The sequence below is a fragment of the Leopardus geoffroyi genome, chromosome C3 (assembly GCF_018350155.1).
Source record: "Leopardus geoffroyi isolate Oge1 chromosome C3, O.geoffroyi_Oge1_pat1.0, whole genome shotgun sequence".
NCBI lineage: Eukaryota > Metazoa > Chordata > Mammalia > Carnivora > Felidae > Leopardus > Leopardus geoffroyi.
The window spans coordinates 84,695,060-84,766,959 of record NC_059338.1 but is presented as its reverse complement, the minus strand read 5'-3'; the positions used below and the strand labels follow the sequence as shown (position 1 = coordinate 84,766,959).

At 44.6% G+C, this 71,900-nt stretch overlaps 1 protein-coding gene and 2 long non-coding RNA genes across 8 annotated transcripts in view; 2 read left to right on the top strand and 1 right to left on the bottom strand.

Annotated features, from left to right (window-relative positions):
* LOC123585467 overlaps positions 1-1,207 on the top strand; it is a 2,926-nt gene extending 1,719 nt beyond the window's left edge. For both annotated transcript variants that reach the window (XR_006706209.1, XR_006706208.1), the window contains one exon: positions 888-1,207. This is a non-coding gene — a long non-coding RNA (uncharacterized LOC123585467). The remainder of the gene's footprint in view (positions 1-887) is intronic.
* Positions 1-22,256, bottom strand: part of LRATD2 (LRAT domain containing 2) — a 29,895-nt gene extending 7,639 nt beyond the window's left edge. The window contains exons 1-3 of one of the 5 annotated variants that reach the window (XR_006706206.1): positions 21,996-22,106; positions 20,167-21,401; positions 10,320-11,112 (exon numbers count right to left, since the gene is read on the bottom strand). Coding sequence is in view for 3 of the 5 variants with exons in the window: in XM_045453694.1 (XP_045309650.1) it covers positions 20,364-21,305 (942 nt within the window). In the remaining 2 variants the exon portion in view is untranslated. Of the gene's footprint in view, positions 1-10,319; positions 11,113-16,331; positions 21,402-21,939; positions 22,107-22,146 lie in introns of those variants that run through there. The other 4 variants (XR_006706205.1, XM_045453694.1, XM_045453692.1 and 1 more) reach the window with 4 other exon arrangements.
* Positions 22,257-28,916: 6,660 nt separating this feature from the next.
* LOC123585466 lies at positions 28,917-53,212 on the top strand. Its single transcript, XR_006706207.1, has 5 exons — positions 28,917-32,115; positions 33,853-33,971; positions 36,605-36,760; positions 38,423-38,533; positions 52,957-53,212. It is a non-coding gene; the product is annotated as an uncharacterized LOC123585466 (long non-coding RNA).
* Positions 53,213-71,900: the final 18,688 nt, after the last annotated feature.

Here is a 71,900-nt window from a genome sequence, read left to right as displayed (position 1 = left end):
CCACTTGCAAAACCATTCAACTGAAGTGAAGTGAGAATGAGTTTGGTCCATGGCTGACTACCTTCAGAACCTTCTGCTATTCTTTGTGATGAGGCCTACACGGAAGGCCCCGTTGCCAGCCTTGAGATTGCTGATTTCAAGGCACTTCTAAGACAAAAATAAAAATTCCATTACTTTCTGCGGGAGATGACTGTCTGCTCCTTTAGAGCTGGGCCGGAGGGAGCGTTCAGAATACATTGCTGGGAGTAAATGGAATTTCTCAGCTATTTAAATTGCAATTCACCCCTGAAAACTCCATTTTGTCAAAACTCCTGGTTAATACTATTTTCCACGCTCAAGTATTCTCCCCAGATACACAGGCAGTAGAGGCAGGAGCCCGGGGGAGACTGTGCCGGGAACAAAGCTCCTTTAAGGGGCCTCAGATACTAACATCCTTACTGCCGTGTAACAAACAAAACTTAGAAAGGCCTGAGCTTTAACATGGTGGACAGGTGTGCAGAAGGACAGCGGGTGTTCTACAGGAATCAGAGGATTTAATCTGCCTCTCATCAGTTGTACGCCCATGAGAAAGTCAGATGGTCTCTCTGAGCCTTTAAGTTCCCATCTCTGAAATGCGTTCTGGAACACCTTCTTTGCTATCTCAAAGAACTGTTGTGATGATTACATTAGGTTAATTTATAGGTATGATTTATATAAAACAGTGCTACACAAAACCCTACAATTAAGACTATGGTAGGCAAAATTCTAAGACAGCCCCCAAGAATCCCATCCCCTGGTGTATGTACCTTATATTATCCCTCCTCCTTGAGGGTGAGTATGTCCTGTGAATATGATAGGCTAGTCACTCCCATGATTAGACTATGTAGCTTAAGTCTCTATCTTAACAGACCGAGGAGAGGCTTTTCCTGCTGGCTTCAAAGAAAGTAAATTTCTAGGCCATGTTAGGACTTGAGGGTGGCCTTGAGGAGATGAATGGACTGTCAGCCAGTGAAGAAACAGGGACCTGAGTACCGCAACCAAAACTTAAAATCTACCGACAACCTCAAGGAGGATGAAAGGAGAGCCCAGACTCAGAAAGAACTCGGTCCAGCCAACACGTTGATTTTAGCCTCATAAGACCCTGAGCGGAAAATCCAGTTGTTCTGTGCCAAAACTTCTGACCTATGAAAACTATGACATAATAAATAGGTGTTGGTTTAGCCTCCAAGTTTGTGCTAATTTGTTACGTAACTATAGAAAGTGGATATACAACTGGTTGTTCTGAAATGGTTGATTGAGGACCTCTGAAACCCGCTTCTCCATAACGGCAATGAGAACCCTAGTGAAAACTGTCAAAATTAACTGTTTCGTAACTGAAAAATCACCAGTGGCTTGCAACAACCCCAGCAGCATTTACTCAAGAAAAATGGCCGAATCTCAACAAGGACAGGGAGTATCGTGGCATTTTAACGGGTCTTAAGCCCATCACCCTCTCCCCAGCACTTCAGTAGCACCGAAAGCCAATAGCCTCACAATTACAGTAGCTGTGAAAAATAGCTGATTAGCAGCTACTGAAGAAAGCAAAATGGCTTTGGAGCTTCTAGGAAGTCCCATTCCTAGAAACTGTCGCCATGTGATCTGTCTGGCAGTTCACGGAAAAGATCCACTTTCAAGAATGCCTTTATCTGATCTAATCAAAGCGTGCTTTCTGAGGAGCCCCACCCACAGAGTATTTGTCAAATATAATCAGTGGCAATTGTTTAATATCACAGCTGCCTGAGGATGTGTTAACAGTTGGAGCTAACAAGTGGCAAACCAAAAGTATTAAAAAGAAAAGCAAAACTGGGTAATGAGATATCATAGGCATCTTTGAAAAGCTCCAGTATATTCCTGGGAGTCTAGAAGCCCATGTGCATATTCAGGACTGTTGGGTATGCCCAGGAAAGCCTTGAGAATGTCCTACTCTCACCTCTGGTTATCTTGAGTCTCTGTGTGAGCAAGGAGTTGTCTACAAACTAGAGTTGTAAATTGCCTGCCAGAGCACTGAAAACATAACTCTACACACACACACACACACACACACACACACACACACACACACACAGCCTTAACAAGGCTGGAAGATTATTAGTTTCAGTAATTTTATGGAAACCTTTTGTCCAGTCATCAGTTAACCACTAGGCTAAATGAATAGAAACTTCAGTAAGTTACACATGACATAGAATACATATTTTATACAAATAGTCCAGGAATGTCACTAAATTAGCAAACAGTGGCAACAATAACAAAGCTCAGAGAAGAGAAGGAATCTGAGTTTCAGAACTGACACACCATATTATTTTAAATGTCCAGTTTTCAGTAACAATAGCAACAAATACAAGACATGAAATGAAATAGGAAAGTATGGCCCATACACAGGAAAAAAAAAATAGTTTACAGAAACTGTCCCTGAGAAAGCCCAAGACACTGGACTCACTAGGCAAAGACTTAAATCAGCTATCACTGATATATTCCATTCCACTTGGTCATGATGTGTTATCCTTTTTTATATATGCCTGCATTTGATTTGCTCATGTTTTGTGAAGAATTTTTGCATTTATCTTGATGAGGGATATTAGTCTAAAGGTTTTTGCTATTTGGGAGGCATTTCAAAATAAAGCAAACCCACAGTTTTTCCCGAGTGTCTATTCTGTCCACGAAGCATAAGCACATGCACTTGTTTAATTGCTATGTGACTTTGGACAAGTTATGTGACCTCTCTGAGCCTCAATGTCCTCATCTATAAAATGGGAATAATATTAATATCTGCTTCATTGGGTTGTTATGAAGATTGAATGAGAAAATATGTATTACGATAGGTTGAATTGTTGTCTCCAAAAAAGATATGCTGAAGTCCTAACCCTCAATATCCCAGAATGGGACTTTATTTGGAAATGGAGACATCGTAGATGTGATTAGTTGACAGTAAGACGTGAGTAAGGTAGGCTTTTCCCCCATTATGACCAGTGTCCTTATAAAAAGGTAACTAAGTGACGACACAGACACGTGGGGGAGAATGCCACGTCACAACAGAGGTGGAGATTGGAGTTATGCTACCATAAGCCAAGGGATGCCTGTGGCTTCCAGAAACTAGGAAAAGGCAAGGAAGAACATCCCTCAGAGACTTTCAAAGGGAGTTTGGTCCTGTCAACATCTTGACTTTGGACCTTCTAACCTTCAAAACTGTGAAACAATGAATTTCCATTGTTTGAATCCACCTAGTTTGTGGCATTTTGTTATGGAAGCCCTAGGAAACTAATGTACGTGCAACGCTCTGAGAACAATGCCAGGCATAGGATAACTCCATAGTTGTTTGTATTAATTTTAAAACAATTTCATAAGTTAGGTAATTAGTCTATTCTGGCTACCATATCAAAATACCGCAGACTGGGTGGCTTAAACAACAGAAACTTCTTACAGTTCTGAAAGCTGGAAGTCCAAGATCAGGGTGCCAGTGTGGTCGGGTCTCTGCAAGGACTCTACCTTCTTGCTGTATGCTCACGTGGTGGAGACAGGAAGCAGGGTCTCTGGTGTCTCTTTTTATAAGGACACTCATCATGACCTCATCTAAACTTAAATGCCTCTTTTTTTAAATGTTTATTTTGAGAGAGAGAGAGAGAGAGAGAGAGCACAGCAGGGAGGGGCAAAGAGAGAGACAGGGAGAGACAGAGAATCCCAAGCAGGCTCCATGCTGTCAGCACAGAGCCCAACGTGGGGCTTGAACTCACGAACTGTGAGACCATGACCTGAGCAGAAATCAAGAGTCAGACACTTAATCGACGGAGCCACCTGGGCACCCCATAAACCTAATTACCTCTTAAACGCCCAACCTCCAGACACCATCACACTGGGGGTTAGGGCTTCAACATATGAATTTTGGGGAGCACAATGCAGTCCATAGCAGTAGGTATTAACTCCATGAAAATGGAGTCTCAGTGAAATTAGTACATGAAAAACTATAAAAGGACAATGGTATTAAGAGGAGAATATTCTTGTAGACATGTGAATTCCTCATGGGCATTTTCATATACAGCCATCCATACATATACATCCATGTATATTCCATAGTAACAGTCATGTTACAGGTCCTGAACTCAGAGCCTGAGTTCAATTCCATTTTCTGCCAATCATGAACTTTGGGGCCTTGGAGAAGTTACTTAACTGTTCAGAGTCTCAATGTCTGTTACCTGCAAAGGGGAGAATTCCTAATATCATGGAGTAGTTGTGGGCACTAAATGACAAATACATATAAAGAGTGTCCTAGAGTGCATGGCACAAAGCAGACATCAATTAAGAGTTCAGACATCAAAGATACATATACAAACTTGTTTGATGCCCACGTGATTGTTAGAACAGATTTGGACGACTTCCATATCCAACAATAAGTCACACAAACTACGGTTCATTCCCATAGATACTATTCAGGCACAAAACAGAATAAGATAGATTTTTTTTAACCTCCTGGGTTCTCTTCCCATCCCTAAGTGTTGTGTGACTTTAGGCAAGTGATTTAACCCCTCTGGGCCTGTTTTCCTATCTAAAATATGAAAATAAAAGCAGGACCTTTTTCACAGAGTTGTCATGAGGGTTACATGGCATATTGTCCATACAAGATAGTTAAAATCTTCCCAGGCACATAGCAAGTATGTGATAAATATTATCCATTATTATATTATAATTCCATTTTTGTGGAAGGAAGAAGGCTAATTGATTAATTTCTGGGAAAAGATATAAGAATCTGCTATTAGCTGTTGTTTCTGGGGAGTGAGAGTGGGAAGTAAGAGTGGGAAGTGAAAGAGAGAAGGGCTTCAACCTTCCCTTTACCCCTCGGGTGCCATTGGGAAAAACCACCCCCGAATCATTAGCTCTACCCCTTCCCTCTTTCTCACATAATGAAGGCTAGACTGAATGGTAGGTGAGCACTTTCTTTTACTGCCAGCCAAGGCTGTTGTTCAGTCAGGACACATGAGTACAGTAGCTAAAAGATCTCCGTTCTACTTGGTACATGGCCTCCTTGCCCCCATTATCTAGTAAGGAAGCATTAACTCCTTGCCTGCTGGGGGGCCCCTGAGAGCCTCTGGGATGCTGATTCACCATGACTGGTTTCTTTAGGCGCCTGTAATCCAAGTTAGTAAATATTTTGACTCACTCTTGGTGCTAGGCATTGAGCTCAGGGCTTTGCACCCATTGTATTCGACTCTAAATAAGTCTTCAAGGGCCTTATTCTTATTTTCCCAGTGATGAAATACAGATTACTTATTATATAACTGGCCCAATAGCACACCACTAATAAGAGTCTCTCTGGCTCCCAAGGACATGCTCCTCTCATTGTGTCTTTGCTTTCATTGGCTCACATTCTGTCTCTAAAAATATTCCTATGTTCTGCCTCAACGAGTTATTTTTAAAAAGTTAGTTTTACCAGCTTTGTAGTTCTGGCTTGTTCCAACTGGTTCAACAGTTTCCAGAGAAGAGCAGAATTATCATCAACTCTGTGAATAATTAACAAGTTGAGTTTGATCTCTGGACTAAAACTGACCACTGAACTTAATATTTGCCATGAACAAAAAGACAAGGAAACTTTCCCTAAGTCAGCACTTTTTCCATGCCTGGAGAAGTAGGGAAGCCAGAGAATCATTCTCACTCTGTTGCCCCTCTAGGAGATGAAGTCCCCTGCTCAAGGTCACAGGTGCTGAACCCAGCCTGGAGGCTGGGACTCTACTCTGTGGGGACTGGACAAGGTTTTGGAAATTAAATAGTCTCAGGCTGAAGTCATTATCAGTTGTGTGACATGGGGCAAAGTTACTCCCTCCTTCCCTCAACTTCCTTCGTCATTTGTAAATGGGGGTGGTAGTATTTATAGGTACTTAAGCTAATATTCTGCAGTGATATTAACATTTTTCAGCAGTCATCAACCAATCAAAGTGGTGCACATAGAACTTCAGCCGAGTGCTGGAGGCCCCAGCTCTGCAGGCGTGTACCTGTTAGTCTTTGGGGGTGTTGTGGGCGGGGGGGTCCCAGGGCAGCGGCAAGGTAGCCAGGAAGGTCGGAGTGCTGAGGGGGTGAGGGGCAGGTTTTGGGGAAGCAGATATTTATTAACTGCTATGGAAGTGTTTTAAGATTTTAACATCTGCTAGGCTGTTCAAATGGCTACAGGATCAAATAGGGGTCCTTCGCAATGTGAGTTTGCATTTATAGGGGAATTTACTCTGCTTGGTGCTGTGGCGAAACTTCTTTTCTCTCACATGATTCCACATAATCTTCACAAACACTCTGGAAGGGGCCACCTCAGGCCCCTTCTTTCGACGAGGAAACTGCCTCTCTGAAAGTTACAATACTAGTAAGTGGTAGACCAGCGATCTGGATTCATGCTGGCCCATGCCAGAGCCAGCCATGCACCTCCGATGGGTGAGAGCAGGAAATCCTGGGCAATAGTGCAAAACTGAAGTTGAGAACATGGGTGGGAAAGGACGAGTAAGAGAGATGGGCTGCAGGACACTTCTTATGAGGAATAACAGAGCTGCTAGACTCACGGAGTCCTTGGCAAGAATGACATTAAAAACATGTATCCCACTCCCATTTTGCAAATGGAACAAAATGCCGACAAAAGATGAAATCTGCATCAAGGGTAGATAAGAGTTTCTTTTGCATTATGCTTTTTGAAGCAACTTTGAAATTCTGCCCAAATAATAAGTTCAAGTAAAAAAAAAATCATAGCCGTTTGTACAGAGGGCTTTGTCTTCTCTCAGCTCTTGGTCATCTGTCAGTTGGATTGTTCAGTTTCTTGCCTTCATTGACTCCGTTTTCAGAGTACCAGGGGCCACTGAAGAAGGTATAGGTGGAACGTTCCACCTCGCCAACTTTCAGCAGCACCGAGGAAATCTGAAGACAAGCTTTTGTGATTGTGTGACCTGGAAATGCTTGCATTTCCAGTCTGATAACTGTGGGCTGAATCTTGTTTGGCCCATTTCACAGGTCAGCCATCTTGGACAAATCATGACTTCATATTAAAATAAGAATCACCGTGGCAACCTCCCAGGTTATACTGGAGATTAAATGAAATACCACTTGTAAGTCTGCAACCATGGGGTCTGGAGTATAGTATGTGCTCAGTGAACATTTTATTTCCTTTTCTCAGAAGCTCAATTTCTACACCTATTCAAGGAGAATGGTAATCGTATCTTAAAGAGAGGGTGCAGAGATTTAATTCAATAACTTGTGAAACATGCTTTAGCAATGCATAACATTATCAACACATTAAATTAGTGTTTTCATTGCTAGAGGGAGATGATGAAGGTGGCTCAAATGTCCTCTTGTCCCTAGCTACATCTCACAGTTGAATGTCTCATTTTATCCTTATTACTTTCAAGTGTCTTTCAACTCTTTAATCTGATTCTTCCAACATGACTATTGAAGCATTATACATGCCTCATAACACAATTCACATCTCCCTATCATGCCTCGCCCAGGTCTGTAAGCTCCAAACGTGTGGTGAACATGTGCATTTCTGAAGGAAAGGCTAAGGAGGTGACAGGCATTCAAATGAAACGTTTGTCTAAAGTGATCTGTAAAGAGGTGAAACTATGAGGCTCTGGATATTTCTTCCCCTTACGAGTGAATCTTCAATTTCAGGATTTCAACGAGTCAGAAAACATTAGGGTGCAGACAGCTTTGGGGAGCCACGATTCTGCCCCATCTTGCGACATGGTATCACAGTGCAGTTAGGAATTGTTTGGTCAAATTTAGTTTCAGATATGTACATACACACACATATATACACACACAGGCACACACATACATATATGTAGGCATTTAGTTATGACACAGTTCATTTCTTATTGCAGGTCAATAGAGTGTCTGAAAATACTGTTCTAAAGCAAGTTAGAAAGACCTTGATGTGTTTAGGGAAAAAAATATAGGACTGTGAGGCTGGAATACAGCTGCAAGAAGGAGTGATATGAAGTGAAGTTGGCAGCTAAGCAGAGGCCGGATTGTGCAGGCCAACAGGTCACGGTAAAGAACTTAGATTTTATTCTAAGCACCACTGGAAGCCACTAAAGGGTGTAAAGCAGCATGTTGCACACTCCGATTAACATTTTTAAAAGCACAGTTTTGGTTTGCTCAAGTTCACATATTAGACTCTGGAATTCATCAGGCCCACTCAATAACCAAGTGCTTTGGAGAGAATTAGAATGTTTGTAATGGAATAACACTGTAAACCACTGATTTGAATTCTTGGAGATACCAATGAGATTAGCTCGGGCAGTAAAAAATAAAACTCCCATAGAAACTCAAACAACAATGTACTATTTTTCACCTGTAAGTAAGCGAATATTTTCAAACAGCTTTACTGTAATTGGCACAATCTTTTTTAGAGGGTCACGCGGTCATTCCTATCAAAACTTACATTTTGCATAACCTTTAATCCAGAAATTTCACTTCAATGATTATGTCCTTCAGAAATACTCCCATACAGGGGTGCCTGGGTGGCTCAGTCAGTTAAGCGTCTGACTTTGGCTCAGGTCATGATCTCATAGCTTGTGGGTTCAAGCCCCACATCAGGCTCTGTGCTGACAGCTCAGAGCCTGAAGCCTGCTTCGGATTCTGTGTCGCTCTCTGCCCCTAGCCCGCTCACACTCTGTCTCTCTCTCTCTCTCTCTCTCTCTCAAAAAATAAACATTTAAAAAAATTTCCTTAAAGAAACACTCCCATACATGCCAAGAACATGTATAGCAAAAATGTTTGTATCATTTATAATTAAGAAAAAATGGATATGGTTGAAATGCACATTAAGGAAAAAACGCATAAATAAGAAACAGAAACTTTTTACTATGAAATATTAAAGAGCTATTTAAAAAGAACATTCTAGAAACTTTATGTACTGATATGAAGAAGGTTTGGATTTATTAACGAGTGAAAAATAGAACTATCACAGTAATATGGGTAGCATGAGCTAATTAAAAAAACTGGGCAGCTAAGCATATCTGAATATTCATAGAAAAAATTCTAGAAGGAATACACAACACATGTAATATTGATAACCCTTGGTCACACGTGGAACAAGGTGAAAAAAGGCAATGGAGGATGTCCTTTCTTTTACTTTATAGACTTTGCTATTTGAACTTCTTTTAAGCCCATGTTATTTTTGAACTGTAAAAAAAAAGTAATAAAATTATATTAATAAAAAAATATTCATAGGCTTAAAGGGCAGGCAGAGAGAGGCACTAACCCGGGAGGTAATAAAACAGTTACAGCTTTATGAGGATATGATGATGTCAAAGCCTGAGCTTCACCTCCTACGTTGTCGGGTTGGGGGAAACTAAAGATTCCGATGAAATGATGCACTTGGCTCGTTGGGGTGTGTGTGCTTGTGAGCATACATGTATGTGCACATCTATTTATGATTTTCTTCAAACACCTGGAGCCAGAGAGTTTTAACCATTACAAAACTAAATGTCACATCATCTCCGACCATCTTAACTCTGGTTAAGTTTCTTTGGCTCAACTTGCTCCAATCCTAAATTCATCTGTGGGTTTTGGGTGAGTCGTGCACACAGGGCAAAAGGGAAAAGGGGAAAATGGATAATGACAGCCACCAATCCCTGAGCATCAAGCTTCCTCCCAGGACTACTTCCCAGTGATTTCTGTCTATTACCAGGTACTCCATAACCCCGCGTGGTGGGTAACACATCATTCCCCCTTTACAAACGAATACAGCCCGGTCTCCGAAGCCAGGCGAGGCCATCTGCCCAAGTGGCACAGAAAGGGGAGGTGCTGGGCTGACAACCCAGGCCTGACTCCAGCGCCGGGCAATGCTCTCCACTCCCTTTCCAATGAGAGCCTCTCAGCTCCCTCGAAACACAGAGAAAGCAGCCTCAACCTCAACTGTGTTGGAACTGCTTGGTTATGCCTAAAGGTAGCTGGAGGATGGGGCTAAAGAGAACAGAACACTTTTAACGCAGTGCAATTATGCTTTCAGAGCTTTCAATAATGTGCCCTGGTTGGCTGAAATCTGTATCCACGCTACAAAAAAGAAAAAAAGGAATTACTAAGCAATTTATAGTATTTCTCATGTCCCCCCACTCCCCCAACCTCGTACAGAGACAGATGTGTGTTTTGCTCCCAAAATAAAGGGTTGATGAGATGGGAGCAGGATTATGTCAGAACCTTCCTCTGATAAGACTTCCTCCTATCTACTTAACTTTGCCTAGGAAGCTCATTCTGGCCCCCCTTCCCTAACCCCACCACATGGGGTTAGCTGCTAACACCCCCACCCCTTGCCAGTGCTGCTATAACGCCTGGAGCCTGCCCGTTCTCCGTCCTATTTACTATGTGCCTGTCTTGCTCAGCGGAATGCGGGTAGGCACCTGGACACGGGGACCACGTGGTATTCCTCCTTCTAGCCCCAGTGGGTAGCAGGTTGCCTGGTCAGCCTCAATCCGTAAAGAATGAATGAACACAATGCTAGCCAGACGCATCATTCGGAATGGCAAAGAAAACAGAAGGGTCCTGCAGAGAAGTGTCCCTTAAGGTTTGATAAAGAGCTGAAAATAGTCCAATTCTTAGCTTGGGAGAGAAAGAAAGGAAGGAGACATGTCTTGTGTAAAACTATTCCCAGATACTAGAATGGTGGATATACTTTTCAAAACCATAGAATGCACAACACAAAGAGTGAGACCTAATGTAACTAAGGTTGCTAATGATGTGTCCATGTTGGCTCATCCAGTGGAACAATGTGCGAAACTGATAGTCATGCTGACCCTGGGGGAGGCTTTGTGGTTGGGAGAGGGGGGATATGGGAACTCTGTGCTTTCCACCCAATTTTGCTGTGAACCTAAAAAATAAATTTTGCTCTAAAAAATAAAGTCTATTAAATTTTTTTTTAAGTACTAAAAGAGATGTCAGCACAAAGAACTGCCACCGTTTGATGCTTTATGGCTTTATGAACAACCTTGCTCTTACTGAAATATAAAAAGAAATAGACCCCATTAGAATAAAGTAGAATAAATCATGTGTATTCATTGAGATACAAGAGAATTCTCTCTCCGTGGGCTTTGATGTATCCACCAACAGTAGAGCCAGATAGCAAAGTGTACCCTAGTGTGCAAAAAAAAAAAGAAAAAAAAATCAGTGTTCAAAGAGCACAATTAAAAAAAATTACAAATGGAACAGCAACAAAAAACTTACTCTAGGAAATACTATTTCTAAAGGAGATACAGATTTACTCTTATCATTACCTTTTACCTCATCAATGGCCCAGATTTGGTTTCTAAAATTAAAGATTGTAACACAATTTGCCGGTTCATAAAAACATTATATAGTCTCTACTTTTCATAATAAAAGTACTCCCTGAAGTTCAGTCATCCTAGTATTACTTTTTTACATTTACATAGTAATTTTTTTGCATATTAATTTTTTACATGAATGAGGTTTAGGGCTATAGCCAAGGAATAAGTATTCATTAATTATAATCAATTAAAGCAACTAGCAACTTCTAGAACCATCTCAAAGGATAAAGTTGTACTTGGAATCTTGTCATGGACTGCTGTTGGAAGTCCTAAATTCAGGGTCCTAGTGTGGTAAAGGGACTTGTTCAAGGTCATATATCATACTTGTAGCCACACCATTTGTGGCAGAGCCAATATGGCCACCACTCCATACCTACATGCTCCATGATGCACTTGATTCACGTTATCTCATGTAAGCTGGTAAACAGATCTATGGAGTACAGAGTCCTACTAGCTCCAATTTTTAGGTCCGTCAAAGTGGCTTCAAGAAGTTATTCACTTGCCCACTGGCCACATAGCAGGCCAGGGGCTGGAACCATGATATGAAGTCGGCCTGTGTGACCTGACTTTGGCCTTAAGGGGGAAAGGGAGTCGCAGAAGCACAGAGAGGGACAGTTTCAGTAGGACTGTCACAATGCTCAGCCACAGGGAGGGTGGAGGTAATTAGGGGATGGTCAACATTCACCCAGGGCTGGTGATCGTTACTCATTATAAGGATGTAAAATCTCTCTTGTGAGAGCTGCTTCTCCTCTTCCTGACTCTTCTGGCTTCCAGGGTCACACTGCCCTCAGAGTTGCTGCAACAGAATGAAAATCTACCTGCTACTCAGATAACGCAACAAGCCAAATGTTGGAGCAGAAGAATGTTCTATATACTCTTTTTGGGTAAGGAGGGAGGGGCAGCCAAAAGTGGGGAGTGACCAGATGATCTTCTAGTGGGGGAATCCTAGCCTGGGGCTTTGGAGACCAGCATTCCTGTTCCAGGCCAGAAGCTGTAGCTTATTAGCTATGTGACCACGGATAAATCGCCTCATTTCTCTAAACCTGTTTCCTCAACTATAAATGGAGATCTGAGCATCTGTCCAGAAAGGCTGTTGTGATGATTCAAACTGGACATTGTGGACAAGGTGACCTCATCAGTGTTAATATTATCACCACACAATCACTTCTAATTCCTCCTCAGCTCTCCAACACCTTAGTACCTTAAAAGTTCTTTGGAAATATTTGTTGAATTAATGAGTAAACGTAAAAAAACGTATACAGTTCATCTACTAAAAATCAAAGCTCAAGAAAACATTTCAAATGCTATAGCAGTAGTGAGACAACTAAAGTATTAATTAGTTATCTCTTTACCTTACCAATTTCTTGTATCTAGCTGAGAAATTCTCCAGAACTAAAGGGAAGCTCTCTCTCCCAGAGAGTCACTTCATTCTGAATAAGGTTTTCAACACATACAATATCCTAGATTTTCTCTAGTCAATCATAATAGCTATTGATCTGCGCTTTATGTGCATGTTTCATTTTGTGCTTACAGCCATTTGAAGTAGATAACTATTATTTTAGTCCGATTATATTATTATACACACTATATATTTATTTTCCAAGAATGACTGAAATGAACTGACCACCGTCGTAAGCCACACTGTACAGAAGATAAACTAAAGCTTCCAAGCAAGTATGTAACTTCTCCCACAAAGCTTAAGATTACGAGCTTCATAGTAAGCAGAGCGCAGAGGAGAGAAACCCAGGTAGTTTGACAGTCAGGCCTTAACCACTATTCAGTTCTTTGTTACCTAGGTCAGACTCTCTACCTCCAGTTTATTTTTTATTTAAAAAAATTTTTTTAATGTTTATTTTTGAGACAGGGAGAGACAGAGCATGAGCAGGGAAGGGGCAGAGAGAGAGGGAGACACAGAATCTGAAGCAGGCTCCAGGCTCTGAGCTGTCAGCACAGAGGCCGATGTGGGGCTCGAACTCACGAACTGTGAGATCATGACCTGAGCTGAAGTCGGACGCTTAACCGACTGAGCCACCCAGGCGCCCCTCTACCTCCAGTTTAGCCCAACTACTGAGAATCCTCAGTTATGAGGTTTAAAAAAAAAATGCACCTATCAAGACAATCAAATCTTGGGGGTTAATTACATTATTGTACAAGTTTCTCCCCAAAAGTAGCAGAGCTCATCTTCTGAGTCATTTATGGCCACACTTCACAAGCAAGGCATCAAAGACTTATTATAGCATCAGGGAAAAGACCGAAATTCACTCTACTTCATAACCTGGCTGGCAATTGAGTTCTGGGAGAGGTAAAGACAGTATCACTCACTTGCTCCCACTTTTCATTCCATCCTAAACCCACTGCTGCCTGATCCTATTCAAACCAGAGCTATGACAGTACCTTTAGATGATAGGAAGGCTTTCTACTCTAGCAAACCCAATCCCCAAATTCATTCACTCACTCAAACTCTCTCTGCTTTGTCCTACTGGAGTATGAAGCAAAGCCATTCTGAGAGCACTCAACATTCTTTTGCTCGCTCCCCAGACTACCCCACCCCCCACCGAATTAATGTAACCTGTGCACTCTGAAGCCCCTGGCTCTCTCCTGCACCTCTTCCAGAGTTCAGCATAAATGCTTCTTCATGGAAGCCTCCACTGACTCATTGATGGAGAGATCCTCTTTTATATACCCTGTACATTCCCATTGACTGAAATGAAATTCCTTACTGTGAATTCCTTTTTGGCAAGTAGTTACCTGCCTTACCTGTCAGAATGTAAGTTACATTGAGGACAGAAACTATGGATCTGGTTTATCTTTGTAGGTTAGGCACTGGGAATTTAGAAGCCTCCCGGTTAAGTACTTTGAGAGTATTTTATTAGTTACCTCCTTTTTGCCATCATTTGTACAATTTTGGTCTGAATTCTCCGAAGGGAGTACTTCAACTAAACCTACACCCATGGGAATGCCAGCTGGTGCAGCAACTCTGGAAAACAATATGGAGGTTCCTCAAAAAACTAAAAATAGAACTACCCTAGGACCCAGCAATTGCACTAGTAGGCATTTATCCACGGGATACAGGTGTGCTGTTTCGAAGGGACACACGCACCCCCATGTTTATAGCAGCACTATCAACAATAGCCAAAGCATGGAAAGAGCCCAAATAGAAATTGATGGAAAGAGTCCATTGATGGATGAAAGGATAAAGAAGATGTGGTATATATATACAATGGAATATTACCCGGCAATCAAAAAGAATGAAATCTTGCCATTTGTAACTATGTGGATGGAACTGGAGGGTATTATGCTAAGTGAAATTACTCAGAGAAAGACAAAAATCATGACTTCACTCATATGAGGACTTTAAGAGACAAAACAGATGAACATAAGGGAAGGGAAACAAAAATAATACAAAAACAGGGAGGGGGACAAAACAGAAGAGACTCATAAATATGAAGAACAAACTGAGGGTTACTGGAGGGGTTGTGGGAAGGCGGATGGGCTAAATGGGTAAGCGGCCCTAAGGAATCTACTCCTGAAATCATTGTTGCACTAAATGCTAATTTGGATGTAAATTTAAAAAAATAAAATTAAAAAAAAAAAAAAACAAAACAAACCCTACACCCATCTGCTTTCTTTGAAGACCTACCAACCATCAGCACTTTCCAGGGCTATCTTTGATTAGAATCTGTCCTAAACATTGGGGCGCCTGGGTGGCTCAGTCAGTTAAGCGTCCGACTTCAGCCAGGTCACGATCTCACGGTCCGTGAGTTCGAGCCCCGCGTCAGGCTCTGGGCTGATGGCTCAGAGCCTGGAGCCTGTTTCCGATTCTGTGTCTCCCTCTCTCTCTGCCCGTCCCCCGTTCATGCTCTGTCTCTCTCTGTCCCAAAAAAATAAATAAACGTTGAAAAAAAAAAAACATAGGTGTGAAATTGATTTGTCCTGAGAAACAAACTCCAGGGCAGGGACTATCTCTCAAGGTGTTGCTTGTAACCTGTGTTCTAGTACCTAGACTAGAGCTCAACATCCTCCAGCCCTTCATAAATAGCTAGTAGTATCTTGTTGTGCTCGCAAATATACCCTAATCACTCTTGCATCTACTCTGCAGATAAAATTGCTACATTCGTTCAATAAGCAGTTTTCCCAGTTAATTCAGTAAAAGGAAATAAAAGCCCTTCTGCACATATTCTGGACCTGTTCATTTTGGAGGTCCTTTTAAATGCCTCCAAACATGTCATTTTCCTACATTAGGCAGGCTCAGTCCACTTAGAGGAAATGGGAACAGCAGCCTACACCAAGATCACCCAAGTATAAATGCACATCCTGTATTAGGGTCCCCTCCCTTTACTTTGTGCAGTGAGAGCCATGATAAATTAAGGACTCCCACTCTGGGGATAAATGGGCTCCCCGCCATGGAGCTTCCTACTCCCTTCTGCATTCACCTTTCTTCCTATTTACATTTTCCATAGGAGCCTGTTGACAAAGCCCAGGCTTTTGAATCTCACAGGTCTGTGGCAATGGTTTCAGGTGCTGGCCACCTCCCACACACCAGTCCCAGATGCCACATCTGCTCCTCTACCAACTGCTGGCACCTGCCTCCTTACTATGCCAACAGGGCCATATGGTCACATTTGCCCATTTTCTGTAATTTGGCTACCCAATGAGCACACTCCCTTTGTCTGAGACTCTGAAACTACTTAAGATGCAACTGATCTTAATACCAAAATGCCCCAGTGTAGACTCCAACAGGGGAGCGTAGTGATCAGCAATGTTCCCATTGATTCTGAAAATCAATGCGCTAAGAAAATTTATGTTTATGAGACATTTTTCATGAACACTGATAACCTAGAAGCAATGGGTGATGAAATTCTCACACAGCAAACGTAGGGAGGGCTTTGTCACTAAATGAATTCATCAAAATGTTTACTGAACAACGTAACGATGAAACACACTAACATTCTCAGAAAAATTGCAGCTTGATTTTGGACCGCATATGGCAGAAGAAGGTATACAAGTGGGAAAAAAATATAAATTCAGTTAACACTAATGGATGGTTTATTGGAAACCCTCAGACCGCTTTTCAAAAGGACTTGACAGATTTTATTTTAATAAGATAGTGAAGAGGAAGTAGTTCAAAAGAGGTCATCAGTCTTTTATTTAACTAAACACTGCCCTTCATTTTGAAGGAAATGATACAATTTCAAATCGGAACCTCCTTCTCAAGAAGTGGTATGAGAACGTAACATTGATTTAACGCACAATCTTCAACAAAAATACAGTTTACACAATTCACCAGGAAATAAAACACACAGAGAATTTACCGTATTAGTCAAAGGAATTCCCCATGGGTCACAGGAATTAGAGCTAAGAAGAGAACATAGTGAAAATCTGAATAAACCAGTCAAGTTCATAGCTACCACGATTTGAAAAAAAAAAATTCACAAATAAAACATAACTTTTCAAACAAAACCATTCAAGGACCATGATCACAAGAGATTTTATTCTCATTTATATTTTAAAAAATGGTTAGACAATCACATAATATCAAGAGTCTTCGACACAGTGAATTCCATCTTAAGAAAAAAAAAATAGAAAACAAGTAGCATTAAATTTTCTTCACTCTCCATAGCATATGTCATATAAAATTAAAGTTTTGCTTCCAAAAATATGTTTCCATGTGGTTGTCGTGTTGTCTAGTGGTGCTCTTAGGGCCAGAAGCACCAAAGACACGAGAAGTGTTAACCACCGAAGTGTCATTTTTTTCATAAAAACTAAAAACTTTCTTAAAGGTCTGGTGTAAAGTCTTCTGCTAGGCATTTTAGTGCTATAAAGTCATTTGAAATCACATATGGAATAAAAGCTACAAAAAGTAGTTCTTTCAATACAAAAAGTCGTGTAGCTGAAGTTGTGGGCTTCTCTGACATACATAAGCAGTCTCAATAAAATATTTGCTCAAATAAGAAAATAGAATTTGTTTCATTACTTTTTAGTATTCGGTCCGGTCCGCGGCCCTGTTCATCCCTGCCACAGCTTCTCAAGAACGTCAGAATCAATATTTCTTTCAGAGAACATACATACTTCACAGCGCAAAACAGTTCTGAAGTCTTATTACAAGGGAGAAACAGAAATTATTAAATATATCTATTTTTTTTTTTTTTAAAGTGCCGGATGTAGCCATAGCCTGGACATGAAGAACTCACTTATCCACAACACTGCCACCTTGAGGAGAGAGCAGAGTTGATGGAGTCCCCCTTTCTTGGAGCCTTTGTTGGTTGGTTGTTCCTTTAAAGCATTAGAACCCTAACAAAACTTCCAGTGAAATCCTTCTTTGTATTTACACTTCACTTCTCGGGTAGCCAGTAAAGACACATGCGTCACATGGGAAAGCCGTATCCGGAGTAGATGGATTTTCTTGTCCGGTTCATTTTCACAAAAACCTCTTCTCTGGAGGCAGAATGATACAATGGGCGCGGATTTCACAAGTTCTTCCTTCAAGTTGAGACTTCTCACAGAAAGAAAGCAGTTCCTTTGGGGCGCCCGGGTGGCTCTTGGTTTCACTTCAGGTCATGATTTCATGGCTTCGAGGGTTCAAGCCCTGTGTCAGGCTCCGCGCTGACAGTGCGGAGCCTGCTTGGGATTCTTTCTCCCTCACTTTTGGCCCCTCCCCACTCGTGCTCGCTCTCTCAAAATAAATAAATAAAAACTTAAAAACAAACAAAAAAGCAGTTCCTTTTTAACAGACTGTCACTGCTGTTACCTCCATGTGACCAACGACATTCACTTTCCAACTGAGGGCAAAGGAGGGACACAGAGATGGGGGAGTGAAAGAGGTAGCTGGCTAGCCAGCCCAAAACTGCTAGAAAGTGCCGTCCTGCTGTTCTCCTTCTGGCTGTCCGCACATTGGTCTTTCGACTACTGCGTTAAGCATAAAAGAAAATCCAGATCTGTTAGGTATGTTAGGCTCTCCTAAAGGTCTCTTACCTTGCTCAGCTTTTCCATGAGCAAAAGAATGTAGACATGAAACTGTGACATTATTAAGCATGGAAAACTAGATCTACATCTCCACAGGTGACGGGTAGCTCTCCAAAGTTCCAGACCAGGGCTGAGTGTGGTTCATCTTTAGCAAAGTGACAGGACCTGTTTGGTGATCCTTGTGAGAACAGGGAACACAGCTAATGTCCCTGAAATTAAATTATTTCATATTGAGGTGCTACGACGGTCTAGGCTTTTAAAAATTATGGCCTCAGCTTCCAAGTTTGAAAAAAGTATACCAGGACATCCTTCAAGTCTTGTTGCCATGAGTTAGAAATCCCCGGGGGAGAAGGCCCAAGGACCACTATAGGATGTTCATACAGAATTCCAATCCAACTGTGAGAATTCATTCACAAAAGGACTTGTTTAGTGTCATCTATAAGGATTCCCAAGAGAAAGAAAAACTTCACTCAACTTTTGAGATGGCATTAGCAATGCCAATCTGCAGCAGAGAAGAACTGTGAAATCAAGGGCATACACTACCAAAGAGCTCACAGGAATACAAGAGATGGGTTGTAAAAATGCTCTAAAAGTCCCACAGTAAAGCACACAGGATCAGCAGCAGATCCAAACAGTATAGGCCAGCCTGTGGCTGACAGATCTCACAACCCTAACCCGTGCCTTAGGACTGTTACCAGATTTGGTGCTGACTACACCAGGTGGCATTTAATTTGTGATGGCTGTCACCCCTCTGAATTGCAAAATCGCTCTGAAGGGGTGTTCTCCAAGGATCAAAGACACTGCTGCAACAGAACAAGACTTTGCATCTTGAATTAAATTGCATCAGGTGTGGCTAGCGAAACAAACACCTTGTCGTTGAGCCCACTTCAAGCCTAAGATTTTATCCGGGGCAGAATAAAAGCGAAAGTGAGGGGGAGAAACAGTGAGGAGGGGAAAAAAAAAAAAATTACAAGCCCACCACCAAAGCCTTACATTTTAAAAAAGGTTACCTTCACTGTTCAGGAAGGGGGTTAGGGTGATGGGTGGGAGATTAACTAATCCCTGCCAGGGCAACCCCATTTGGCTGCTTCTATAGTGGATACTTTATGGGGTGGCACCAGCCAAGCCCCTGGATGACCTGCCGAGGAACACAGCCAAGCAGGTTTAATTAGATCTGAGACACAAAGGGCTATTCCCTCCTTTGATAACAACGAGGCTGCAAGTGCCCACGATAGCAGGTGAGAAACAAAGGCGGCAAAACAGAACCATAATTGAATCCTTCCCCTAGCTGGTCGGTGACAATGATTTACTTGGAACCTGGGAAGTGGTGGCTGGAGCAAGAAGGAGCAGGAGACTCTGCTAGAAGCCAGCGCCAGATGATGAATTACTTGCGGGCGGGGGTGTGAGGGGGGAGGTAGGAAAGTCTTTGTTTTGTAGCCCAAGTTTACCCAACTATTTATCACCCTTCACGGGGTGGGGGCTGCCCTGCTGTAGTCTGCTGCTCCCGGACCTGGGCCTGGTCTCCGGCCTTACACCCCAGGAATCCCCAGCTTCCCAGGTACCACACACACCCCTGGGGAGTGGCGGTAGCAGATCTGTAGCTCTCCGAGCTGGCGGGGCGCCGCCGCCCAGGCCGCAGTACAGGGCACCCTTCAGGCCTTCAGAGGAGGGGAGGAAGTGGGGCGGGGGGAGGGGGGGGGTAGGCAACGGCTGGCCCTAGTACTCCGAACTTCCCTCCACCCCCGAGGGTGAGTGCTTAAGGGTCGACTTTGGTGCCAGGGCCAGCAGGGATGAAATGTCAGTCAAGTCCACCTTTTGGCCCACCTCAGAAAGAAAGAGCGAGCCAGCGGGCAGGCAGGACGTGCCCCCCTCCCCCCGCCCCGGGCCAAAGTGCTCCTACCTGCTCCCTCTTCCTCCTCCGTCCAAGATAAAAGCTCAAGCCACAGCTGGCTGCGCAATTCGCCACCTCTCCTTTTCCCAAAGGGCCCAGGAGCCCAGATGGGGCCCCGAAGGTGCTGGAGGAGGGAGTGAGAGGAGGGAGGGGGTGGCGGCCGCGGCGAACGGCTCCCTCTCAAAGCTCAGCACTCGGCTCGCGCCTCAGTGCACCGCCGCCTCTCGGGCCTCTTCCTCCCGTCCGGGCGCAGGGGGGCGCCCGGGAGGCGGCGTAGTCCGCGCCGCATCGCTGTCGCCCTCGTCCGGCTCGGCCGGATGTAGGTGCATAGCGAGCTCCTGCAGCACCGCCGCGCGCCCGATCTGGTCGTTGCGCCGTTTCTCCATGATCAGGTCCTCCAGGCTCTGGAACTCGAGCGTGTGGCTGCGCTGCGCCGAGAGCTGGATTTGCAGCCGGTAGGGCTGCTTGCCGATGCGCAGCTCGCCGCCAATCTTGAACTCGCGCTTGCCGTAGCGGCACCAGGCGGCGAAGCTCTCGGAGTTGCGCCAGCTCAGCTCGCGCTCCTTGGCGCCCACGTGTGCCAGCGCGTTGCGCACCACGGCGCCCGGGCTTAGTGGCTTGTAGCGGTACAGGTCGTTCACCACGCGGCCGCGCCGGCCCTGGCTCGCGTCGGTCAGGAAGCTGTTGCTCACTTCCAGCCGGTGCAAGTGCACCACCTGGAAGTTGCCCACGTATACAGCCCAGTGCGGGTACTGCGCCTGCGACACGAACTCCACCAGGTCGCCAGGCCTGCACTTGTTGAGCAGGTTCTCGGGCGTGTAGGTGCTCAGCGCCGCGGAGCCCGGCGAGAAGCTCTTCTGATAGATGCACTCGTCGCGGTAGAACACGGAACACTCCACTTCGTGCAGCCGCGGGTCGTACGGCTGCGGCGGCGGCAGTGGCGGTCCGTCGCCGCCGTCGGGCAAGCCGTCGCCGCCGCCGCCATCCGGCCCCTGGGGCGGCGGCTGCGGCTCCACGTCCTCATCGTCGTTGGAGAAAATGTAGGAGACCCCGATGCGAGGCCCGTCGTCACGGTCCACGCCAGTCGGGTCGGCCGTGGGAACTTCCTTATAACTTAGGTGGGTCAGTTTCTCCACCTGGTTGCCCATCACGCTGCGGATACACGTTCACACAGCCGAGAGGGGAGAAAGCGAAACCACCACTAGGGTCATTGGCACGGGTCCCCGGACAGGGGCTGAGGCCACCTGTTGGAAGAGGAAAGCAAGGAAGCCATGTAGGACCCTCCGTGAAAGGGACGATTTCTTAAGAGAAGGAAGAATGGCTGGGGGTCCAGCAGCTGGAGCCATTTTACGGGGAGGCTCTGTTGCGGCGAGCCTTCCCTCATTTCTCCACCTCTAGGGTCACGGTCACAGGAGGCCGGGCAACTCTAGCTCTACCCCGCCCCCAGCACTTCACCTCGCCCGGGCAAAAGCCCGTTGCATCAGCAGCTCCAACAGCTTCCGCCGGCGCCCTACCTGCCGAGCCCAGGCAGGAGGGAGTAAAGACGAGAAACTTTACTCCAATCCCCCTTTTCTTCATCCTCCTTTCACCCCTGGGCCCTAACTTAGCCCCTGAGACGCCCCCCAGGCCTCCATCCTCGGGGAAACCGGCGAGGATCCCGCAGATCGGCCGGGGCAGGTGAACCACCCTACCTGGCTCACCTGCGGCGCTCTCTCCACCCGTCTCGCCCGCCCCTCCCCCGCGCGCCTGCCCTAGGGCTTCGGGTTACCAGCGAAAACTCACCCGCAGAGAGGTGGAGGCCTTGGGGAGTTTACCCCTCCCTCCCCCCCCAACCGCACCTTGAGACTTCTAGGGTGAGTTTGCAGGTGTGGGATCCGCAATCCCTCCTCTCCAGGCGCGGGTGGCAGCGAGGCTGGGCAGCGGGAAGCGACGCATGTCTTGCCCCCGCGGGTACGTAGCGCCCCAAGATACGAAGGTGGGGGGCAATACCTGTTTACACCGACCCCCTCCCTCCTGCAGGGACTGCTGTTCCCCCTCAACCTGCTCTCGGGGGTAGGTGGGACGCGAGAAGGCGGAGAAGGAAGCAGCCAGGCTGCCCGGCGGCGGCAGCTCCGGCTCGGACCCGGCGAGCAACAAGCGCCGGAGCGGGAGGGACGGGATTGTAGATCCGGCTCCGGGCTCCCCGGGCGGGAGCGCAGCCCCTGGCATTTAAAGAGACAGACGCTTGCTCCCGGAGCCCAGGTCTTTCCCACACGGCGCAGAGCCTCCGGGATCCCCGCCCCCGCCCCGCCCACCCGGGCCGCGAGGCTCCGCCCAGACCACGCCCCCACGTCGGAGCGGCTTTAAATCCAACTGGTAAGTAATCAACCGGCGGGCGGGCGAGCGGGCTAGTTGACACTGATCGCCGCCTTCTGCGCTAGCCACTGGGAATCCTACTTGCCTTCTTAGAGCAAAGGCTTGCTGTGGGGCTCTTTGCTGCTTGCTCAGTTTGTATTTTTCCCAGCTGATGGCTTTAAAAAGAAATTGGAAGGCATACGCCACCTGCCAATGCAGAGATGAGAGAGAAAATAAGAGTTTGGTGTGTGTTGTGTTTCTTCTCTTCTTTCCTAGAGTACCTGGAGAGGGAGGAATAGTCATTAGGTAGTAAACAGACGTTTGCTTCTTTTCCTTTCTTTTCTCTTCTCTTCTCTTCTCTTCTCTTCTCTTCTCTTCTCTTCTCTTCTCTTCTCTTCTCTTCTCTTCTCTTCTCTTGATTGTATTTCTTGCCAGAGGTCACAGAAAAGAATGTTTTGCTAGGACAGCTCAGTTTAGAGGTGTTCCTAGAACGGGAAAAAAAAGTTCACAGAAAGGAAACAGAATAAAACAGAACAAAGACTAAGTTGCTGGCTTGCTTTCAAGCCCTGCGCTCCATTTATTAGATGTCCCTGGAAGTTAGCACAAAGTTGATTTCATAATCTCTTTGTTTCGAATGTTACCAGGTCATCCGGTAGTGAGAGAAAACATTCAGCTCTCCTTGTTTTTCTTGGGGCTAGGGGACATAGGGGTTGTCTAATTGTCCTTAAATTAAAAACAAATTAGCAGAGGCCCCTCCTAGATATATTTCCTATTTGCTGGTTTACAGAAGGAAGTGACAGGAGAGGAGCATTGCCTGTTAACCTTCACTACAAGGGGACACTTCCTCCATGCTGATTTTGCTTTTTGTTTCTTTGTGTATGTGTGTTTTGTGTTTTGTTTTGTTTGTACCTAAGATGCAGGTTACCAAAATGTTCTTTGTTTTTTAAAAAATAATAGGTCTAGATTGGAGTGGGGGTGGGGCATTGTTAATAGACAAGCTCAGGCAGCCACTGGAACACCAGACTAATGCGTGGTGGAATTAAGAATGCAATTTAAGACCTCTTCTACTCTGTTTTCCATCACTGTTTCTTTTAACTAAATTTTTCCAGGTAACACTATTATTTATTCAGTGTGCATACCAACCAGTGGAAACCGGCATATACTAACGCTACTGCGATCCTTTTTAGTTTGAGAGAGAGAGAAAAAAAAAAATCAATCTACTTAGGTCCTTTTGAGCCCGAACGATCAATATTGGTGGGGCTGTGATGGAAGTTAGTCCTTCAGCAAGTCTAAAATCACAGTACAAGTTAGACCAAAAAGAGACTTCTGTGTGCCTGCTGTGAAGATTAAATTTAAATATTTTCTGAACAGCCTGAGGCACATGTTCTGAGGTGCTGCTGTTACCTGAAAGCTTTGTGTCAATGTAGGTACCCATTTTATAGGGAGGAGTTAGGCTTCTAGAGGCAATGGTGACTCATCCTATGTCTATTAGACTGGGAGACTTGTCTTATACACCACACGTTCATTCTACAAGTTCAACAGGCACCAGCAGTGATAAGGCCACTTTGCTCTTAGCTGCTACTGGGTAGGTTGGCTAGGGATGGGAGGATCCATAGAAGGATGTGGTGGTATGACAATTTGCTGCCAGCACTTTGGGGCAAAGATCTAATAATTAGGAAACCACAACTCATTGTCTAGATGTCTGTCCCCTGGTCTTGAGGAGCTCTGTTCAGGTATGTGATAGTGGCTCAGCAATGTTTCTTCAACTGACCAACTATGAAGTCTCAGAGAAAACTTGTGCTGAGTCATTTTTATATCCCAATGCTTGGTACTTTTAAGTGCTCAATAAATGCTTGATGGATGCATTGCTGGAACCTTGACCATCACCTGCCTCCTGGGTAGCTTCTGTTAATTCCTGTTTGGGGGCCCCAACTGCCATCTGATCATCTTGGTCAGAGGTTGTATAGGGCTCCCAAACATACTTTGCTCATCTCCAATAATCATTTAATTAATTACACTTGGGGGGCGCCTGGGTGGCACAGTCGGTTAAGCGTCCGACTTCAGCCAGGTCACGATCTCGCGGTCCGTGAGTTCGAGCCCCGCGTCAGGCTCTGGGCTGATGGCTCAGAGCCTGGAGCCTGTTTCCGATTCTGTGTCTCCCTCTCTCTCTGCCCCTCCCCTGTTCATGCTCTGTCTCTCTCTGTCCCAAAAATGAATAAACGTTGAAAAAAAAATTTTTTTAATTAATTACACTTGGGAAATCTCATGTTTAGATTTCCAACTTCACTTGAAAAAACTAACTATATGAGCCCATCAGGCCCATGTTCCACGATAACATCAAAGAGCTAGAACTAAGTGATGGTTGCCTTGGAGATGAGATGTAGACTCCAGTTGGCCCCAATCCTGTCCTACCACCTCACCTACCTGGTTCCTTGATCGGCCCGGAGAATCTCTGTGTTGGCCATCTCTGCCATTCAAATTCTACCACTATCCCTTTTATCACTTCATTATATATAATTCAGCAGTGGATCATATACCACCTGGTATTATTCTTTAATTCATGTACTTAAAATGTCTTTTCTAGGGAGAGCTTGATTGAAAACATATTTCTTGAAGACCTACTAGGTACCTCCTTGTCTTACACACCCCATATTCATTCTACAAGTTCAACAGGCACCAAACCAGGTTTTATACATATTCATGTCCCCATGGAACTCAATGTAGTGGAGGAGACAGAGAAATAAGTAGACTTCTTAGGACAGTATGACATGTCCTGAAGGAAGAGGAAGTAGAGGGTGCTGAGAAGTTTCAAGGCATGTGGGTATAAAAATGAGTGTCAAAATGCCTGCCATCAAGGGTGTTGGACTCATGGGGGTGACACAACTCTAGATTAATAATGACAATGACCGGTGAGCTCTTGATTCTATTATTCTATTAAATTTAGATAGGCTAGATGACTTCTCCCAGCAAGCGGGACAGTTTCACAGGTCCCATTGACTTCGAGGCTTGTGCTCATAACCACTTTGTTTAAAGATTTGACAAATTCTTGAGTTTTGCTGATTTTACTGGGCGCCAGAGATAAAACGCAGTAGACAAAGTCCTTTCTCTGATGGCGTTTATACACTGACAGGGGGAGGGGTGGCAAGTAAGTCAATGAATTAGGATTTCTGAGAGATAAGGGCCATGAAGAAACTAAAATAGGGTAATGGGATTAACTGTGGCTACAGAGAGGCTGTTGGGGTGGTGACCTACTTTGGATAAGATGGTCAGAGATGGACTCCTGCGGAAGGGGAACTTGAGCTGGCCTTGGCATTCCCTTCACATTCCTAACCAAGGTGGGAAGGAATTGGGATGTTCAGGAGAAAGAAAGGAGCCAGTGAGCAAGGGGCTGGGTTGGGAGGTACAGTCAGAGAGGTGGGAGGCTTTGAAGTTTGAAGGCCCTTGGAAAATGGACGGGAAAAGTATGGGAGAGGACGCACGTCCAGTAGAGGGGCCAGGCTGCGTGAGGAAAGGCACTCCATGCAAATGGAGCCTGGCAGGCAAAGGATGAAGCCCCGTGAAGGCATTTTCCCAAAGAGCAGCCACTCACTGAAGACATGTTCATTGGATTTGGATTCCCAGCCACACCATAGCTTCATCCCCCCAGCCCGGCAGTGACCCAAAATGTCACATCCCACACACCTTCTTGGAGGAGGCGCTCAATAAAAACAAGCTGTGTTGAATGCCAGTTAGTCACTCTCACAGTATCCCTGTCCAGAGCAGCAGGGAATAATCGAGAGCTGACATTTCTACCTGACAAGGCATGGGCACAGACTCTTCAGGTGTAGTGGTTTGAATGGCTCACTCCAAGAATGTAGAAAACAGGAGCACGAGGGCAGAATTATCTGATTAGGCAGTCTGGAACTCTGCCTGTTCCCCCGGGCTGGGCCCCAGGCTTACAGTGGCAGCAGATAGCTGAGAGAATTTGCTGGAAAACAGGTTCTTCCACACCTTCTTATTTGGGGAAACTCCCAGACTTACCTGCACCTGTTACCCACTGCTGAGGTTTTGTTGAGATCGTAAGAAGTGAGCGGTAGCAGAATGGAAACAGGTGACCTGGGCTGGCGTCCTGTTTGCCAGGTATATGACCTTGGAGCCTCTGTTCTCCATTTGGCCTCCTTTCCCAGTCTCTAAAATGGGGCTGATGCTACTCCTTGTCTTATGAATCCTCCAGTGAGACCGTTTATGTGGAAGTACCTTGTAAACCCTAAAGACAGTGGAGATGCCAGGCATTATTCACACATCATGTAAGAGCCAGATGATGATTTTAACATGGGGACGAAAAGGATAACCATTTGTCGTGGGAATGGTCTTCCTAAATTTCCATACTAATCCTGTGTTTTCACATTTCCCAGATGAGCACTCAAAGGCCCAGGGATCTGAATCTTGCTGACTGTAAGTGAGAGAAGCTGGATTCAAATCCAAATCTGGCTGGTTCCAAGTCTACTTTTCATGCTGCATCAAGCTGCCTGAGGAACACCAGCATATATGTTCATTCAGACATTGGCCAGGGTGTGGGCTGGTATGTCCTCTGGATGTAGAGTGACCACCTTGTTCTGGTGTGCCTGAGACAATCCCCATGTTAGCACGGGAAGTCCCGTATCCTAGGCAAACTGGGACAGTTGGCTGCCCTACATGGATGTCATTGCCCTCCCTGAATCAAGGGCTTTCGTGGGGTGTTGCCAGGGGTGGAGCAGGGATGGGACAGGAGCAAGGTGAGTCAGGTGTTTTAGTCCAGACCTACCTCACAGAGGTGAGGTTGTATACACACAGCAGCAACTGCATGAGCAGGGCCAGCCCATGAAAAAGACAACACAGATAACCTGCTTTGGCATTCATTCTTTTTTCTCTTTTTGTAATGGGCTCCTCCGCAGGAGGCGAGGGCTGGGTCTCTCTTCCCCTGTGAGCTGCTCTTCCCACCCTCCTAGGCTGGCTCTCTTGGGCTTTAAAACCTGCAGGAGTTTTGCACTTTAACTGAATTATTCCTTGACCTTCGGATTAAGGAAGGAATCACAGAGGCCGCCTAGTGGGAGTGGCATCCTTTTCCTCCGCTCCCATATTTTATTTGCGTCCCCTCCCCCCACCCCGCCCCCAGACAATCAGAGCGGGGTCTCCCCAGCAGGCTGGGCCACAGCTACTCTGCCCTGTGGGTAGGTATGAAGACCAAATGCCCCAAGAAGGACTCTGGGGCGGCTACCCACCCCACCCACCCCCAAACCATCAGCTCTCCGTGCATTCATTCATCCTGTGGCCAAACTGCGAGGAAGCTTTGAATCCTTTTTCCAGAAGAGGGCTCACCAGAGGGAAAATACCGGAGGCCTGTCCCCCCCAAATCCTTGCTGTTTTGGGAGGCCCCTGACAACATACTGTTGATGTTGAACCGGAGAGTTTGATTTGTGCTCGGGAGTCTGAGCTTGTAGCTGGGCTCCTGCAGAAGCCTCATGAAAGATGCATTTCACCAGGCGGTTCCAGGGGAGAGACTGGCTTAAATTACAGCTCCATAAATCCAAATATTGGCATCTCTGCAAATCCAAATGTAGAGATTTCAAAAAAAGTCTAAATTCTAAGAATCTTATTTTGCACTTCTTGTGCAAAATGGGGAGGATGAGATATTTAGAGAGGAGACAAGGCTGTCAATAATGAGAAAAGCTTTAGCACAGCGAACCCAACCCCCTTTTCTTTCCTTGGGCATTCTTCATGCTTCCAGGGAAAAGGGATGACATGAGAGAGGAAGGCAGCATTTGTTCAGCTTGGCTTTTTTCAGGACAGATTAGGGGGACCACCCACCTAGGATTTGGGGCATAAGGCTCAACAAATCTGGTAGGTCAATTTCTGTCTGCTTTCCCCAAGCCACTTCTAGGCCTGGGACCAAGGGAACCCCATGGGGAACTCACCCCACTATAATCTGTTCACAACCCAGCAGCCCCCAGCAATCCCATGAGACTCTGAGCCAAACCAGATCACTCCTTTGCTCAAAACCCTCCTGTGGCTCCCTATCTCCCTTGGAGAAGGGCCAAAGTCCCTAAAATAGTCCCCAAAGCCCTGGCCCGCCTTCCCCATTACCTCTCTGGCACCTCTTCATGCACACCTCCAGACACACAGGCACCTTACTCTTCCTCTCCTGTGATGGGCATGCTCCTCTCTCACAGCCTTAACATTTGCTGTTCCTTCTACCTGGAACATTTTTCCCCAGATATCTTCATGGTGTGCTAGGTCTTAACTCAGATGATAGCTTCTTCGTATGCCTTTCCTGGCAACTCTATTTAAAATTCCATATGTCCTCCCATACATACCCCTTATTCTTTCCTGATCAATTTCTTGATCACTCAACTCATTTATCACCTTTTAGGATTCTACTTTAATTTCTCTATTAATTATTTTTGTTTATTATCTCTCCTAATTAGAGCATAAGCTCTATGAAGTCAGGGATCCTTGTTTTGTTCACTGAGGTATCCCCAGCTTCCAGAACTGTGTTTGACACATGGAAAGGATTGTTCTTAATTTGGAGATACGCAATTACTTATAAAATTTACTAAACACCTATGTGTGCCAGGCACTCTACGAGACAGTTGAATTTCAGAGGGATTAAGAAGTTAAGCACAGGTAATGCAGCTAATTTCACCAAGAAATTACAGCTCTGTCCTGTTCAACATGATAGCCACCTGTCCTATGTGGCTATTGAGCACCTGAAATGTAACTGGTCTGAACTGAAATGGGTTGTAAATGTAAAATGCACACCAATCTTACACTATGACACAAAAATTTTAATATCTTACTTTTTTTTTTTTTTCTGAGTGATTACATGTTGAAATTGTGATATCTTAGATCTCCTGGGTTAAACAAAAGATATTTTTTACAGAGCCCGGACACCAGCCATTAACATTACTGAGCATGTGCTACTCCCTGCCAGCTAAGCAACCTTCTGAGAGGCATCTGGGGACTCACATAAGGCATGCTTACAAAGAATACAAATTGACTTAATAATTATATTTCCTTTTGTCAATCAGTAAGCTGAGAGGTGAGGGGCTGGCTTTATGCCTCTGACTCTGTGGGCTAAGTCCCTCCACTTTCCGTGAGTTGTCAGAGTTGGTTTCTGAGCCTTTGAGCTTGATGATTACATACACCTCAAATGATGGAGAATTCACGGAGGTGGTAATAAACAAACAAATAAATAAGATTGTAGCAGCTAACGTCTGTGAGATGCTTACTATGCATAGCACCATTCTAAGACCTTCACCTACGAGGTAGGCATTGTTATCATTATCCTCAAGGATCTTGCCCATGGCAACACAGCTAGTGCCTTGCGGAGTCAAGAGTCAGACATAAAACAGTGCCACAGAGTAGGGGTAACCTCGAGCTAGCTGCCCAGCAGGCCCAGATAGTAACCAGTATGGCAGAGTTCCTTTGTCTTCATACTCCACGTTCCCCCTGGTCCCACCTGTGGGTGATGAGGCCCTCACCTGTTACCTTTGCATTCATTCATGAATCTGACTCTTCGTCACCCTTCCGACATCATGTCCTCTCAGTTTCCCACTTACCCACTACGTATGTCCCAGCCACGTCAGTCCTTGGTTTCCTGTCGACACCAGGCTTGTGATTACCTCAGGCCTTAACAGATCCATTCCCTGGGCCTGGAATGTTCTAGAATTCCACTCTAAACAAAGCTAAATCCTTTGTCTTCTTTATGCCTCCAATTAAGTCAAGTCCTTAGAGGGGGTTTTGCTAACTAGCTTGTTACACACCTCACCCTTCCTCAGCTTGTTTGTTTCCTACATAACACTTATTACAGTAGTGATTATATTTGCTTATTTCATCATTGCCTGTGTCTCAAGGAATCTAGACTGATGTGTCACTATTGAACCCTCGTTGTCCAGTATAGTGTCCTACACACAGTAGATGCTTAACAAATATGTGCTGAGTAAACACACCCTTCTTTGGATTAGCCTGATATTCTCATTTGGTGTGACTCAGGAGAAGCATTTCTTTCAAAAAATGATTTTGAGTTTCAAGTGTGTGCTTAGTTTGTAAAACCCAGGTGTGAAGGGGAACCAGGAAGAAGTAGATGGAGTAAAATGGGTGAAGTAGGAGAAATAGAAAAGAAAAGAAAAAAAAAAAAAGAAAGGAATACAATAAGGACCTATTAAGGAGAACAAATATCAAGAAAGGGTTTTGCTAAAGTTCACGGCATTGGGGTTGATTGCCAGTTTGGTTGGTGGCTGAGTTCTCAGACTAGACTACGGGAGCGAAAGATGGGATGGAGTTCTCCCTCTACATGGTGAGGACCCGCCCGTGGGCTAGCCCTGCCCTGGGCCCTGTGGCAGGGGCTGAATGTGCACTGCTCCACATGGCAGTGAGCCCCTGTGCCTGGCAATGCAGCTCCAGGAATCCATATTGAATGCCTACTTTATGCCATCCGTTGTTCTCCCTTGCTATGCAGAGGGAACAAAACCTAATATTTGCCCTTCGGATGCTCACGGCTCCATCACACCAACTAGCATCTACTGAACAGCTCAGGAGGTATTTAGTAAACATTTTTTTTTTTTTTTAAGCAACGGATTAATGAATGTGTAGAATTAAGCCTTTGTCTTAAGAGTCCTAAACACAGTTGGGGATGCCAGACGAAGTATATTTAGAGACTGAGCCCAAAGGGTAAGTTATATAAGCTTATATAGCTATGTTTACCTAGCGTTTGCAAACTGGAGAAGCTATAATCACTCTGTACATAGCTATTGTAGGGGAGGAAGCAACTGATTTTGCTCTACCTGTCTTAGGTTCATTGGCTGGGGTCCTCAAATTAGACCGGCAAATGACAGATTAACAAGAGAAAAACAAATAAAAGCTTATTAACGTGTGCTTCATGCATCTACACAGGAGTGCTCTGTGATGAGTAGATCAAAAGGGTGGTTGGAACCTGGGCTTATATAACATCTTAGCAAAGTATAGTAATTTTGTAGAGAAGTGACGTGACAAAGAAAAAGGACTTTGAGCTTCTAGGGAAAGCAAATTGTGGGAAGGCAAATATATGGGGAAACTAATGGTGAACTAATGGAAATTTCCTCAGTGCCATCTTAACTCCAGTGGGACAGGAAGTGGGGAAAGGGGACACCTTAACAAGGGGGATTTATGTTCTGTTTTCAGGCAGAGAGGTAGAGGGCAGAGAACTTTTCTTATATTTGCTTCTTCTCAGTTGCTTTCAACTCAATCCTTGTGCCAAAGTGACATCTTTTGGGACATTGTGTTATACTACTCTTTACTATGAACTAGCAAAACGATGAGATCCTATCTATGAGATAGCAGGAGAATTCATTCTGTGCCAGGTACTGTGGTAATTTTGTAATCATTATCTGGTTAACCCTTCTCACAACCTCCCAGGGCAGGTTCTATCAGGAGTCTAATACTCACTTTATAGCTGAGGAAAGTGCACCATCTAAAGGGACCCGTCCCTATCACAGAGCTGGCAAAGCAGCCAACCAACAGAATATGGACCGAGACAGGTCTGAATACAAGTCTCACTGGACCGGGAACCCCGGTGCTCCAACCACTATTTGCCCCACTGATGTGACAACAACAGGAAGGAGCTTCTTGGTAAGGCAAAATGCAGCCATTTAGTGTTTCTTTCTCCTCTTCCTCCTCCTCTAAGTGGGGCATGCTTTACCCAGAGCAGCTAGCTCAAGGCTTTCAGACTGGTTTCTTAGGATTTAGCACACCCATACTGATTTCAGTAGCAGCCTGATCGAAGATGGCCCCACTGGGAAAAGGAACCTGAACTTTGTATATCAGGATAGCCCAGGGAGAGGCAAAAAGAAACAACCTGGGGACCCTGACTAATTTGACAAATGAACATATTACTGTGGGAGGGTCTGAGTCATTAGAGCTTTGGGGACATGCCAACTGTGATAAATAAATTGGATTTCAGTGTGCTGTACCGAATCGCTACATCCCCATAGGCACTTCAACACAACACCGAACCTGAGCGTGAAGAAGTCTGCCATTTTGGCAAGGTCGAAAAGATTCCCATTCCCAGCTGGCAAATTTCCCTCACCTCGTGATTTACAAATTCCTGCCCAAATGGTCAGGGACTGGATCAACATTTACCAATACTGTACTCAGCCTCTTTCCTTCCATTGTCCACAAGCCCCAGGGGCTCTTCCCTCCTGGGTCATTATGTAAATGAGTTACTGGCAGAATATGACAGCCTTTAACTAGGAACACTCCACCTTGACCATCTCTAGTTAGCTGGATTTCTGCTTAACCGAAGGTTAAATAAAATCTGCTTTGTTTCCTTCCTTGTTATTGAAAATCTTCCTAAACTGTGTTAGTTCACCTACCTGCCTAAGTTTCTGGAGTAGAATACAAATACTTACATTTTTGCTTGGTGATCGCACATCTTGCAGTGCCTCGGGGCACTCTTCTTGCCTCGTGGTTAGGATTAAAATCTCCATGTAGTTGTAGACTTTTGTGAGAAATTCCGTGCCAACTCTCCTTAGTTGAAAAGAAATTAATTTAGTTTTATTAAGAGAAACACAGCATCTTGCCTTCCCGGTGCCTAGCAGAGTGTCAGGGGTATTTTTCTCAAAAATGCTGGTGGAGTCATTGACTACCTGCTATGAATTTATTTCTTGCAGATTCCGCGCCCCCCCCCCCCCCCGCCGGCCAATAATAATTGTATCTGGTCTTTATTGATTGCTAATGGTAGTTCCAGGTGTTGCACTAAGCCCTGTGCGTGCTTTACAGCATTTCACCGCATTTTGCCACACGGTGGGTGGGCTTTCTTCTACAGATGAGGAAAAGGAGCCTCAGAGAGGTTGAGTGACTGGGCATATGTTCTAAAACTAGTAGGAAGGCACAAAACAGAATTCACATTACTTGAGGGGTTTTATTTATGGATGGCAGTTTTCCTCTGCATGAAAGGCTAGATATGCCAGAACTGCTCCAAAAACCACAAGAAAATGGAACCTATGAGAAGCGAAATTGAGGTGGGGAAGACAGACATTTATCCCATGGTCCTAGACTTCCCATCGATTGGGGAGTCAGTACAGTTTTGTAATTGCGAGAAGGAATTTTCCCATTATCTGTGGGGAAGGACCAGGCTGTTTGTTTTGTTGGCTTGCTTTGTTTATAATTTCTAACTTCTTGTGCGTGGTACCTTTGCAAAAGACCATAGATACCAATTACCAGAAGAATGAAGTAAAAATAATGACAGGAGTACAAGCCCTAATTTTTAAAAAGTGATTATTAGATTTACAGATATGCAATAGTTGTCAAATAGTTACAGAATTTCGAGTGGTTCACTCCCAGTTTTTGTTCTTTCCCTGTGGACAGGTAACAGTTGGTGGACCTACTCCCATTCCACTTTAGAGTGCCGATGGGGTTTTGGAGTGATGGGGGTCCGGACCTGATGGCCAAGAAAGAATTCTTGAGACGTTTTTGGTGCAAAAAAGGTGATTTTATTAGAGCAGGGGACAGGACCTGTGGGCAGGAAGGGCTGCACTGTTTATATCTTATGGAGTTGGGGGAGGTGAGGTCAAAAGGGAGGCCTCCAGAGGGACTTTTTTTTTTTTTAATGTTTATTTAATTTTTGAGAGAGATGGGGACAGAGTACGAACGGGTTAGGGGCAGAGGGAGAGGGAGACACAGAATCTGAAGGAGGCTCCAGGCTCTGAACTGTCAGCACAGAGCCCAACGTGGGGCTCGAACTCACAAACTGTGAGATCATGACCCGAGCCAAAGTCGGATGCTCAACCGACTGAGCCACCCAGGAGCCCCTAGGGGGACTTTCTTATGCTACAGGAGACTCATAAGATATCAGAGGCCTAGCTATTGTGAAGCTAAGTGTGTTTTTCCTCTAGTAAGGCTTTAACATTATGACGGTAGGGAGTTCCCAGAGAAATGTTATACTCTGTATTTGCCTCGAGTATTTGTCAATGGGCTGCAGTTATAAGGAAATTTAATTTTACCTGACCCTTCCTTCTTGCCTTTTTCCCCATATCACTAGGGAGGGGAAGGTGGTGTTGGGGCTCCAGAAACTGAGTCTACAGGTGTCTAGAGATTAGGCTATTGATAAGATTGTCTTTTTCTTGTAATTCACTAAGATATTTATAAACTGATGGAGACTCCTGTCTTGCAAGACTGTGGTCTCGATCAGTTAATCATTTGTTTTTTTCCCCCTTTCCTTTGTTCTTGGGCAGCGGGAGTGCCAGAGGAATATCACATATACCACACCTGGGTGTGGGGGTGTTATTAGCTTGTGCTTTGCCCCTAGCTTGCCTCTGCTCCCTCATCAGTGCTGGGTCAGACTGCCCCTCCTCCCAGTGTGTGGTCTTTCACCTGGCAGCATGGTCCTCACCTGGGAGCTGAGCTCATTGGAAATGCAGGCTCTCAGGCCCCCGGGCCCCCACTTCCTAGTCAACCTACTGAATCAGAACCTGCAGTTTAGCAAGGTCGCCAGGCGATTCTTGTGCACGTTAGCATGTAGGAAGCTCTGTCTCAGAACATAGGCTCTGAAGTCTGACCACCTGCTTTCATCAAGCTCTTATCTCTTACTTCTGTGTGACCCTGGGCATCTCACTTAACCTCTCTGTGCTTCAGTTCCCTAGTGTGAACAGTGCACCCCTCTCTGGGCTACTGTGAGCCCTGCCAGGTAATACATGTGGAGAGTTAAAGCCAGAGGAGCTGAACCCTATTGAGCCCTGCATTGTAAGGTAATGGCTCTGGAGCTATTGTTATTGTTAATGATTAAAAAAAATTTTTTTTTTTCTAAACCAGCCTATTGTCTTTGAGGCCTAAGCATCCAGGCCAAGGATGTTTACTTTGATGGTTGATAAGGGAGCATACGGCAAGCAGGGGGCAAAGCACAAGCCAGCACTGCTGCCTACCCGCCTCCCCCGCCAACCCCCCGAGGGTGAAATATATGTGATATTCCTCAGGCACTCCTGCTGCCTAAGAACAAAGGAAAGGACAGAAAATGAATGGTTAAACTGACAGGAGTCTCTTTCAGTTTACGGATAATTGAGTAAAGGGCAAGAAAAAGGCAATCTTATCCATAGCCTAATCTCTAGCAACCTATAGACTCTGTTTCCTAGAGCCCTAATAACACCCTCATCAAGATGTAAGGGGGTTTGAGTGCTGGCCATGGTGGTGTAGGAAAGAAAGGCAAATGAAAAATTAAATTCCCTTACTGCCTACAGCCCACTGACAAGTCCTTGAAACAGGCAGAGTGACCTTCCTCTAGGAGCTCAGCTGCCTCGATGATGACACTTTGCTAGGGGCAAAAGGGAATTTTAGCTTAACATTATCCTGACCCCCCCAGGATCCTGTGAGTCTCCTCAAACACATAAAAATTCCTTTGCAAACCTCCTTTATCTTTAACTCCCAAGTATATGCTGGCAATTATACTCCATGCATATGGCCCCTGATATACATCTGAAGGGTCTCATGACTGAGGTTTTACTAAACAGTAATAAATGACGTTTTCCTACCAACAGCTAGCCTCTCAAGGTCCTAGAAACCTTGCTTCCAAAATTCCTTAGAGACTTACACTGTCCCTAACCCCCTCTGAACCTGAAGCTATATAGAAGAAAGAAAGCAGCTCTTTCTGTCCACAGGTCCTGTCCCCATGCTTTAATAAAGTCACCTTTTGCACCAAAGACATCTTCAAGCATTCTTTCTTGACCATCGGCTCCGAATCCCACCATCACCCCAAAACCCCGTCAACGGTCACATTTTCTTTTAGCTGTATGGCCCCCTTCCCCTGTTTGATCCACGTTATTTAAATGGCCGCTGAGGCCATTTAAAACCCACTTGGACAGGTTCTTCACCCCACTCAGGACCATCTGTTCATACTAGCCCCCGTCCTGAACAAGTAAGACTACAAGGGGCCCTGCAAACTGGGAAATTCTGGTTTCCCAGAAGGTTGAGGGCAGATCTCACTGGGGCTTGGTGGCACTCTCTGGGTCAGGGACCCATGGCAGTTCAGCTGGGAGAGAGGACACACGCTCTGCTCTGCCTGGTGGGGTTTCTGTCGGGTTTCAGAGTCACGGCTGGATTGCCTTCTTTTCTTCTGTTATCTCTACAGATGAAAACCAGCGTGTCCACTGGTGAGGCTAACGTTCCTGTGAGCTGGGGCCCGGAAAAGGCAGCAGACAAAGGGAACAGTCAGCCAAGTAGAGTTTGCTGGAGATTTACGTGGAAACCTCCTCACAGAGGCAGTGCTGCTGGATTTATAACAAGGGTGAGATAATTTGTTCTTGTGTGCTAAGATAAGGGTAAACAAATTTCATGCTGTGATGTAAGCCCCTATCTGCAGAAGTCAGGAAAGATTCCCTGCCCTGCCGCCGAATCGCGTGCTTGACAAATTATCCTCAGAGGCTTATTTCTCTGGAGACTTCATCTAGCGGTCATGCCCGGGCCTGAGTATGAAAGGTGGAAGGACCGGCCTGGGTGCAGAGGAGGGGGACTCTAGTGTTCCTGTGCATCTGGAAGCCCAGAAAGAAAGTGACCACAGCGCTGTGGTGGCATTGAGTAGCTCCGTGGGATCCCTGGGCGTGACTGAGGAGACATGCCTGGAAATGTGAGTTTCTGTTTCACCTCATGCTTGGCCTTGGTGCAGCAGTCACGTACGCCCTGGCTCTCCCTTTACACCGTCAACGGCAAGTAGGTAAGTGTCCGGTGTTCCTAGATGCTCATCACACCTCCAGGGAAGGAAGCCTTCACTGGGATCCAGGAACTAGTTGGCTGTCTCTCCCATACCTTCCACTTCTTTTCTTTTTTTTTTTTTTAAGTTTATTTTTGAGAGACAGAGCATGAGCGGGGGAGGGGCAGAGAGAGGGAGACACAGAATCTGAAGCAGGCTCCAGGCTCTGAGCTGTCAGCACAGAGCCTGATGCAGGGCTTGAACTCATGGACCGCGAGATCATGACCTGAGCCGAAGTTGGATGCTCAACCGACTGAGCCACTCAGATGCCCCTTTGTTTATTTTTTACACAGAGAGAGAGAGAGAGAGTGTGCATGCACGAGTTGGGGAGAGGGAGAAAGAGAATCTTAAACAGCTTCCATGCCCGGCATGGAGCCCAACGTGGGGCTTCATCTCACAACCGGGAGATCATGACCTGAGCCAAAATCAAGAGTCTGATGCTTAACTGATTGATTGAGCCACCCAAGCACCCCATTTTTTCTGTTTGTTTTTGAACCTCTTTAAAAAATATTGGGGTGCAACTTAAAATTTGGAAAGCTTATTATTCTACAGTGTACATTATTTAGTGTTTTGCATATATATTTTTTATAATCTTAATTATTCTGTATGTAATTATTATCATCCCCTTCCCAGATACTCAGACTGAGGCCCCAGAACCAAGAAAACACAGCTCTTGTGTAGCAAAGCCCAAGCTGATCCCAGTGTCCTGAGCCAGGGTATATTGCTATCTGTGTGCCTTTGGGCATTTCCCTAGGCCTGGGCCTGCTTCTCATTTTCCCCAACTGTAAAACATGGGGAGAGACAGTTGAGATCCCATCAGCTGCTCATCAGTGGCGTCAGAGGTACAGGAGGAGGAGGCGTGCCGTCAGGTAGACTGGGCTTTAAGGCTTGAGCAACGTCACGTGTGAGTCCCCAGTACACAGCCTTGGGTGTGAGAAAAGTGAATAGGGAGCCAGTCAGTAGCACAGGGCCTTCAAGAGGCAATTCATCCCGGAGCCTAGAAGTCTAACCTGCAACGGATGAGTGACCAGGCCGGCATCATTGACAACGCTGATCCTAAAGATGGCGTGGTCGTGTTTGTGGGTTTGCAGAGTAAGGCACACATACGTGCACACTCATGCACACACAGATACAATCATCAAGAGAGTGTGTGTAGCCAGAGACACAAGAGACATAGGATAAGATTCTTTTACGTTGCAGATGATATCATCCAAACTCTCCGGCATCCCCATAGAGGACTTTGAAGATTACGACTGTCTTCTGTTACTCAGTCTTCCTCTGCCCATGCTTTCCATATTCTTGGTGCAGACGGTATGTATAATATATTACTTTTTTGGAAAACAGAGTAATGTATATGTGTGCGTATATATACGTATATATATATGCGCATATATATATACATATATATATATATATCACTATATATATTTTCCCCATGATTTTTCCTTACGTAGACTATTCTGAAAGTTCATTCACAAAGCTGGGAAGCATAGTTGCCTCTGGGTAGGGATCTGAGTGCCAGAGGTACGAAAGAGAATAATTTTGCGTAATATCCTCTTTTATATTTTTTGAATCTTTTAATCATGGGTATGGATTCCTTATTCAAAACAGTAAACTTAAAGAAAAAATAAATTAAAAAAATAAACTGTGGTCAGGTGTCTCTCTTACACTCCGCTGTTCCTGAATTGGTTCCTCCGAGCAGATGATTGTTTCTGAATGTGATTAACTCGCAAAGTATTTATAATACAGTTAAAGGCTGTTTAGGGTTCATCAGAAAGAAGTAGACTGAAGGAAGGCCCCTGAGGTGCGGAGGATGGAAATGCCCTAGAGGGGGGCTGTTTCTCCAACCTCAGCCAGGAAAGACCAGACCACTGGGGCGTGATGAGTGCCGGTAATTCCAGAGAATCAGTTAAGAAATGAGGTGGACTCTCCGTCTTGGCACGTGGCTGGAAGGGGAGTATTTAGTAGGAGCATTGGGAGATTTGAACTGGACTTATGGAACTTCTTTTTTAGTTTTGAAAGTAATTTGGCTGCAGGTACCAAACATTCGTTGCTGGACTGACCTGTGGCCACAGAACCAAGGTGCAGGCTTTAAAGGCAGAGTTACCTGACTTTATTTAATACCTGCCCTGGGCCGGATGGTGGGTAGGCATTTTGCCGGTCTTAAACAATCCTAACAAGTAGTGAATTTTACCTGCGAATGAACTTGAGACCATAACCAAGTTAGGGGTTAATCAGCTGGCCCCGGATGTCACAGCTAATATGGCAGACTCACAATGTGACACCAGATTCTCTTTGATTCCAAACCCTAGGCTTTACCCGATACTGTCTAAAGAAAAGGAGCTTGGGGTGGGGGTGGGGGGGCGCCTGGGTGGCTCAGTCGCTTGAGCGTCTGACTTCCGTTCAGGTCATGATGTTGTATGGGTTCAGGCCCCACATTAGGATCTGTGCTGACAGCTCAGAGCCTGGAGCCTGCTTTGGATTCTGTCTCCCTCTCCCTCTGTCCCTCCCCTGCTTGTGCTCCCTCTCTCTCTCTCTCTCTCAAAAAGTAAATAAACATTGAAAAAATTTAAAAAAGAGAAAAAAAAGGAGCTCGGGCTATTGTCTTATTATATTGGCAAATATTTATCATGAGGTCGTGGTTCTCAACCCCGGCTACATCACAATCACCTGCAAGCATTGTTCGAACACTTGTTGCTAGCCCCCATCCCCAGAGCGTTGGGTTCCGTAGGTTTGAGGTAGGGCCTGGGAATCTGCATCTCTAACAAGTTCTCAGGTGATGCTGATGCTTCTAGTTTGGTGACTCCTCTTTGAGAACCACTGCCATAAAGAGACTAGAGTAGGGGGCTCATAAAGCTTAACTGTTGAGTTGAGGATCAGATGTGATAGGAACAGGGCAATTTCATGCTGTTTATATTTCTTGCAATTATTTGTGTTTTTCTTTGGGTTTTAATGAAGTACTTTCTGAAAATATTTACCTATTTTTCCTGTTTTAAGGTGAAAGAGGGAAATGACTGTGTTGGCACATGAGCCAGAGAGAAGGGGGAGCAATGTACCTTAAAGGTACCTGGAGAGCCAACCACAGGACTCCGTAGGGGAAAGACCAGATCACTGATCAGGACTGGTCAGGTCACAAGTGACAGAAATCTAACTCCTTTCTCTTACAATCAGATTTGGCTATGTGAAACAGCAGCTCACTTTAAACAGTGTCTTGAAACCAATTTTCTGTTTTTCTCGGACAACAATTCTGGAGGTAGATGGTCACTGTCATTGCCTTAGCGGCTCAACAATATCAGGTCTGGTATCTTTGGGATTTTTTTCCCTTTTTGTAAAAACACCTGGTCTTAAAAGAGCTGCTGTGGCGCCAGTCATCACATCTATATTCTAGTAAGGAAGTGGGAAAGTGGAAGGGATATGGTCTACCTCCTCAATTGGTATATCCCTCTTAAAGGCTTCAACTGTGTGTCATATAACTACTTCTAGCTGCAAGGGAAATGGACAGAGTATTTAGAGGCGATACATTGCCTCCCCTACACAAAATCAATTTTTCAGACAAAGGAGGAGGAGTGATTGGATATGAAGAATGCACAGCAGATTGGGCAAAATGGAGAAGACAGTAGCTTTAGGAGAAAGGCAAAAATGGGTGGCTTCGAGAAAGTTATACGAGTTAGCTTTTGCTGAAAACCAAGCCACTCCAAAATTTGCTGTCCTATAAAGTTTAAGTAAGCATCTATTTGTTTATGAATCTGTAGATTGGCAACTCATCTGAGAGACTCACCTGTGCTCCATATGGTGTCAGCTGGGCTTAGTGTTGCATCTGTGACCTTAGCCAGATGGCTGGCATAGCTGAGATCTTTGAGATACCTGCGATCTTTTGTCTACATGGTTTCTGGTCCTACTGTCACCTTCTTCACATGGTGGCAGGAAGGTCCCAGAGAGTCACAAGTTATTTATTGTTGAGCAACACAACCACTCTAAAACACGGAGAAATACACAACCACCCTTTCATTTGCTCATAGCTCCGTGAACCATCATTTTGGTCTGGGCTCAACTTGATACTTCTTCTGCTGATCTCTGGTATCGCTCATGTGACAAAACTGGGGCCAGATGGTCCACGAGGGTCTTCCTTTTATGTCCAGCAAATGGTGCTGTCTATTGGCTGAGCTGCTTGTCTCCTTAGGCTAGCCTGGGCTTCTTCACATGCTGACCAAGTTCTAAAAGCAGCAAGGGAGAGAGTAGGTCCCAACATGTAAATACGTTCCAAGCTTCTATCGTATCACATTTGCTGCTGTCCCACCAGCCTCAGCGAGTCCTGTGGCCAAGATGTGAATCAGCATGGGAGGGGACTGTGCAGGTTGTGTATACCAGGAGACAGGATTTAAGTCTCCCACGTGTACCTTAAGCCGAAGACTTGGATATCCACAGGGTTCTCTCTATCACATTCTTGCTCTTCTCTACTTGTCTTCCTCATTCCTTTAGGCAAAAGCCTTCCCCTGAGCCTGGAGCCACACCTGCCCTCAGCTCCAGGAATCACTTTTCTCAATTTCCCAGCAAAGGGAAAAGGGTCTTTCCCCTTTCAGCGCCATTCTGAATGCTACTGGGAAGAACTCTGATTGATCTACTTTCGGTGAAATGCCCTTCCTCTGGCTAAGCAATAAGGGTACCATTTCTGGCAGTTGCCTCTAAATGGCATATTTGGACAGGGGGTGCCGATAGAGCAATTTTGGAGACGCTACCCTAGAAACAAAGTGGTGTCTCTCCCGGAATAATAGAGGTCTGCTGTCCAGAAAAGACCGCTATAGTTGCACAGACAATTTTAGGGGCCATTTGAACAGAAAGCCTCACAGACTCTTCTGTGGATATTTTTTTGTTTGTTTTGTTAGCTGGTCAGGAGGGGGGTTGGTTGTAATAAATGCAGTTTCTATCGTTTTCCAAAAACACTAAACCAATCTACACATTTCCCCTATTTTCTTTGAAAAAATGCAGACCAACATCCACTGCTGGCCCCAGTGGGAAGGTTTCTTTCTAACTGGGTGTTCTTTGTGGCAAATATACAATAGCAAGTACATTGTCTTGTCACTCACCTGCCCCTGAGATTGTGTTGGGATAACAGAACCCAGAAGAGCAAAGGAAGAAAGACCTGAGTCCTTAAGTGGCCCATTGGTCATATCAATGAGGGTCTATTTTTTTCCCCCTCCATTCCCATCAGGAATTTGAGAGTATGCTAATGACGTTCCACGTTATGATCTGTGAGTATATGGGCATGAAAATTGCTGGGATTGCCTCTGCTTTGCATGGCTTTCCAGGTGAGTGTCACTGAGGGGCCCCAGCAGGAGCGGAGTGTCGGGGCCCACTCTGGCCTTTTTAATTGGAGTGAGGGACAATCAAGAGAAGCAACCACTGAGGGCACATGCAGTGTAGGAATGCTGGCCTTTGGGGAATGCGATCCAGTTTCCACAAATAGCGGAGATTCCTGAAAGGCTTTGTGGCAGGCTCTGCTGGGTAGCCATAGAGATGCTGTGTCGCCTGCTTCCCTACTGCAGAACGGCATGAGCTTGCTTTCCTCTTTCCAGGGGCCTTACTTAGCCGGTGCAGCCGGGGGCTCATCTCAGAGACTCTCCCAGACACAACCACTACTCAGAAGCACTCCATTAATCGGTGGAACCGGGGCCCTGACGGTCTTGGTGCCCTGCGGCATCTCACGGCCTCCCCTTCTGCCCAGCAAACATTTGCCAATAATTGTGGTGTCACCGCTTCTAGTTAACAGGCTCCGGTTTGCCTTCAAGGGGTTGTTGAGTTCAAATCTTTTGGACTCTTTGTTAGCAGTTAGAGTGTGCTTATAAGTAGGACTGCTGAGGAGTCTTGGCGGTGACTTTGGAACATGAAAACCGTCTGGCTTCACGCACACCCAGTTTACAATCCACGTATCCTCTCTCCACATTCCTCCGTGGTCTCCCATACCCACGGGTCCTGGATAGACCTTTTCTGGGAGATGGCTGGGCCCAAACTGGGATTTCTCAGCCAATGCAATGGAAGAGCCAAAATGAGAAGAACAGAGTTTCAAACAGGCAAATTGTGTTGTGGCCTGTGAGAAGCCACAGGAGAACCACGTGCCTTTCTAAAACAGCACCGTGAGCCTGAGGTGGGTTTCCAGGCTGGGCTACGGAGCAAGGAGCCGGTTCAGACTATTTAGGGCACACTTGTAGTGCTGGGGATGGGGATGGCAGCCGGGGGGTAGGCAAAGCCAGGGAAGAGTTCACGTAACTGCCTAGTAAGTACAATGGGGATTTTTCCACAGTGGTATCTCAGGGACCCACAAGGAGGAGAGTAAGATCTGAGATGTGCCTGTGGATAGAAAGTAGGCAGGACTGCACTCCTACCTCAGCCAGGATCCGCCTGTTCTTATATTTTATATATTGAGTGACCAGCCAGGATGCAGATTTTTAAAAATTAGTAGACTTTTTTAGGGCAGTTTTAGATGTACGCAAACACTGAGCAGAAATCGGAGTTCCCATAATCCCTTTCCTCTCCACTCCCCAGTTTCCTCTATTATTAACATCTGGCATTAGTGTGGTACTTGGTTACAACTGATGAACTAATACTGATACATTATTATTAAAGTCCATGGTTTAAATTAGGGTTCACTCATTACTGTACATTCTATGAGTGTTGACAAACTCATAATGTCATGTATCCACATCATAGTGTCATAGAGAATAGTTTCACCGTCCTACAAGTGCCCTGTGCTCCATCTAGTCAGCCCTCCCCGAACTCCTGGAAACCCCGCCTTTTTTACTGTCCCCATAGCGTTCCCTGTGCCATACCGTTGCAATCATACAACATGTAGACTTTTCCGATCGGCTTCTTTTACTGAGCACTATGCACTTAAGTTTTTTGCCATGTCTTTTTGTGGCTTGATAGCTCATTTCTTGTTATCATTGGATAATATTCCATTGAATGGATATAGCACAGTTTGTTGGGTGCAGACTTTAAAAGAGGTCTTCTACGGAAAGCGTGTTTAAAAACCACTGCTTTAGAAAACAACGACAACACTAGTTTAGAGTTTATGCCTCCCCCCCCCATTTATTTATTTATTTATTTATTTTCCCTAAAGGATAAGAATTTTTATTTCTTTATTGTTATTTTGTAATTTTTTCTTTTCTTCTTTTTATTTCTTTTTATATAATTTATCGTCAAATTGTTTTCCATACAACAGCCAGTGCTCATCCCCAACAGGTGCCCTCCTCAATGCCCATCACCCACTTTCCCCTCCCTCCCACCCCCCATCAACCCTCAGTTTGTTCTCAGTATTTAAGAGTCTCTTATGGTTTGCCTCCTTCCCTCTCTGTAACATTTTTTCCCCCTTTCCCCTCCCCCATGGTCTTCTGTTAAGTTTCACAGGATCCGCATAGGAGTGAAAACATATGGTATCTGTCTTTCTCTGTAGGACTTATTTCACTTAGCATAACACTCTCCAGTTCCACCCACGTTGCTACAAAAGGCCATATTTCATTCTTTCTCATTGCCACGTAGTATTCCATTGTGTATATAAACCACAGCTTCTTTATCTATTCATCAGTTGATGGACATTTAGGCTCTTTCCATAATTTGGCTATCGTTGAAAGTGCTGCTATAAACATTGGGGTACAAGTGCCCCTATGCATCAGCACTCCTGTATCCCTTGGGTAAATTCCTAGCAGGGCTATTCCTGGGTCATAGGGTAGATCTATTTTTAACTTTTTGAGGAACCTCCACAGTTTTCCAGAGCGGCTGCACCAGTTTGCATTCCCACCAACAGTGCAAGAGGGTTCCCATTTCTCCACATCCTTGCCAGCATCTGTAGTCTCCTGATTTGTTGATTTTTATGGTTTTATTTTATGAGGTGGCCAAGATGTTGGGGAGGCCACCCAAGTAAACAGATGTGAGGGTGGGCAAGAATGATTGGTTCACAGAAAACCTCAATTCCTACATACACATAAAAGACAATATTTAAAATAGCTGGTATTCAGAGGAAGAACATCGGACAGGAATGAGAAAACGTGGTCCAATAGGAGTTGAGCACAGAGTGACAATTTGTTCATTCATTCATTCATTCATTCATTCATATATTCATCCATTCAGCACTTATTTACTAGACACCTTGTTGGAAGATGTCACACTTCACACTGGGAATAGAATAATGAACAAAACAGCTGCAACTGATGGAACTTTCAAGAGAGTCAGGCGCTCACCAAACAGGTCATGCCAGGGAATATACAGTTACCTACAGAACGACGTGTTCTGCAGGAGGGCAACACGACTGCTATTGGAGAGCCAGGGATAGTTTCCTATAGGAAGGGGCACTTGACCCGAGATCTCAGGAATAAGTCGGAGTAGACTTGGGTGAGGGAAAAAACTGCTACTCTTGTGACCAGCTCCACCCGAATCCTGCTTATCAGACTCTTCTTTTCCACTGTCCTCCCTATAAGGCAACTCCGTGATGGAAATGTAGCCCTTTTTGGAATGATGGGGGCGTACGGTGGATATGACTCTGACATCAACCCCAAGGGCTGTCTAAGTATCTCCACGCAATGCAAGAGGGTCAAAGACAACGAAGCTTTATTTCTTGAGTGCTGCGTCTTCCGTCTCCATTTTTCCTGCAAAATGTATTTTGAGCAGTCATGGTCTTCCAAACAGGGAAGTTATAAAAATAAATAGAATATGGTGTCTCCCTTCGTCGATGAGGCTGATGAGTCAACATATAATCGCAGAATGCACTCCAACGGCAGCTCTCGCAGGGTGTTCTGTGGCATCCGTGTGTGTTCCTCCTGTAATATGTATTGAGTGCCTGCTGTATGCCAGGCATTGTGTTGGGCGAGGGATGGAGAGAGGAAGGAGGTACATGATCTGTACCTCACTTTCTAGTGCAGGAGATGACCTATCAATGTAATTGAGGGCAGTGGCTGCCAAGATAGGTGTCAGAGGTAACAGAACTACTTGGAAGAAGGCACTGTTGAGAATCCTCGCTTAAAATCTTTTTGGCTTTAGTCAGAGGAAGTAGACTTCTTCCTAAGTTATGGTAAAGTAATTTATGGAAATGCATATATGTAACTATTTTGGCTAAAACATTCTTTTCACTTAATCTGAGGCCCGAGATGATAAATTCCTCACTCTGCAGAGGGAGGCTCAATGTTGCAGAATTAAATAAAGATCATTCGGCTTCCTGGGGTGGAAGACAGAAACCAGCACGCTGAGGTCAGACCTGCTCAGATGCAAGCTGCATCTTTAGTTAGATCTGGCTATGAATTCTCCCAGGGACTAGTGAATGAATGAGATGTTGGGGATCAAATGTAGCCCCTGATTTTCCTTTTGGAATAAAGAATCAACCATAGCCTGTCCTCGTCCAAGGGCCCCAGTGGGAGCCTCTCTTGGTTCAGCCAGGACGCTTAGAGAAAGGCTGATGGGGGTCTGGAATACGATTCCCAACCAGGATTTAAATGTGTCTGATGTCCCCTCATAGCCTCTCTGCACCAGCAGATGTGGTCTGTCCCGGCATCGTAGAGTGAGTCCGGGATTCCGGGGGCAGCAGGCCCAGTGAGGATGTCTGTCTTTTGCCCACTTTCTTTTTCTCCCTGCGTGGTAAGGAGGCTGGCAGGTATGCACTGTCTGCACTGTGCCATTCTGCCCACCGCACTTTCCCATGAGGAGGTGCTCGAGGCCACATCCCCCAGGGTTCCCAGCTTGCCTGCGTTGCCCAGAACCACTTATTGCTGTTCCAGTAGAGCAGTTAAGAACGTGGGCTCTGGACTTAGGCAGATCTGGTTTTGATACCCAGTTCTGTGAGGTCTTGGACAAGTTGCTTTACTTCTCTGAGACCTGTCTGTGAAATGGGTATAATAATAGTACCTTTATCAGGATCCTGATGGGAAATAGGCGCCACCCTCAAGTTAGGGTCATTCAAACAGGGCTTATTTACAAAAAGAGAAGCTATAAATACGTGGAAGCCACACAAGCTAGCGAGGTAACTCAGGTTAGTTGCATAAAGCTGTGGCTACACATAAGCTAGTAGGAAAGAGGGAAGAGACAAGTGACAGGAATCAGAAGGAGGAAGAGGTGCTTAGAAAAGGCCTCTTTGAGAAAAGCCAAGACCTTAGTCTACCAGAAATGGCCCCATAAGAAGAGAACCTGACCTTTCTTACCTTCCTTTCTCCAAAACCCTGTTCTCCCGAGGCTGCCTATTGGCCAAACCCAAGGAGAAGCTGAGGGCATTGAGGGCAGGTGATACTAGCTGTACCCACCCGCCTCCCGGGGCGGAAAGCAAAGTGGAGGCGGGGGGTGGGGAGGGTGGCCGTGGTGGGTGAAGGGAAGATGTCCAGCACAAAGCAATTCGCAGCATGGCTGAGCTGATTACATCATGCAATGACCTTCAGGCCTTCGGCACCGTTCCTGGCACTGAGTATTTACGGTCAGTTAACCAGGACTGTTAGTATTTCTGTTTTCTCTATCAAAGGTTCAAGAGTTGGTGACGTTTTAGGGCTAAGTGCACGAAGCAGGGCCCAACTGGAATAATTGGGGTTAGGCATGTTGTCCCTCCCCAAGCCCAAGGAATGATGAGTTTGTGCTTCTGTGGGTCTCAGAGGAAAATTTAAGTGTTGTGTCTCCTGTGCTGAGGGATGCTCAAACACTTCTTTGAACCCACCCCACTTTCTGTGCCTCTCTCATCTTTTTCTCTGCCGTTTCAGGTTGTGTGGAAACGTGCTGTTACAGAGAAAATGTGATTTAAGCTACTAATCACTAAAGCAATGGTTCTCAAGAGAATAAGGGTTATTTGGGTTATTGGAGGGGCAGAACATGGGGACTTCACTTGCCAAGGTGCGGAATGCGTGGAATGTAATGTATGAAGATGATACAAGCTCTTATCTTCAAAGAGGCTGACTCATAGAGATACATCCATCTCCGGTCTTGGTATTCACAGACCTTCCACATGGTCCTTTTTTTTCTGTTTTAAGTGTTTATTTATTTTTGAGAGAGATTGAGAGAGAGCACAAGCAGGGGAAGGACAGAGAGAGAGAGGGCAGAGGATCCTAAGCAGGCTCTGTGCTGACTGCAGAGAGCCTGATGTGGGGATCAGACCCACAAGCCATGATATCATGACCTCAACCGATGTTGGACGCTTAATGACTGAGCCACCCAGGCACCCTACATATGGTCCTTCTTCTGCCTTAACTTTCTGTGTGAGCATGAAAAAGTCGTGGTGCCTAGACTTCTGTGAATTCTGTGTCTTACCTCCCAGGAATATTCTATAGATTAACAAACATATAGAAAACAGGTGAGTCTTTTTTTTTGCACGGAGAAGGTTGACTGCCCTGCTTCTGCCTACAGCCAGAGTTCATTAGTCAAAGTGGTTTGGCACCCCAGTTCCACCTCTCACTGATGGTGTGAACTTGGGTGAGCTGTGTCACCTCTCTGAGCCTCAGTTTCCTCATTTATTAAGGTGAGATAACAATATTTTTCTCATGCGTTATTTGGAGTGGATGAAAGGAAATCATGTATGTGAAAGACCCGTGGGTACTCAATATATGACTCTGTCTCTTGAAATCTATTTTATTTTATGTTTTATTTACTTTTATTAATTAATTATACATTTTATTATAAACATCCATAAATGCTCCAGTCATAGGGAGCAAGAGACACTCCACGAAGGTTCTCTAACACCAACAGGAAATAGAAATATTTCCCAATTCTCCTATATCCAAGTGTCACGGATTGACACGACTTCTCTGAACATAGCCTTCAGGTTCCCACCTCCTTCCTCTTGTTCCTGCCGGTCCTTTCTTTGGAAGGCTGCCCTTCTGCCCCACACCAGCATCTCTCTCTTTAGTTTCCCTGTGTCTGTCCTTCCCTAGAACTGCAGTCACGCTCTATTCAAGACTCGCACCCTGAGATGCTCCGATCTGCCCAAAAGGCCCCCTTTTAGGCTGTGCCCTCTGTGCAGGTAGCACCTGGGATTTAATACCAGCAAACACGCAGAAAGTCTCTTCGGTTCCAGACATGCTCTCTCGTTGAATCCTCCCATCTGCCTTCCGGGGCATTGTGAACACACTTTATGGGTGAAGAAACTTTAGACACCAAAAGTTTCAGCATTTTTACCTCAGGTCTCCAAGGTCCAAGTAGCAGAGCCCGAATGTGAATCAGGTCCGACTCGAGAGTCTCCTCTCTTCTCCGCACCAGATATGCTCGCACTCCTGGCTCTGAATGTAATCCCTGCCTCATCCTAGGTATTCGGGAAGTGCTTGTTGAATTAACTGGAACAAACATCCAAAGCTATACTTAGAAAGTTTTAACTTCATGGACTCTATACCCTTATTTGAAGGAAATGCCAATGTAATGAATTTGCACCCATGAGGCAAAGGAGAAAGGCAGGTTTAACACGTGAAAGTCACTCTGCCGGTCCGTATAACACAATCTGTGTAGAATCTTTTTCCACGAAGACACTTACCCAGCATGATATAAACATACACATCACTCACGAACTACGTATGCCGCACACTTCCCTTCCCTAGGTAGGGATGCTTGGGGATGGCTGGGGGTGGGGAGTAAGACTGCAACACATCTCTCTGTGTCCTTGTAAGGAAATTCCAACAGCTCACACGGAGAGTGTGGCCTTTGGTGGGAAGCCGCTCACGCTGCACAGAGTGAGATAAGTGTTATCATGGCCATTGGACTTGACTGGAGTTTAACCCCAAGGTCACTGGGAGGCCAGAGGAGAACAAGGGAAGGAATGTGGGCCTCTGAGCCAGCTGAACCTCTGGCGCTCTCACTCCCCCTGTTGGCTTTTCCACGGAGTGCTGTGACAGTCTGTACCAGCCCTTCCTGGGGCCGCCATGCTTCTCCTCACAGGAAGGGAACAGACCCAGCAGCCAGGAAAGCTTGGGGACCTCCCTGCATGGCCCTCACTCCTCCTTCCCCATGCAGCCTGTCTCCAATTCGTACAAAAGACTCTTTCAGAAACTAGTTACCTAGATTTGAACTTTTCAACAAGGCTTTTTTTTTTTTTTTTCTTTAAGCTCTGCAGCTCAAATACCAGATCCTGCTGTTGCTAAGATTAAGGATTTTTTCCCCCAGCTCAGTTTCCGTTGACTAGGAAAGACCAAGAGATGGATTACTGTTCTCTTGCCAAAAGCAGAGAGGGTGCTTGAGCTTCTGGGGCTTACACCGGGATCCTACATTCTTCAGGCCTGTGCTAATAGTCCTTAGTTACTCCTTGAGCTCTCACAAAAGTCACACGCATTTGTGTCAGTAACTAAGGCCTACGGAAACCACTCAGCCCTAAGTGCACACAGGAGAACCATGGTGTCGGAGTAAAAGGTAATTTAACATGAATATTTATACACTGTACAAACTGCACGCCATGATTCACCCAGCTTATTTTCAGTTCATGCATTTGCTTCCCATTTGCAGTCTTTATTTATTACGGAGTTAAGGCCGTTAGCAAACTAACACATCAGAGTGGGTTTTCTCCCCCGCCCACCCCCGTTTTTAAAATTTTCCCTGCTTTCTAATCTATTTCTGGGAAAGTGTGCCAATATAGCAACAAAGCTGGTCACTGCTGCAAACCCCTGAAGAGACGGACGGAGTATTACGCAGAGCAGCCTTTGCCAGGCCTTCACCACTGAGGGTGGCGCAAAGCTGCCGTGGGAGCCCCGTGGTCACGGAGCCGTGGCAGCTCCTCTCCGTCACCGTCACTGGCAGGAATCACCCACGGCTCTGACTTTCAAGTGGGGATGCAGGTGCGAAGGCTGCTAGAGTATTCCACGGCTGCAGGGGATCTGGAGCTGGAGACGCGGGGGATTACGGCCCAGGACTGCCCCTTACGAGCTCTGCGGAGTCTAGCAAATGCCTTTCTACGAACATTCTGAGTCTCCATTTCCTCTTCTACGAATCGAGCATAATACTGGAGCCTTCTTCCTAGAGTGGGGTACATGTTAAAATGCATAAAATGCATGAGTGTACTCAGCGTGACCCTTGACGAGCTCTAAATATGCGCACGGTCCTAACAATTATGGGGGTTGATGAGGAAAGGCATAGCCTTAGGAAATTTCAGTCCCTTCCTTAATGCACACACCTACTGCATTTTGGACCTAGTTGTCCAATCCCCTGTTTGCTTCATTCCAAAGCTTACAATCTGCTCATAACGAAATGTACCTCAATATCCCTTGCCACTTTCTACCAGAAACACGTATTCGAAATCTGGCAAGTTTGAGTTTGGGGGGGGGGGTGACCTGGATACAAATGGTAAGAACTCATGAAAAAAGGGGGGAAAAAAAGACTCAGGTTGTCCTCATGCCGGTGCCAGATGAAATCATGCTTTTTAGAAATGTCATCCTAATATTTTGATTTGCGCCTGAGTTCCGTTTCTATGGGAGCTGCGATTCCCAGCACTCCTAGACTTCGCTGCTGCCATCACGGTCTTGATGACTGGTTCACAGAGAGATGCGTCTCTCAATCCCCAGGGAAGATCTTGACCAGCCCTGGATGTCACTTTCCAAGAGAAGCAGAGACACTTTGGGCATGTCCAGAGGGGGGCCGGCAGGACGGTGAGGGCTGTAAGAACGGGCTAAGAGCAACAGTTGCTAGATCTCAGATGAAGAGGCCTGATGTGTCGGAGATGGATTAATCTTTACCTTTGAGGCTTCAGACAGAAGCCTCATCTTTACCATGAGGCTCCTCTCATGCAACAGGCAGGAGGCACTAGATTTGGGTTCAACCCGAAAGAGGGAGTTTTAAGCCTGAAAGCAGCTCAGCAATAGAATGAGCTCTGATGAACAGGAGACTTTCTCCTCCCTATGGCTGTGTCTGATGGACTGAGGAGCAGTTTTTAACCATGTTGTGCCAAGGATTTATGCAGAGAAAAGAAGGTAACTAAGGTCCCCTCCAACTCAAAAATTCTATCCTCATGATACGTCTGGTGCTTACAGATGTGCAAAAGGCTTTCCTGTATCTGTTTTTCTTCTGCTCACTCATATGCAGTTAGTCAGTAGACCAATGGATAGCTACTGTGCTCCTACTATCTGGTACTAGGTATCAAGTATGCAACAGTAAACAAACCTTGCTCTCAAGTCCCTTACCGTCTTGTGGGAGGAAGGGACAAGAAAACAGATGTTTGTAACAGAGCCTGGTAAGGGTTGGAAGAGGAAGCACACAGAATGCCAAAAAAGAAGACCTACTCTTATCTAGAGATGAGAGAAGGCATCCTGGAGGAAGGGACATCTGGGATGGGGCCCAGCTGGACTAAGCTAGGTGAATAATGCAGAAGCATAGTAGGCAAGGCATTAGCCTGAACCATAGCCTGGAAGCCTAGAAGAACAAGGCAGGATGGGGAGCTATAAGCCGGTCAGCTTGGCTGGAGCAGTCTGTGGAGATGAAAAAAGGGACCCAAAGAGAGGAGACTAGAAAAGGAAGTTGGGGTGCCTGGGTGGCTCAGTCAGTTAAGCGTCAGACTTCGGCTCAGGTCATGATCTCGGTTTGTGAGTTCGAGCCCCACGTTGGGCTCTGTGCTGCCAGCTCAGAGCCTGGAACCTGCTTCAGATTTTGTATCTCCTTCTCTCTCTTCCCCTCCCCTGCTCATACTCTGTCTCTCAATGATAAATAAACGTTAAAAAAAAAAAAAATAAAAAATAAAAAGAAAGAAAGAAAGAAAAGGAAGTCCTGGTAGATGGCAAAATGGCCACATGTTCTTTTCCTCTTATCAACAGGGGTCATCGACTTTCCCATCTCATCCCTTGAATCTGAATCACCTATGGGACTTGCTTCGGCCAATGAGAAATTAATAAATATGATGCAAAGAAGAGGCTTGAAAAATGCCTGCATATAAGCTTCCTACAGTTGCCCACAGATGCACGAGTGAGCCCAGCAAAGCTCATGAGAAGAACTGCCCAGCTGAGCCCAGCCCGAGTGGCTGCCTCATAAAATCATGAGCTAAATAAATGGCTAGTATTTTAATCAGCTAAATTTTGAGTGTTTTTTTTTTCTTTAGTAAAAACTAATTGATACAGCAGTCATAGAGATGTATAAATCATGTTAAGGAATTTGGACTTGAATCTGAGAGTGCCATGGTTAGTTCAAAGTGTGTGAGCCACGGAAGTGGTAGTTATCAGATTTGTGTCTCAGGAAAAACACTGTTGGAGCCAGCCAATGAGATCATGTGTGGTTAAGTATTTGCAAATTGTAGAGCAGTATATAAATATAGTTGATGGGGGGCGGGGGGGGGGCGGGGGTGGGGGGCGCCTGGGTGGCTCAGTTGGTTAAGCGCCAACTTCGGCTCAGGTCACGATCTCACGCTTTGTGGGTTTGAGCCCCGCGTCAGGCTCTGTGCTGACAGCTCCGAGCCTGGAGCCTGCTGCGGATTCTGTGTCTCCTTCTCTCTCTGCCCGTCCCCCCTTCACTCTCTGTCTCTCTCTGTCTCTCAAAAATAAATAAATGTTAAACAAAATCAAGTAGAGTTGATGAGTAAAAGAACACACACCAACGGCCTAGACGTGCCTGGCACACAATTTCAAAGCAAGTCCTTCACATCAGACTCCTTCAACACATCCAGCAATGGCACCTCCAGCTACAAACAAATGATCTCCCAAGTACCTTGGTGCTCCTAACCAGCTCTGGGTCTAGAAGAGCTGGCCAAAGCTAGGCGGCATGGGGGAGGTGTGAGGTGTACCAAGAATGTGGAAGATTCACTTCTCTCAGAACTTGGATCAGCAGTTTTTCAGGCTGATTTGGTCCCTGTAACAAATACTTGGGTCGTGGGGCCTCAAGGAAGCCTTTTAGAAGCTCATCCTAAGGAGATGATCAAACAATTGCACAAAGATTAGTGAATTTGGGGGTGCCTGGGTGGCTCAGTTGGTTAAGTGTCCGGCTTTGGCTCAGGCCATGATCTCCCAGTTTGTGGGTTCGAGCCCTGTGTCAGGCTCTGAGCGGTCAGCACTGCTGACACAGCACAGCCTTCTTGGGATTCTGTGTCTCCCTCTCTCTCTGCCCATCCCCCACTTGCACTCAGTCTCTCTCTCTCTCTCTCAAAAATAAATAAACATTAAAAAAATTTAAAAAAAGATACGTGAGTTTGTTCTTTCCGACAGTATTTATACTGTGAAAAAGTTAACATTATAAACGTCCAACAAGAAGGAAATAATGATGTAAATGTTTATACGACTATGTAACAGTGGTTGAAACTATGAAAATATTAAAATAATGTTTTTAAAGATCACGACACAAAAAATGTTCACAATATAAAATATATATATAAAGTATGTGACAGTTTTCCACTAATATCCATTCGGCCTTTTTACTTTGAATAATAAACTTCTGATTTTTATCCTTATTATTAAAAAATTTTATTTGGAGTTTATTTATTTATTTTGAGAGACAGAGAGAGAGAGAGCATGTGAGCAAGAATGGGGGATTGGAAGACAGTGCGGGAAAGAGAGAGAATCCCAAGCGGGCTCCACACTGTCAACACAGAGCCTTATGTGAAGGCTCCCATGAACCATGAAATCATGACCTGAACCAAAATTAAGAGTCAGATGCTTAACTGACCTAGCCATTCAGGTGCCCCAAAGCTCTTGATTTTTAGCTGAATACATGGCCACCCAGCTAGAAACCTCATTTCTCAGCCTTCCTGGTTTCCAAGTGTGACCATATAGCTGGGTTCTGGACAATGGGATGTTCCCAGGAGGGGTGTGTGCCATTTCTAGATTGTCCTGTAACTATTTGTGGATGGATGCTCCCTTTGCCCGTTCTTTTCTGTAAGGTTGAGTGGCAGATGCCATGATGGGAGCTAAGAGATACATCTTGGAACCAGCACCTGTTTAAGGAGTAGGTGTCTCCCATGTTGAAATTCCTGCCCAGTGTGAATGCCTCACCAAAGCTCAAGTGACCCATGAGCTGCTGCGTGTTTGAGGGACACTCACTTGAAGGTCACTGATCAGGTGGGCAGCTTGGAAAAGTCACACACTCAGTCAGCAGCGGAGTCATGCTGAGCCAAATCTTCTCATTCGATGCCTGGCACCTTATCTCGAAGATTAACTGTGATATTGTGGGGACTGCAAGTGATGTGAAGAGACAGAGGAAGGACTGTCACGGGAGTGCAGGTGGGTACATATAAGGTGTGAGTCAACTTGGGCTATTCATTTGGGGTCATTTCTCCATTGGTCTATTTTCATTGACTCTGGATTCTGCTCCCTTTCTGTCATGGGTTGAATGCTTCCCCCCAGCCAATTCTTATATTGAAATCCTAACCCACAACGCCTCTGAATGCGACCTTTACAATGCACAAAGATCTCTGCAGATGTAATCACCTGCAGGTGAGGTCACTAGGGTGGTCTCAAATCTAACACGATTGATGTCCTAATAAGATGACACAGAGACACACATGGAGAAGATGGTCATGTGATAATGGAGGCTGAAGGACTATAACTGCAAGCCAATATTTCCAGCAGACCACCAGAAGCGAGGGAGAGTCAAGGAAGGATCCTCCCACATGAGCCTTCAGAGACAGCATGGCCCTGATCACCCCTTGATCTCGGATGTCAGGGCTCCAGAACTAAGATAATAAATTTCTGTTCTTTTAAGCCATTCAGTTTGTGGTACTTGGCAAGGCAGCCCTAGGAAATTAATACATTCTTCGTGGGCAGCCTAATTCTCTGTAGAAATGGCCAAAGCAGGCAGGGCACCTACAGGATTCTGACCCCTTACACAGAGCCCTGGGAGTGACTGGCTGGCCAGCCCGGGGCCTTGAGTTCTAGGATTTCCCTCAGCATTAACGCCAGAATGGATCACGCATGGACAACTGCAAAATTTATTACTTAACCCTGATTCCTTACCAGGGTTATGGGGGAAAGAATCAGGTCAGTGGCTTCTGGAGACCTTCCTGGGAGGCCCTTGTCATAGTCTCCACGTTCCCTTTTTTGGTTTCATTCTTTTTCTGGGACGAAACTCTCAGATTCCTACTCCTGTCTCTGGATAAGGTGGAGCTAACTTGAGGAATGTGAACATTAGCACCAATAAAATAACAAGTTACTTCGTTTGCATACACTTTTCTCATTTAAATGCCATTACTACAGGGGGGAGGTCCTATTGCCAGGGGTGACAGAAAATGAGTAACAGAAAATAAGCAGGCTAGCTTTGCCAGAGACTCTTTCTCCACTTTGGTTCCTGCTGTGGTCTCTGCTGTCCCCTCATTTGCCATTAAAAGAAAACAAACCATTCCCTTGTTCTCCTTTTTCCCCTCTTGCTGCGCTCTTCTCTTTGCCTGAGATCTTACTCCTCACCCTACTGGATTTGCTCATTTAACACTTCCATTTCTTCCAGCTGAGCTCGATGACCCTTCTCCTCCTGTTCCATACCCTCTTTCTCCGATCGACGCCCCGCTTACCTGTTTTCGTGTCTGTGTTTCTGTCCAGTGCCTGGCACTCAGTCGTATGACCTGTATGGTACGCCTTGAGTGTGAAATCCAGCGTGGCTGTACATTAGCTCCACGACCATGTGATAAGTTCTTCAATAATTCCAGGCAGCAGGTTGCTGATCTGTAAAATGAGATGTTGCGCTTTAAGAGAGTTAACTAAGGTAGCACATATGCAGGCTGATGCAGACAGGCTCTGGTTATCTAATGCTGTGTAACTTACGAACTTAAAGCAGCAATACTCATTTATTATCCCTCACCATTTCTGTGGCTCAGAAATTCAGCAGCAGCTTGGCTGGGCTGTTCTGGCTGGGGGTTTCTTTTTTGTTGTTGTTTTTCCTTTGTTTTTTTTAAAAGGTTTATTTACCTTGGGGGGGAGGGGCAGAGAGAGGGGGAGAGACAGAATCCTAAGCAGGCTCCACACTGTCAGCACAGACCCCAATGCGGGGCTCGAACCCATGAACTGTAAGATCGTGACCTGAGCCGAAATCAGGAGTCAGATGATTAACTGAGCCACCCAGGTGCCCCACTGGCTTGGGGTTTCTCATGAGGGTGCAATAAGATATTAGCTGGACCTGTGGTCATTTGAAGGCTTGGCTGTAGCTGGAGAATCCACTTGGAGAGTGGCCCTTCCACGTTGTCCACTCCACTCACAGTGGCGCTGGTTGTTGATGGAATGCCTCAATGCGTGTCTGTGTAAGCCTCTCTGTAGGGCTTTTGAAAAGCCTTATGGCACGGTGGCTGTCTCCTCCCCAGAACAATGTGGGGGGAGCAGAGAGAGGCACAGGGGTGTATGTTTTTTATGACCTAGGATCTTAAGTCATATACCATCACCTACACCACATCTATTTGTTGAAAAGGAGTCACGAAGTTACTAACTTCAGCTCACATTCAAGACTAAGGGATTTATTATTATTATTTTTTTCAGTTTATTTATTTTTGAGAGAGAGATGGGGGGTGGGGAGGGACAGAGACAGAGAGAGAGAGAGAATCCCCAAAAGGCTCTGTGCTATCAGCGTGCAGCCCAACACAGGGTTTGAACATACAAACTGTGAGATCATGACCTGAGCCAAAACCAAGAATCAGAGGCTTAACCGACTGAGCCACTCAGTGCCCCCAGATGAAGGGATTTAAACGCTACTATTTCAATGGAGGAGTGTCCAGGCCACTTACAGAATCAAATGTGTCCACGGGGTCTGCAGAAACTCACCCTGGTCCGTGGGTGTCTGCACTGAGTCAAACAGTCTGGACAGAGTCCCGGTCTGGGCAGCAGCTCCTCTGTTGGGGCCAGGCCTGGGCTCTCCCTGGCCCCTCTGCCCTCAGCACCTGCTGCTGCTGGAGGAAAACAGTTCATAGGCAGGTGCCTTGTTGGCCCGCTTGGTCCCCACCTGCTCCTGGCCAAAGCACCAGGACACCACAGCAGGCCAAACACCTCTTCTAAATTTTTTTTAATGTTTATTTATTTTTGAAGGAGAGAGAGACAGAGCGTGAGCGGGGGGAGTAGCGGAGAGAAAGGGAGACACAGAATCCGAAGCAGGCTCCAGGCTCTGAGCTATCCGCACAGAGCCCAGCTGGGGATTCAAACCCACAAGCCGTGAGATCATGACCTGAGCTGAAGTTGGACGCTTAACTGACTGAGCCAGCCAGGCGCCCCAGGCCAAACATCTAATGTGTGTTGATTTTGGGGTGGTTTGAAACTTCAGGAGATCTCCAGGTAAAATTCGAAACCAGACTCTGCACAGGGAGGGCACGGGGAAGGAAGAAAGAGGCAGGCCACTCCAGATCAGTAGGTGATGGGTTTAAATAGCAGGGGAACTTAGGAGGCAGGCAGGGGACCATCCTAGGTGCCAAGAGCCGTAGATCTCTGCACCTGCCAGCCAGAATCATAGCGGTTTACACGGAGGCCTTAACGGGGTTCAGTCATGGTACCCGCCAGCACCTCCCTCCCTCCAGCTGCATCCTTGAGTGGCTCCTAGCGTGGCAATGGTGGGCTGAGTGTATATTTCAAGGACAGAGGAGGGGGTAAGAACCTCTGATTGCTCGAGGGTCAACCGGAAGTCGTGTCCTCCGGATGACCTCTTCCGACAACGCCTGCGCCTGCGTGGGAAGCCGGCAGCCTGCAGGATTAGCTTCATTTCCTCCAGGGCTTTCCCTCTGGCCTCCAGCTCTGGCTCCAGGCTGCTCTCTCGTGGACAGGGCTAACCCCGGCACAAAGTGCAGTCTTTTGGCAGAATCTGCCCTCAGGCCCTCCAGGACCTCCGGGTTCACGGAGCTGGACAAAGCCAACCTCCGCCCGCGGCCCCCACGCGGAAACTTCTTGCCAGGAAAGATCAGCTGGTTTTCCCAAGCCTGGCTCTGACCTTGTGGACAGGAAGCACCTTGAAACAGTCTCTGCAGAAGGATCACCACAACAGGTAGGCTGCCCTTGTCCTTGACACATTCTGCTCATAGCCAAGCCTCAGTGGTAGCAGCTGCTTGGGTACTTCCCTGGAGTCCTCATCCATTGGGCACACATACTGTGTCAGTATTTGGGGTAAAAAGAAAAATAAAAAGATGTTACACCTGGAATTTACTGCATCTTGCTCTGGTAAGCCCTTAACTACTGAGTGGTGGTGCAATGGACTGAATGCTTATGTTGTCCCCCAAATTCCTGTGTTCATATCCTAACCCTCAATGTGATGGTAGGAGGAGGTGGGGCTTTGGGGAGGCGATTAGGTCATGAGAGTAGTACCATCAGGAATGGATTAGTGCCCTTATCAAACAGACCCCAGAGAGCTCCCTCGCCCTGTCTGCCATGTGAAGTCCAGGTGAGAAGATGCCATCTATGAACCAGGAAGTGGTTCTCACCAGACACGGGATCTGCTGGGGCCTTGATCTTGGACCTCCCAGCCTCCAGAACTATGAGAAATGGGTTTCCATCGTTTCTAAGTCCCCCAGTCTGTGGTGGTCTGTTAAGACAACCCCAGCAGAGGGAGACAGCTGGCCTAGAGTAGCCATACTAACATTTGGTGACTGAAAATATCAATCTCTTTCTTTTTGAAACAGTTTCTTCAGACTCTTTAAGGTAAATAAGCCACTGATTAAGAGCTCAACCTCCCTGCAGGCCCGATGTTTTCCCTCTTAGGACATCTGTCCTTTCCTGTCTCCCTGAGGACCCACCTCCCCACTCACTGGCGCTGAACGTGTTTTCTGCCCACAGCTTTCTTTTCGGCCTCACCCCGCCATGTTAGTCTTAATTTGGCCCCATCTTGCTTCTTTGACTTTGAATTGAAGTCGTCCTTCTTTGTCAAGTAAAGGTGGAAACCCAAAATGTATTATTATTATTATTATTATTATTATTATTATTTGCTGAAAATATTGTGGTAAGTTGTATTTACATTTCCAGGCCAGTTGCCAAAGGCTCATTTCTCCAACACTGTAAGTCATATCTGACAATGGACATTTTTGGAAAAGTGGTGATGTTACCAAACGAATAACTACATAAAACAGAACAATATATTTTTTCATTTATTAATTTTATTTCTTAAATTATCACATAGGAAAATGGACTGTTTTGGGGTACATAGTTCTTTGAATTTGAACACATGTATGATTGATGTAGCCATCTCCACAGTCACGTTACCAAACAGTTATGGTGCCCCCAAAACTATCTTGTGCCCTCCTTTCAAATAGCTTCCCCCACCCCTAATCCTGGCAAAGCACCAATCACTGCATTACTATCATTTTGTCACCTCAAGAATATTGTGTAAATGGAATCTTTTGAGGTTGGTTTTTTTCCGTTCAGCATAATCCTACTGAGGTCTATCCATGTTATTAAATATCTCAACGGTTTATTCCTTTTTTTTTTTTTTTTAACGTTTATTTATTTTTGAGACAGAGAGAGACAAAGCATGAATGGGGGAGGGTCAGAGAGAGGGAGACACAGAATCTGAAACAGGCTCCAGGCTCTGAGCTGTCAGCACAGAGCCCGACGCGGGGCTCGAACTCACGGACCGCGAGATCATGACCTGAGCTGAAGTCGGCCGCTTAACCGACTGAGCCACCCAGGCGCCCCCGGTTTATTCCTTTTGAATGTTGCATCATATCCCGTTATATGAACATACAACAGTCTATTTATCTGCATGACCACTGAAGGACATTTGGTTTCTTCCCAGTTTTTAGCAATTTGAAATAGAGCTGATGTAAACATTCAGGTACAGGGTTTTTGCCTGAATTACAAGGTCTCATTTCTCAAGGGAAATTGCCCAGGAGTGAAACTGCTGTTGAGTCGTATGACGCACGTATGTGTGTAAGAAACTGCCAAACTGTCTTCCGGAGTGGCTGTACCATTTTAACACTTCCACAAGCACCAAACGAGCGTTTCAGTTATTCCACATAATTAAAATTAATTCAAAATAATTCAAAATAATTACCATTGTTTTTTAAGCCATTCTAATAGACATGTAGTGGCATCTTTCTGATGCTGTTAATTTATATTTCTCTGCTGGCTAGTTATGTGGAACATCTTTTTATATGCGTATCTGCCATCCTGCTATCCTCTGTCCTTTTGCCCATTTTTAAAATTGGGTTTCTGTTTTCTTTCTGTTGTGTTGAGAGAGTTCTTTCTATACCTACATATACATGTCCCTTGTCAGATATCTAATTAGTTTCTTCTAGTCTGTAGCTTGTCTCTTCAATCACTTAACAATGTCTTTTGTGGAACAAAAGTTTTTAATTTTAATGAAGTTTGGTTTATAATTTTTTTTATGAGTTGTGCTTTGGGTCTCGTTTCTGAGAGCTCTAGTTCTTCTCTCTTCTTTGGTTTCTGATGAGAAATCTGTCATTCAAATTGTTCCCCCGTAAGGTAAGGCATTACTTCTCTCTGGCTGCTTTAAATATTTTTTCCTTTATATTAGTTTCTCAAAGTTCGATGATGCTGTGCCTGGATTTTTTTTATAGTTTTTTTTTTTTTAATTTTTATTTATTTTTGAGAGAGACGGAAAGAGAGAGAGAACAGTTGGGGGAGGGGCAGAGATTGAGGGACAGAGGATCTGAAGCAGGCTCTGTGCTGACAGCAGAGGACCTGACTCAGGGCTCGAACTCCCAAAACCATGAGATCATGACCTGAGCCGAAGTGGAATGCTCAACCACTGAGCCACTCAGGTCCCCCACGAAGTACCTGGATTTTTGAGGGCTTATCCTGTATGGGTTTTGCTTAGTTTTCTTAAATCTGTAGGTTTCAGTCTCTTGCCAGATTGAGGAAATAGTCATTATTTCCTGAAATATTTTTTTGGCACCATGCTGTTTTGGGACTCCAGTGACCTGTTTTTTATGGCTCTGCAGGTCCCTATGACTCTGTTTTGCTCAATCTCCTTTCTCTTTGTTGTTCAGATTGGGTGATTTTTATGGATCTGTCATCAGGTTCACCGAATATTTTGTCTGTCATCTCAGAGCCCATCCAGTGAGCTTATTGATACAGTTTTTGGCTATTGTACTTTTTATTCCTAGAATTTCCATTTGTTTCTTGTGATATTTTATTTCTTGGCTGAGATTTTCTAGTTTTCAATTGTTTCAAGAATGTTTGCTATTGCTTGTGGCATTTATTTATTTTTTTAAATTTTTTTTTAACGTTTATTTATTTTTGAGACAGAGAGAGACAGAACATGAATTGGGGAGGGTCAGGGAGAGGGAGACACAGAATCCGAAACAGGCTCCAGGCTCTGAGCCGTCAGCACAGAGCCCGACGCGGGGCTCGAACTCACGGACCATGAGATCATGACCTGAGCCGAAGTCGGTCGCTCAGCTGACTGAGCCACGCAGGTGCCTCTCGTCAGAAAATTATACTATCTGTGTGTATTAGTCTACCAAGGCTGCCATAACAATCACCACGGACTAGGGGCTTGGACAGCGCACATTTATTTTGTCACAGTTTTGGAAGCTGGAAGTCCAAGACTAAGGTGCCGGCAGGTTTAGGATCTTCCAAGGCCTCTCTCCCTGGCTTGCATGTGGCTGTGTTCTTATGGTGGCTCAGGCACTCTTTCTTCTGTGCACATGTATCCCTGTGCCTCTGTGGGTCGTTTCTTCTTCCTCCAAGGACCAGTCAGATTGGATCAGAGCCCACCCGAATGGCCTCATTTTAATTTAATCACATGTAAAAGGCCCTATCTCCCAATACAGTCACATTCTGAGATACTAGGGGTCAAGGCTTCCATATAAGAATTTTGTGGGGACACAGTTCATCCCATAACACCGTGTCATCTTGAGGTTGCTGTCTGTTGATTATGTTCTCCTATGTGGATTGAGAGTTGTTGTTGTTTTTTTTTTTTTTTTTAAATCAGGTAATTGTCCGGTTAGGTTCAGGCTACAGGTTCCAACCTTTATTCTGCGGGCTATCTTTCCAGTGTGAGTTCAGTTTTTAAAGTTTTTTTCACGTCCGGGGCCCCTGGGGGGCTCAGTCAGTTGAGCATCTGACTTCAGCTCAGGTCATGATCTCACGGTTTGTGGTCTTGAGTCCTGCGTCGGGCTCTGTGCTGACGGCTCAGAGCCTGGAACCAGCTTCGGATTCTGTGTCTCCCTCTCTCTCGGCCCCTCCTCTCTCCCTCTCAAAAATAAATTAAAAAAACATTTAAAAAATTAAAAAAAAAAAAAAAAAGAAAAGCTTTTGCAGGTCTAATTAGATCAGTCCCATGTGTGTGGCATTCAGGGATCAGGCTGAGATGTGGGCGGAGTCCTGTGTGTTCAGTTCTCAAATTCTTTGATATGCAGGTCAGGATCACCTCCATGCATGTGCAGGTCGAGGGAATGCATACGAGTTTATAAGTAACTTCATGGGGGTGATTTTCTTCATGTGTTTCCTTTTTGCAATCTACTGGTGTTTATTTGTTCCCTTTGCTCTTTTAGCTGGAAAGTGAGGTTTTTGTTAACCCCCCCCCCCCCCCCACCCTGGCCACACATTTCTGTGACTATGCCCGTGGCCTGGGCCAACTTCTGGGAGGACAGAGAGAGAGAGGGAGAATGGAATTGTTGGCATTCCAACCTTGTTGGAACTTGTTGGAATTCCACCTCCACCAGAGGAGTAGGGCACCCCAAGGCCCTCCCCATTCAGTGGGCTCCCGTGGAGGGTCTCTGCTACCACTACCATGGTGTGTTGCTTGGGGACCAGGATGCAAAACAGAAGGGGAAAGAAATGTGAGAGCTTTATATACGCTCTTATTCCGGCACTAGAGTTCTCTTTTCACGTCTCGACACCAAATTGAGGGCTTCTTCTGGAGCTCTCTGTACTGATACTCACTTCCTGGTTTCAGTCTCCACCGTACCCAGGTGGAGGGATACCTAAGGGAAAACAAACGAAAAAACTCAACATGGATGGGTGGTAGCTCAAATTCTGACCTTGTTTCCCAGTCGTCCTGCTACTATTCACTTCTTAGAGCCTCCGAGTAGCTCTTTCGTGTATTCTGCCCGTTTGTAGCTGTGCCCAGGGAAAGAGAAAGAGCGGATTGTGCTCACTCATCTTACTAGGAACTGGAAACTCCTGAAACAGAACAATATGAAACTTGAGTAAGAAAAAGACAGGATGCTAATGCTTAAGGCAAACAGATGTAATTAGGGGAAGATGAAGAGACGGGTAGTTTAAGTGAAGAATAGGAGTTCTGAAGGACATGTCTAAAAATCTGTGAAGCCTTTTGAAATTGAGAATACTGGAACTTACTGTTTCATTTTAGATAAAAATGGATGGTTTCTATTTTCTTGAATGCTGACATATAGCTAATACTATCTTTATGCTTATAAGCGATGATAAATTTTCAGCTCACAGGAAAAAAAGAGTGAGAAGGGGGAACATTTACGGGGAATATATATGAAACAAGAGAGAGATGTTTAAAATGATAATGTTTGTCTTAATTTGAGTTTCCCAGTAAAGATGGGGAAGGACAGAAGAAGGGGTGAGTGCTTGGCTCCCTTTAATGGGAATAGAGGTAGGAGGAAAAGCAGGCATCTTGGTTTTCTTTGGTGACCACGTGGTGGCGCTGTTGGCATGAGACAGCTTAGTGCTGTCCTCTCCAGAGAGGGGTGTATACATTCTAGGGATGTGCAAGAATATCCCTGAAGAAAATATTACAACTTCAATTTCTGTCTAGATTTTCTCTTCAGAAAATGGAAATATACTAAACTTTAACTTTACTAATGTTTGATATATGGACTCGTACTGGTTCCATCACCGAATCAGTTAAGTCAGATGATTCTGTGTCACACAGTCTGCAAGGACACTCCAAGAACGGGGACTCTGTAAGTTAGAGGTTGGTGGTGGCCAGCCACCATTCATTAATTTGCTCTGAATGTATGGTGACATATTACAGTTTGCATATTCTTGATGAAATGTGTTTATACGCTGTATTACCGATTTTTAAAAAATTTTTTTTAACGTTTATTTATTTTTGAGACAGAGACAGAGCATGAACGGGGGAGGGGCAGAGAGAGAGGGAGACACAGACTCCGAAGCAGGCTCCGGGCTCCGAGCCATCAGCCCAGAGCCCGACGCGGGGCTCGAACGCACGGACCGCGAGATCGTGACCTGAGCCGAAGTCGGACGCTCAACCGACTGAGCCACCCAGGCGTCCCTGTATTACTGATTTTAATATACTAACCCTCTTAAAACATACAGATGACTTAAACTATTTCCTGCAAAGAAACTGCAGGTCAAAATGACACTTAGGACACTTAGTCCTGACACTAAGTCAGGACACTAAGCTATCCTGACACTAGCTCAGTCAGGATAGCACGGGACTCTTGATCTCAGGGTTATGAGTTCAAGCCCCACATTGGGCATAGAGCTGTACTTAAAAAAAAAATGATACCAACAATTCAAGCCCAAGATAACAACAAGAAAATGAAGGAATAGCAAGCCTCGTTCTTCTATTTTGGACTCTTTTCCAGACATACCATGGGATTGAACACAATGGCTATTGGTGATAGATAATCTGACAATGACCTTATGACAAAATAATGTCAACTTAATTGATCCCTTCGAGGTAAAAGTAATTTTTTGACAATAAATGAGGAAATGACAGCTTTTTGAAAGAAATTCATGCTTTGGAGAAAGAGTTTTGAAAATATATGTTTAAAAATATTTCCATCATTATGTGATTTTTGTTCCTGAGATGAACATGGATGTATTTTACCTGTAAAACTCTTGTATTTTGATATTAATAAGGCTTTCAAGCTGAATTTTCTAGTCTGTTCAAAAATCTTCCAGGGGCACCTCGGTAGCTTAGTCGGTTGAGTGTCAGGCTCTTGGTTTTGGCTCAGGTCATGATCTCATGGTTTGTGGGTTCAAGTCCCGCATGAGGATCTGTAACTGACAGTGTGGAGCCTGTTTGGGACTTTTTCTCTCCCTCTCTCTCTGCCCCTCCCCTGCTCATGCTCACTCTCTCTCTCTCTCTCTCTCAAAATAAATAAGCTTTAAAAAAAAATCTTCCAAATGAAGACTCTTGGTAGGTTTTAAGACCAATTGTAAAAATATAAATGTTAAATACTTTTCATTAATTTTCAAACAAAGAGACTGACATAATATAAGATGGAAATTTATTGATCACATATCAACATTAAACTTAGAATTATTAATAAATGGGACGAAAAGTAGGGACCAAGACTTAATAATTTGAGCTGATATGATTACTTGTATATGAATATGCTTTTTCCATGGGGACTTGTGTGGTTTCTTTGTGAAGTATATTTTTGCAACTAGGCAGTTAGTAATTTCAGGAAACAAAATACATTTTGAACCAGGCCATGAAATTGCTGCATCATGAAATGTGGTGTCCAGACTCTCAAAAGCAACTGAGCATATTTAATCATATTTCTCTTGGTAAAATTAATATTAGTAATATTTTTCAGTAATATTTTCAGTAATAATTTTCAGTAATATTTTCAGTAATTAGCAATATCAGTAATATTTTCAATAATTAGTAATATTTTCAGTAATATATTTCAGTAAAATAAATATCAGTAATATTTCAGCACAGAAGATTATGTCATTAATCAGTAAACTAAACTAAAATTTATTATTTTTCATTTTCTTTAAATTTCATTTTTTTGTATTTTACAATAGATACAATCATAATAATTATTATATCTGGCATTTTATACATTCTACTGTGTACCAGGTACTGTTTTTTGTTTTTGTTTTTTGTTTTTTTATTTTTTTTAATGTTTATTTATTTTTGAGAGAGAGAGAGAGAGAGAGACAGAGACAGAGCCTGAGTGGGGGGAGGAGAAGAGAGAGAGGGAGATGCAAAATCCGAAGCAGGCTCCAGGCTCTGAGCTGTCAGCACAGACCCCAACATGGGGCTCAAACCCACAAACCATAAGATCATGACCTGAGCTGAAGTCAGACGCTCAACTGACTAAACCACCCAGGCGCCCTACCAGGTATTATTTTAAATGCTTTACATATATTAATTAAAAAAAATTTCATGTTTATTTATTTTTGATGGAGAGAGAGCTAGAGCATGAGTGTGGGAGGGGCAGAGAGAGAGGGAAGATACTAAGATATATTTGGGTGTTGTAAGGATCCTTTATTTAAAGGATCAGGAACCTGAGGCATAGATAAGAAACTAGCATAAGACTGATTAACTAATGAGAGATAGAATCAAGATTTATTAGTATAGTAATACATGTATTAAACTTATTCATAAATTACTACAACTCTAAACCAATAAAAAGGCCAACAGAAGCGTGGGATTAAAGTTCAGAGACTATCTAAACCTAATTGGCATGGTGGCTCCATAAGAATGTGCTCACAGGGAACTCAACCCAACATTCAGTGTGGTTTATTAGCATTTGTAAAGCACATTCATGATCCTGTTTAATTCCCATAATAACCTTTGAAGTAGTGATGTTAATCTCAAGAACACAAAAAATAATATTTAATGGAGTCTGACAGAGTTGGATATAGAGTCTAGCATTATGAACTCACCACATCTTAGAGTATTTCCTAACTTTCTTGAATTTAGTTTTTCTCATTTTCAAAGTGGGCAAACTAATATATGTCTTGTAAGGTAACTGTAGGATTAAATGGCATGTTCTAATGTACTGTAGGGTAGTGGTTAAGAATACAGATTTGGGAGCTGGGCTCTCTGGGTTTGAATCCTTGCTCTGCCACTTAGTAGAAGCAACTTTCTCTGTTAAGTTATAAAGTTTCGCTCTGCCTTAGTTTCTTCATCTGAAAAATGGGGCTAATAATACTACCTATCTTATAGAGCTTTTTATGTGGAGCGATTTATGTAATGTTATTTAGGATCTGGTACCCAATGAGTACTCAGTAAATAATGGCTGTTCTAATAAATATAAAGTGCTTGACATACAGTAGGCGGTCAACAAATAACAAATGTTTGTAATCGTACCCATTGAGAATTCCTTCAAGATTATACAATCTTGAAGTACCCAGGTCTCCTACTTCTGGATTCTATGCTGTAAACAGCTACAGTTTACCTGCTTGGCTAATTCTCTTCTGAAAGATGTAGGCAGAATGCGTTCTTGGGGAGATAACAGTTAGCCTGAGCTCATCAGGACAGAGCGCTGGGATCTGAGTAGGCTTTGGAGAGGCAGGAGACTCAGAAGAGGGAATTCGAGGGAGAAGGGGTGATGCACATGGCAAGAAACAGGAAGAGAAAGATGTGTTCAAGGGAGAGTGAGTAAAATGTTTTGATTAGATCAGAGCTACCTTTTTGAAAGATTAACCTGGGCGTGCTATTTAGGTAGAACTAGAATAGGAAAAGACCCAAGAAGTGAGAAGACAAAAGAGAAGTGTATTGTGGTCATCCAAACATGAGCACTAAGGACCAGAGAACTAGGGAACCACTGAAGGAATGGAAGAGAGGACGGGGACAGATGCCCTCGCAAAGAAAAGTCAGCAAGGTTTGGAAACTGATTAAATAATGATGAGTAGATGGACGTAAGTAGACAGACTGACACTGGTGTTCTCATTTCACTTGGTTGGGTGTATATAATGAGATTGTGAAATAGGAAAGTGATATTTAGAGGGGCAATGATAGCTTTGACTTTTTACTTTGAATTTGAATTAATGGAGAGGCACTTTAAGTAAAAATGTCCTGGGGCATTTGGAAAACTTAGATTGCTCAGGTCCACAGATAGAGTGGGGAGTCATCTGCGCAGAGGACATAACTGAAGGAGGTCTCTGTTATCCAATGAAGATTTATATTGCAAAAAGATCATTTAAATGAATCCACACGGGACAAGACTGAGATTTAACAATAAATAGTGAAAAACTGGTTAAATTGGGACCTCAAAAGAAACAGATAATTACAAATAATTATTTGTATCTTATATTTAAAATGATTTATAATTCCAACTGGTTACTAATTCTTAGAATGAACAAATAATTAATTGCTTATTTGTTGTTGTTATTACCATACATCCAGTAAACTTGTGCACTCGCTAGTTAGGAGAATCTTCACTCTGTTTTACTTTAAAAAAACATATAAATGCATGTTTATTTTTATTTTTATTTTTTTTAATTTTATTTTTTATTTTTTAAAATTTACATCCAAATTAGTTAGCATATAGTGCAACAATGATTTCAGGAGTAGATTCCTTAGTGCCCCTTACCCATTTAGCCCATCCCCTCTCCCACAACCCCTCCAGTAACCCTCAGTTTGTTCTCCATATTTATGAGTCTCTTCTGTTTTGCCCCCCTCCCTGTTTGTATATTATTTTTGTTTCCCTTCCCTTCTGTTCATCTGTTTTGTCTCTCATCCTCATATGAGTGAAGTCATATGATTTTTGTCTTTCTCTAATTTCACTTAGCATAATACCCTCCATTTGCATCCACGTAGTTGCAAATGGCGAGATTTCATTCTTTTTGATTGCCGAGTAATACTCCATTGTATATATATATACCACATCTTCTTTATCCATTCATCCATCGGTGGACATTTGGGCTCTTTCCATACTTTGGCTATTGTCGATAGTGCTGCTATAAACAAGGGGGGTGTCCCTTTGAAACAGCACACCTGTATCCCTTGGATAAATGCCTAGTAGCGCAATTGCTGGGTCGTAGGGTAGTTCTATTTTTAGTTTTTTGAGGAACCTCCATATTGTTTTCCAGAGTGGCTGCGCCAGCTTGCATTCCCACCAGCAAATGCATTTTTATTTTTAAATCTTTTTTTAAAAATAAATCATTGGCATATTGGTTAGAGTTTTGACTGGTCTCTCATGCACAGATCTCACACATAGTAAAGAAGCCAATCTTGCTTCCTCAACATGGAGTGAAAATTTAAACTCTTTTGGGAAGCAATCTGAATGCAGTATCCTTTTAGATTTTTATAATGGTTTCCCCTAAACTTTTAAAATAGTTTTTTTTAATTGTGGTAAAATATATACAGAAATTCAGTTTTCAGTTTTTTGAGGAAATTGTAGCTGTTTCAGTTGTTGTGAAGGGATATCTCATTGTGGTTTTGATTTGCATTTCCCAATGAACACCTTTAATGTGCTCATTGGTCATCCATACATCTTGGAGAAATGTCCATTTCGTCTATACTGAGGGAAATGTCTATTCAAGTTTTTTTGCCCATTTTTGAATTGGGTTGTTTGGTTTTTGTTGCTGTTGATTCTTCAGGGTTCTCTACATAATCTGGATGTTAACATTTTATCAGATATGTAGTCTGAAAATATTTTCTCCCATTTCATAGTGTGCTTTTGCCTTTTTACTCTGTCAGTTGTGTCCTTTCATGCACAGAATTTCAATTTCTATGTGTCCCAACTTATATGCATTTCCTTTTGTTGACTATGCTTTTCATGTCATATCTGATGTAGATCAGAGGACGTTCCCCCAAAGTATGGCACCTTGGCATATTCAATATTTTAAGCTGAAGGAGTTTGAGAAAATGGCAGTCATAAAACCCTGTGTGAGAAGTCCTCTCACACTGGAGGAACTGGAGGAAAGGAGATTCTTACCTCTGAAGAGAAAAGAATGCAAGAAGAATTCCTTCAAACAGGCCTTGCTAAATTTCCCCCAGTTTGTTACACTTACCCTGCACTCTTTGCCCTGTCATATTTCTCCACAACTGTCCATTCTTCATCAGACCCAGCATAATGATACTCAGGTTTAGCCATTTCTTGTTAAATCTGTCTTTATCAGTTTAACTTTCAACCTCCGCCAGGGATCCCAAGAGGGTTGAGGCAATGTTTTTTTTCTTGTCATACATGTCCGAGAAATTACTGACAAATCCAGTGTCATGAAGCTTTTCCCCTGTGTTTTTTTTTTTTTTTTCTGGGAACTTTACAATTTTAGAACTTACATTTAGGTCTTTGATCCATTTTGAGTTTATTTTTGTATGTGATAGAAGATAAGGGTACAACCTCATTCTTTTGCATGTGAATATCCAATTTTCCCAAAATTATTTACTGAAAAGACTGTCCTTTCACCGTTGAATAGTCTTGACATCCTTATCAAAAATTACTTGACGGGACGCCTGGGTGGCTCAGTCAGTTGGGCAGCCCGACTTCAGCTCAGGTCATGATCTTACGGTTCATGGGTTCAAGCCCCATATCAGGCTTTGTGCTGACAGCACGGAGCCTGCTTCAGGTTCTCTGTTTCCCTCTCTGTCTCTGCCCCTTCACTGCTTGTACTCTCTCTCTCTCAAAAATAAATAAACTTAAAAAAAAATTACCTGACTGTATATGTGAGGGTTTATTTTTGGACTACTATATTCCAATGGTCTCTGTGTCTGTCTTTATACCAGTAACATACTGTTTTGAGTATAGTAGCTCTGTAATAAGCTTGAAATTATGACGTGTGAGACCTTCAACTTTGTTCTTTTTCAAGATTGTTTTAGCTCTTCAAGTACTCTGTTTTACATTTACGGCATCATTATAAAGAGGACAAGATTGCAAAAATATTTGAGGGTTCACCAGTTTTTTCTAAGAAACTCTCTTAATGTTTTGATATTCAGATAATTTTCTGTGAAGACTTTGAAATCACTATTCTGTCATCATCCTTACACATTGATTTTCATTTATTAACTGAAGTACCTCTCCCAAGTTCTCTTATATGAGTGCCTTTGGAAGTGTTTCAGTTATACTCTGACCTCATGAAATCCTGCATCTTTTTTTTTTTTTTAATTTTTAAGGTTATTTATTCACTTAGAGAGAGAGAGAGCACAGGTGGAGGAGGGGCGGAGAGAGAGAGGGAGAGAGAATCCCAAGCAGGCTTTGCACTGTCAGCCCAGAGCCCATTGTGGGGCTTGAACT